The sequence below is a fragment of the Haliotis asinina genome, chromosome 16, assembly GCF_037392515.1.
Source record: "Haliotis asinina isolate JCU_RB_2024 chromosome 16, JCU_Hal_asi_v2, whole genome shotgun sequence".
Classification (NCBI taxonomy): Eukaryota; Metazoa; Mollusca; class Gastropoda; order Lepetellida; family Haliotidae; genus Haliotis; species Haliotis asinina.
The window spans coordinates 39,385,977-39,458,065 of record NC_090295.1 but is presented as its reverse complement, the minus strand read 5'-3'; the positions used below and the strand labels follow the sequence as shown (position 1 = coordinate 39,458,065).

Below are 72,089 nucleotides of genomic sequence, written 5' to 3'. Positions count from 1 at the left end.
GAATGAAGAGATGCCAACCCTGAATCAGATGAAAGTTGAGTCAAGCCTGGTTGAAAGAAATTCTTGAGCCTTGATGAGGCTCGGGCCCCATTTGAGAGTGGGCCTCCCAATGAACATCTTCAGATTTATCCTGGAAATGTGCAATTTATGCTGGGCATGCCTCCCTGAATAACACTAACTCAAATGAACTTTAAATGGCTATTTACTAAAAATTACTTCAAACATTCTAAATTTTAAGTATAAACATATAAATTTTCATTTTCTGAAACATCTGAGTTTTTTTTATTGACAAATCTGAGAGTGGACTTATGTGTAAATCGGAGTAACTCCTCCAAAACTGGATTGGTTGGCATCCCTGTGCATGAAGTTGGTTGAAACAAAGAATGAGATATGAGTTTTTGTGAACTACCAAACATGGACAATGGAGTGTTAGTTACCATAGTAACAGAGCTAGGGCAATGTGTCTGCTTGAATTGTTGACTGCCTTACTGTCACGATATGGAATGAAATTCCGGCAATTGTATATACAGCATTATCTGAAGCTGCAACCCAGGATCACGTGATCCTCCGTACTGAAACCAGTGTCTGCAATCGTAGTGTTTGTCACAAGTAATATGATCTTTTAATGTGAAATGAAACTTTCATGACCTTGCTGTTGGATCACATGATTTCCTAGCTTGAAATGGCATCAACATCTGCCATATCAAACTGGATCAAATGATTTCCTAGCTCACAACATCTGCAATTCCAAATTGGACCACATGATTTCTTAGCTTGAAATGGAATCAACATCTGCCACATCAAACTGGATCACATGATCTGCTAGCTTAAAATGGCATCAACATCTTCCATATCAAACTGGATCACATGATTTGCTAGCTTCAAATGGTATGCACATTTGCAATTTCATATTGGATCACATGATCTGCTAGCTTGAAATGGCATCAACATCTGCCGTACCATATTGGATCACATGACCCCTTGCTTGAAATAGTATCAACATGTGTCAAATTAGATCAAGTGATCCAATAGTTTGAAATGGTATTAATATCTGCAATACCCCATTGCATCACATAATCCGCCACCTTGAAATGGCATCAACACGCACAGTATCGAACTGCATGGTCCATTGAAGGGAGTCTGTGATGTAAACCAAGGGTGATGTGAAAATGTCAATATGATCTGATCAGTCAATAGCATAAAAGCTATCCCAAACTGCAACAGTTTTAGTGGAGATAATCCACTGTCTTCTCATCACACTGTCTGATCATGTCAAGACCTGTGGTATAATACTAAACAATCCATTGATAGACCATATTCAGCAATTTATGAACTGATACTCTCACACAGCGATGGATCATGTGATAGCTCAATGCAATGGATCACGCAAAACCTCAGAGTGACGGATCATGTGATATCTCAGAGTCATTGGTCATGTCACAACTCAAAGTGATACTTCACAGCGATGGATCATGTGATACCTTCAGAGCAGTAACTTACCCCAACAGATTATACTTTACAGACTGGATCATGTGATATCCAGTGGGCTTAACCATAGCATCTGATCACATGATACCCTACATGAGAAACACACAGACAAGGATCATATAATCCCAAGTCTACATCAAGCATATAGCATAACCCACAGCACTGATCACATGGTTGCCTACAGTAAAACCTGTAGCTTTATAACAGCTGCATCGACCACAGACATGAATTAAGTGATCCGTCTTCGATATGATATGAACAATATTTACGCAATCGTTACATTAGAAAAAACAACACACACATGAAAATGTAAAGGTTCTAAAATTAGATACTCTGGTTAGTTGTTAGTGCTTGTCCACCTCTGAGGCCCTATTCGGGACTAAACACAAGTGAGAGAATTATCACAAAACGAGCCAGGCTTTTGATTACTTCCCAATCAAACGGAACAGCCGAACTAACTGACTGTCAGTAGAGTAATACACCCAAGTACTATTACAGGCCATCACTGGAATGTTAGAAAAGAAAACAATAACTCACACATATCAATGTATCATCAAACACTAGGTCATAAAAATGACATTCTTCTACTGAATAGACAAATTCTTATTATTTATTGTCTGAGCACAAATATTGTGGGTTCTCTTTCCAGCTGAAAAACTTATTTCTAATTTGGCCTGACCAATTTTACTCCCTTTTCTGCAGAACCATTCTACTGAACTATTTGTGATAGCATAATGGAACTGGACTAAATATTTGAATTTCAAATTTGAAATTCTGATGAATAAAATATCTAATCTAAATGAACATGTTGACTAAAAGTGAGGTTTTATCAAGGATTTATCTCAACTGCTAAGAGGACAAAGCCCAAGTTATGACTATAAACATTGTTACAGCCTTATACAAGTGTATTTCACATACAACAATGGTTTCAAGATTACATTTTTCAGATAATTACATTTCTTAAAAAACATAAAAACCTGTAAGTTGGGAAAATAGAACATTATTTCAAAGCTTGTATGCTTAGGATACACAATTTGGAATCCAAGATAAATCCCTGTTTGAAAACTATTTAATTACATTGCATATGTTCATATTCAAAAACACTGTTGCAGTTTCATTTGAATGTTGTGACATAGCTTGAGAATCTTTTATTGGAGGAATATGTCAAGTACAGTATACTGAGTCCTATTAGCAATAAGCACGAGACATAAACTGTCCTCAGAAGTAATGGTACTACACTTTATTGGCAAGTATGTGAACCCACAACATATTCACGGGACCTTAAGTTGACTGGGTCCTGCTCCGCAAAGCTTTATGCAACTGTCTCCTGTTTGCCACTAACACATACCAGTTTCAGAATATTTTGATGTGCAGTCTGTGGTGTGAGTCCGGTTTTAGCAATATTCAAGCAATACCAAGGCTGGGGACACCAGGGCCTTCACACATTGTGCCCATGTGGGGAATCAAACTCGGATCTTCAGGTTGACAAGCAAACAATTTAACCACTAGGCCACCCCCTAGCTCCTAAAATCACCTATTTTCAGTCATCTGGTTACAGAAACATGGCCTGTAATCAGAAAATGTGCCACACATCTTCAATGACAGTGTGAGTCAAGTTTTACGCCAGATACAGCAAATTTCAGCTATATGGCTACAAGATACTCCAGTGATCAACATAATGAGTATTGACCCATGCAACTGAGTGAGTGAGTGAGTTTAGTTGTACACCGCACTCTGCAATATTCCAGCTATATGGTGGCGGTCTGTAAATAATCGAGTCTGGACCAGACAATCCAGTGACCAACAACATGCCATGCAATCGAGATATCATGACATGTGTCAACCAAGTCAGTGAGTCTGACCACCCAATTCTGACAGTTGCCTATGACAACAAGAATGGGTTACTGAAGATCAGTTCTAACCCAGATCTTCATGGGTAACAGGAAAACAGACTGAAATGTTTCTACATTGAGCAATAATTTGACAACTACGTCTCACAAAAAACGGGTTACTGTTAAACAAAAGTTCTAAATGTTGGACAGCGGCTGACTCAGCAGAACAAGACCTATCTGAGTTACTTACAACATGTTAAACTAACAAAGCACAAAGTGGAAGATATGTTTGTCAGACACAACTATTGCCATTAAGATATTGTACCTGACTAGATTGAAATGAAGTGGTTTAAAACATGGGGGTCACCACAATAGGCACCTCAGAGACTGATCACAGTTTGACATCACCCCACATAACCATGGTTACCCAGGATCACCAAGGTTACAAAATCCCTTTGAGCATACACATTCTACTGTGCTCATGAGACATAGGAAGTACACTTGTGAAAAAAGATTCACCTTTGTCAGAGACATGTAATACTTAGATTTGATGTGGACTAGTTCACGTCATTGAAGCTTGTCAAAAAGATACCTTGTCAATGTGTCAAGAATTTCCCATTTCTAATCTATGTTTGCTAGAACTATAGGCTTATGTACAATCTGGCACCTACAGTGGCTAGCATGGGTTGTTAATTGACAGCGTTACTTTCTTTCACCAATGATCTGTGATTTAAAAGGTAAAATGTTTGCAATTTACACTGATGAAAGTGAGCGAGTTTAGTTTTATGCCCCTTTTAGCAATATTTCAGTAATATCAAGTCGGAGAACCAGAAATGGGCTTCACACACTGTAGCCATGTGGAGAATCAAACCTGAGTCTTCAGCATGCTGAGCAACTGCCTTAACCACTAGGCTACTCTTACACTCCAATAACACCGAGAAACATAAATGCTCTTTTAAGTCAGCTTCAACCAAATTGTTTGTTGTTAAAGACAAGGAGATGGTGTTGTGTAAACAATTGTGTTTGGGCCATATAATCAAGTGATTGATAATGTGAGCAACAATCCTTGGGTACAAAGCCACATAATCGACAAGTTACTCAGCCTCAACCACCAAATGCATTCCATCACCTGTACTGACCATCTCAGGTTACCAAGAAACTATTATAGGTGGATAGGTAACAAATTTGTGCCCTTGAGTGAGAACGGTTCCATGATTCTCCCAATATTCCAGCAACATCACAAGGGCAAAGCTGAAATGGCCAGCGCAGGAAGTACCAATATATGACATCAAATCCTGGTCCTTGGTTTGCCAAGCACAAGACTACCCCAGCAGCCAGAACGACAACATGCATTGTTACCAAAACAGTCTGAAAGATGGCAAGGTACCATTTAAAACAGCATTGAGAAAAACATACAACTTCTTTCCTGCTGACCACGGGAGGTCCCAGCATGAATCTGCTGTATAGGTAGCTGCAGGTTTCAAAAGCTTGGTAAGGAAGATAACTCTACGCTTACAGTACCAAAACAGCCAAGATGAAATATGTGACAGTCTATACTTACAGACAAAAGTCTTCAGTATGTTTACAAATTTCTTACATGTTGCAAAGTTAACATTATGTCTGTCTTACCTCTTAGATTATGAATGATCATGAGATTATTCAGTTCATGTTGAGTAGCAATATCAAACATTTGTGATATAATCTCAATGTTGGTGTTGGATAGGCTGGAAATTGAACACACAGTCAGAACAGACAGATCAGGTACAATATCATCTCAAACAGTACCAGTTAAGCTCACAAAAAGCGATGATAGGTCATTGGTTGTATCTTTTGATTACAAAAGATATAAACTATGCCGATTAATAGTACAATACTGGGCAGTATCAACATGAGGAACATCTACATGGGACTAACGTTTTCGCTGTAAAGGTTTGTAACGTACGTGTGTAGACCTCAAAATATATCACTAAGAGAAATTATATGATGAAACAATCAGTCAACGTTACTTAACCATAAACTATGAATATATTCATAGATACACTCAAGAGTAGTAGAGCATTACTTCATATTTCCAAAGATTTTCAGTCATGGCATGACCATGTTGAACTACACTAATAGCGACTATCAGGTGTTCGAGTTTGTTTTTTTTGTACATGCCGAGACTCGAAAAACTGGAGTGAGTGAGCGAATATGGTTTCTCACCAGCTTTAGAAGTATTCCAGCAATATCATGTTTGGGACATCAGAAATGGGCTTTACATATTGTACCCATGAAGGGAAGTGAACCTGAGGCTTCAGAGTGAGGAGAGGATGCTTTCACCATTAGACTACCAAAACATCCTTAATGCTTGAGGTTATGGCACTGGTGACTCCTACAGTGGAGAGAGATGAAAGAGATCAAGTCTGGCTTAAAACAGCACCCCTTCGGTATGCTGGGCAGGTTGATAGCATAAGTTTTGACACAAAACACAAGAGTAAAATGATGAATCTTCATGGTACCATCAGGGCATGAAACATCCATAGGACTGGTCAGATGTGAAACTTTCCTTCCTGACAAAAATTCCAATATCTTCATATAGATGTCTAAATTTTAACCTGACCATCAGGCAGTTGAATTTGAGAATCTGTCTGTCCCAGGCGGTCTGGCAGACAGGAGGTTCGAATGTGGGTAACAGCTGAGATGACATCAGCAATGACCGCTTGAGTTATATCCAAAACCAGTGCCCCTCGTGTCCTCCAGTTCCTGTATCCACCAGAACAAAAGCAAGATCACAATACATAACTTCCATGCTCTCACATGGACTTGCAATAGTTGAAGCATTACCATCCCTTTGCGCATGTTGTGTACTGCTCAGCAGAACCTTTGTGCATTTCATCGTCAGTGCTATCAGTGAACTAAATCATGAGGATTTAACAATTTTAACCACTAGCACTGCATCCGTAACATTCTGGAATGAGTCTACTGGAACATGATTAAATGTTAATGGAAGCAATAACAAAACCAACTTCAGAGAGACACTGTTTAAGAGCTCCCTTCCTATCTACTATCACAGCCAAACAAATATACAAGTAAAGACAAAGCTCTACAAAAGATGTAAGTCCACCACAATGGTGCAGGGAGACAGCAGACAGCAAATTATTTCAGCAATATCAGCCAGTCAGCTTGGTGTTTCACCTCTTGGAACAGCACTATCATGGGAGGAAGTGGAAGTCCCCAGGAATAGATGCCTGTGAGACATCATATATGGTTTAAAAAATGGCCAGAGGTATGGTGCTGATAATTTGAATCAAACAGATTCAATTAGTACAACTAAAACCTTTAAACAGCTCTCTAAACTATTAGTGAGTGAGTGGGGGACACCAGAAATGGCCTTCACACACTGTATCCATGTAGGGAATCAAACCCAGACCTTTGGCATGATGAGTTACTGCCTTAACCACCAGGCCATAACACTGTCCCTCTGAAATTAAGAGTTTATGTCAGTTGGTGATGAAGTAAAGAGTCAAACGAAACTACATCAACACATGGACAAGATAATTTGTTGCCGCTTTCAACTTAGTTTGTGTTCATACCCCGTCGTGAAAACTATGTTTGTAACTGGGATGTGGTCTTTATGCATTTAGGGTACCTGCTGACAGTCCCACACACAACATAAACAAGTTACCTGACAACCACAGTGGATTTCAAATGAATCAGATCAAACCTGAGAAAGAAAATCAAAATGGGAAAATGAATTTTTGTATTAATGGATTAGCAAAATGGAAGAAGGGCAAACTAATCACTGTGGAGTGTCTAAGAGTGCTAACCAGTCTTAAAGTGAGTGAGTGAGTAAGTTTAACTCCACTTTTAGAAATATTTCAGCAACATCACGAATCATATGCAAAACGTGAGGAGACATTTGTGTGGAATCATATCTAATCTGAGATTGCCAAGAGTCCTTCTAGTGGTTCAGTAAAGGAACACAACTCAACAGCATTCTATAGTCAGAAAGGGGTCCAAATGACTGAATTTCTAATCATTAAGTTTTGTTACATGTGTTTGTACAATGTCATACAATCAATACAACCTAGCCTGTCAGCTTGCCATAAGTTGTTTCCTGCAAACTGAATGAGCAAGCATACACTATTACCTGTTAAATTTGATTTCTTGTTCTAAAACTTCAGTCTGCAGTCTGTTGTGAAGCAATCCATATTTGCCAAATTTTGCTTGATGGTCAATTAATGTAGCAAAAATGGCAGGCAAAGTTTTATCTGGTATAGACAATAAATCCTGAATTTCAGACTGGAATTGACAGATGTATGATACGTATACTGCCCAGTATCACAAATATCGTATTGACCTGTATGATTCATATATCACCAAGCATGGCACATATCACATAGCACTGCATGATAATATACCAAACTGCATCATACGACACTATCACCCTGCTCTGTTTGATAAAAATTGTATTGCCATATATCTAAAGTGGTACATATGGCATCAGCGCAGTTCCACTTACGCTACCAGTGTGAGTCATATAGGAATTTATTGTATTGTTATGCACATATAATATATCCTTATAAATACTGAATACGATGAACTACTTTCTACACATTTATAACTGGTTCAGGACCAGTGGATGAGAAGATGCAATGACAGATCATTACTATTATAACATTAGACTACAAGACTAACAAACCTAGATATTCTATCAATGATTTGGTACATTTTGGCATTGTATAAAAATGAGCAGGATTAGCTCCAATATAAAACACACAAATATAACTGGTGTACTATGTTTACTCTGACAACCTCATTCTGCACACTGGCCACGGAAGTCCAGATAAATACCCATTGTGGGTGTGTTGAAAAAGTGCTGACGTAATCTTTTCTGAACCGAGACAGAAACAATTCATATGTATGACACATGTGACAGTATTCTGCCAGGTTTTCTCTTTGGAATTTAGAAACTACATGCCAAAACGTATGCTGCAGAGGAGGGCACACAATTTTCACAAATATCTGGATGGTCAGTAAATAGTACTGTGATAATGAGGGGTAGTTGGTTGGTTCGTTGGGTGGGTGAGAGGGTTGGATAGTTGAGTGGGTGGTTGAGTGGTTGAGTGAGTTCAGTTTTCCACAGCTTTTAACAATATTTCAACAGCACAGCAGGGGACACTAGAAACAGGCTTTACACATTGTACCCATGTGGAGAATCAAATCCATGTCTGGCATGAATTAACCACTAGACTGCCCCTTTAAAGGTAAGGATTTATGTCAAAAATTGATGAAGTTAGATTCAAATGTAACTCCACCCACAAGTGGACAATATACCTTGTGGACTCCTAACCTAGTTTGTGTTCATACCTTGCCCTGAGTGAGTGAGTGGATCTTAATACAAAGATTTTGACAAACTGAATGATGAAGCCCAAAGTGATGCAACTCCAGGGATTCATCCATAGAAACCCCACAAACATGGTAATGGAGGTGACAAACCTAAAATAATAATCATGGCATACTGGGATTCAAACTCAGGGTAGGAGTTTCTGGTGTGGCAAGGAATCTCACTCTACACAAGAAACTGTTAATCTTAGATGACCCGGCCAACACTGCTGAATACTGAACAGTAACACAGTGGTATGTCAGCTTGATCAGCTTTATGCTGCTTTTACCAATACGGTATCAGTATCATGGTGGTGGATGTAAGAAACAGGCTTCAAACTTTGTACCTGAGTGGTTAACTGAACTCAGGCTCTTAGTGTGCCATTTAAAAACCTAAACCACCCACTGCCTCTAGACGCATTGGAGCAAATCATCAAGTAAAATCCAGTCAAACACAGAAACTGTGTCTCCCTACAAATGTCGTACACATTGGCTACATTTGCTAAGGCAATACCATACAGCACTTTCATAAATTCTGCTCTAAGAGAAAACTACGCTGATGCCATGTTCCGGTAAACAAAGCTGGAATGTCAGAACACCGCTGACCAAGGGGAAATGGCTTCAGGATCCTGGCACTTCCAGACAGTATGGACGCTAATCTAGAGAGTTATTGTCATTATGGCACACTTAATACTATAGTGATTACACTGGGTGAAAATAGCAATGAAGTCACCAATGGTGTGCCGAGTGGTGGAGATCAACAATGGTGAGGCATCAAACCCAGAAGTTCTTGGTGACCAGAAAAAGACACTACTTGCTGGGCTACACAACCACATGGTGGACCTGACACAAATACTGTCCTCTTCAACGACAAGAAAATCACAAATAATAAGAGGACTTGCCATTTTTGGAAACATTAACAAGATTCATAAACTTCTGGCTCAGTGCAAGTCTTTGGTCATATTTGGTAGTGTATTATTTCTGATGTCAAATCTTCTAAACATCAGAGGAACACCACCACAGACATAACATACAAAATACCATTTAAATCCATAGAATACTCTGCTTCTAGTAGAAAATGTTATTGAAATATACAAAAAAACTTACTATTAAAATATATCTTGCCAGATATGAGCTTTATCAAAATTATGTGTTACTGGTAATAATACAATGTTGAAAATGTAATACATCAAGGGTGGAACGATATGATGATATGGTATAAAATACAATACACACTGACTGCATGATACAGCTATTCATAAACAATGCCTCAAACAAGAGAGGAAAAGGACTTTCTCTCTTTATTTGCTGTTTTATGGATATTTGAAATCCAACGATTAGTGGATGAAATACATGCATCAATGGACTTGGACTCCTGAAATGTTTTTCTCATTTTGTGAGCACTTAGGGTTGTTTAGATCAGAAATCAGACATCAAATTGAGGCATAACTTCAAATTCTCTTGTAACAATTTTATATCATTTAATGGGAACAGTCTCGTGTGCATGCAAAACTTGGTTCTGTCAAGCAAAGAAATAATCAGTAATTCATATTCAGGATTGCAATTAAACACATTTGAACTGTGCAGTTTTTCGTCACTAGAACAAAGAACAAATCATAGTCCATGTAATATTATTGTCAGATGGACAGAAATGGCTGGTGTGTGACATGTTTTTGAAAATAATTTTCCTTGTTGACAAGTGGGTGAGTAACATTTAACTCAAGATCCAGCAATATCTGGACAATCATCCTTGTCATCATCCCACAAAGTGTGTGAGTGAGTGAGTGAGTGTGTGGATGGGTGAGTGAGGAGTGGATGAGTGAAAGTAAGAGTGAGAGTGAATGAGAGCGAGTGTGAGTGAGTGAGTGAGTGAGTTCAGTTTAATGCTACTTTCAAAACTATTTCTCTCATATCATGGAGTATCAGTTCAAAGTATGAGGGAAGCTTACAACTTGAATGTTGTTGAGCACTGAGTATGTCGTCTAAGATTTGTCACAATCACAAGCTTCAACAGCAAACTTTCTTAAAACTATAACACTGAGGGATGCATTTACAAATCAATGGATAATACCATCATCCTTGTATCATCTCTCTCCTCACTTTACCTTTGGACAACATCACAAGCATTTGGATCGATACTTACTGAATTATTTCTGTGACAAATGTTCTCTTCTAAAGTATATGTCTCAACATTTGCTAAGAGACAAAATAGTAATTAGTCAAATGAATAATCCTCAGCAAAGGTTGAGTATTATATCACAATTCATATCGTTACACCCCTAAAAACATGACATGCTCTTAATGAGGCCACGATGATCGGCTGCTATGATCGCGGTAAACATCAGCCACGTGATGAAAAGGTTCGGATACTGAATGATCAAAATACTGGGTATACTCAAGACAGCATCCTATCCTAATGAATCACATCAACCATTCAGAAACAAAAACGAAGACAATTAAACCCAATATAGCCATATACTCACCACGCAAAAGAGGATAGAAATATTTTTACAATGCACCCAGTATGCAAAAAAGCTTAAATATTTTGATTTTTCAAATGAAAAGTTATCTAAGCTGCTATACAAATTTAGAAGAATAACTAACTGCTACTCTATTGTCCAGCAATCAAGAAAAAGAGCCAAACAGGATGCAATTGACTCCTGAGAACAGTGTTGCATACCATTATATCAGACAAGTGTTGTAGTGAGTTATTTTTATGCTGCACTCAGCAATATTCCAGCCATATGGCAGCCATTTGTTGTAGTAACGTAATTGTGTACTCAAGTTGGTTCCTTGTTGTTTATCGCAGCCAACAATCCAATGATAAACAGTTGGAGCATCAATCTACGAAACTGGGATATGATGACATGTGTCAACCAAGTCAGCAAGGCTGACCATCCAATCCTAATAGTCGCCTCTTACAACAAACATGGATCTCTACTCCTAACCGGATCTTCATGAACTCATTGTCTGCTTGATTTTAGTGGGATGGCAATGGAGGAAGACAGACAAAGAACAGAGATGTGGGGGTCTGTGTGTTTGTCAGCATTGCTTCTGCAAAACTTTAGGATGTCTATGGAAACTAAATGGAAAGCATTTTAAATCCATTTCCTGGTTCATTTTGCAAGGAAAACATGACCAAATTTTGGACGGTCTTACTTAGTTGAAAGAACTGCCTGGATATGGCCTCATTTGTACAGCCAAGCACACAAGAAAACTATTCAAATCCAGGACAAAAAGTTCGTACATTTTCAAAGCATTCGTGTTCCAGATTACCTACATAATGCTTATGGTAACCTCAATATTTGTATAACACAAGCAGATAAAAAGTGAGTGGCGGAGCCAGTATTCATGCTGGCTCCAACTTCCTTCACTTATATCATGATAAGACATTTGATACGAGAGGAAACATCCACCTTGGTTAAACCCACAGGCAAGGATTGGTACCGACAAAACCTCCAACACAATCAGTTCAAACATAGGTCTTGGTTGTGGGGTTGGACTTCCTAAGGAAAGCCACTCTATACCATGTTGCCACACCTAGGTTACTGGGCCACCTGTGTGCCGTCCAGGGTAGGATAGCACACTAGAGCAACAGCACTACACGGCTCAAGATAAAGACAATCTAGCTATTATAGACATGGGTGTGTCTCGTCACATCCACACAAGCCCGAGTCTGGGAAATGGCCTGAAAGAGGTCATCTGGTACAAGGAGGTATTTGAATTGTTCTGTGGTAACCAAAAGGCGTTTGTAGAATGGGGTAAATGTGTGCTTTTCTGTGTTTCTAAAGAACTGCATGTATCATGACTAAAGGTAGGTTTCATGGTGGGAAATACTATTGTACAGGAGTTCATTTTATAGCAAATCAAGGTAATAACTAGACGTCATCAAAATATGTAAAAAAAAGTACAAAGTAACTGAGCAAATTAAAGACACTGTACACTAAGATTACCCCACATAATAATACTGACATCACATGAGAGTCATGTGACAATCTTTGGTAAAGTATTGATGGAGAACTAGTCTATCGGAATTGAAAAACAGTACATCAAAAGTTCTGATGATTAAGAATCTATATACATTTTCAGAGATAAATATAATTTGAAGGAAATTTCTATTTTCAGTGTGATTGAGAAAATACTGATGAAACTGAGTAAATCATTCATAATGATTTTAATAAAAACAAGATAATACCAGCTGTTCCTAAAATTACACCATGCTGTATCTATACAACCAAAGCCTGACATTACTGATGCTCATGTTAAGCTAAGGGAATAATATTTGTGCAATTACAGTTACATTGACTTGTCAAGCACACAAATTGAATTTCTGATAGAACTTAACTTACCGGTAAAGGTGCTGGGTCTGCAATTCTGATCCTTGTCCACTTTAACTTTAGAATACTTAGTTTCAGAGTAAGTTAGTAAGTTTAGTTTTGTGTCACTTTTAGCCCTATTAGCCCAGCAAAATCATGGTGGGAGACACTAGAAATGGGCTTTGCATACTAAAACCATGCATGGAAGCAAAAATTGGTCTACGGCTTGATGGGTGAAAGCTTTAATCCCTAGGCTACCCCACTGCACTTTTCAGTTTCAGGGATTTAATCTAAGTGTGCAGATAGTGCTTAACAAAATACATTATCCTGTTGTTAAACTGTATCTAACTGTAGTGGATGAACTGTTCCAAACAATAAAAATTAAATGCCCACAAATTATAAATAGTATTTGCACAAAATTAACAATACAAACAGTAGCTGCAAACAGTAGAGAATCGAACCTGGATCTTCGGCGGGACAGGTAAACCCTTTAACCACAAAGCTAACAACATGAGTACTGAAAAGAAGAGTATTTCACACAACATGCAAAAGCAACACAAGAATGCTCATCTCTCCTTCGTACACTGGTGTGGTAGCTATACTTGTACGGACACCTTGTCAATCTACCACTAATCAACAACACTGGAGCAGTAAGTGCCAATGTTATTTGAAATATTGTTTTTTACTAATTAAGTGATATGTTCTTTGACAATAGATAATTTCCAAATCTAAGAATAGCATGTTCAGGTGTAGTTTGTCCAAATTCTTTAAAATCTTGCTGAACATTTATGACGAATCCATGCCAAGAAGTAAAGTTCAAAACACATGGTCCACATTCAGATTCAGTAAAAAAAAAAGAAGCATGTTCACAGATTTCTATATCCACAACATGCACCCAACTATCTGATCACATGTACACAACATGCACCTTACTATCAGACACATGAATACAACATGCACCCAACTATCGGATCACATGTGCATGTGTCAACAGATATCTGATCACAACATGTCCAAATATATCTGAACAAAATATGTGCACATGTCCACAGGTATCTGATCACAGAATGTGTGCTAAGCAATAAATGAGGCTTTTACAACATTGTTAGCACTGAGAAACAAACTGGAAGAATCTTGAACCTCATTCTGCACGTGTTGTCAGTGACAGTAGTAATGCTGATGCTTTAGTCAAGACACACGACAGACGTTACTCCTATACTTCAACATAGATTTAAGTCAGTAGTGGTTCTCATACTTCAAAGACTAATGACAGTCACACAATTAAGAATGCTTTGTTTCATATGCATGATATGCTGATAAAATATTTAAAATAATGAACATATGGAGTATTAACTGAACAAATGTGCTAGAAGTATATCAGAATTCACATGTACGAATGGCAGGATCATAAATGGTGAGAGAGTTTAGTTTTATGCCACACTCAGCAATATTCCAGCTATATGGCATCAGTATGTAAATAACTGAGTTTGGACCAGACAATCCAGTGATCATCAGTATGAGCATCAATCTGTACAATTGGGAAATGATGACGGTGTCAACCAAGTCAGAAAGCCTGACCACCCAACCAATATAGTCACCTTTTATGACAAGCATAGTCGCCTTTTGTGGCATGCATTCATAAATAGTGAATTTACCTATTGCTTTTTGCTTGGTGAGAAAACAATGTACAAGATTAATGTTTTCCTATACTGTGTTAACAATCTTAATGATGGAGACAAGAAAGGTACTGTTATAAATACACCTACTTTTTATGAAACACCAGTAGATCATCTAAGAGGACAGGTATTGTCTGTTGTATTTATCAAACTGGGGAAAAGCCTGTGTGGAGACAGAAGTATTAACAGAGAAACATATTCATTCTTATCTAGATTATAAAAAAAAAGTGATAAGAAAGAACAGGTAACTCACAAATAACCATACATAATATTTTCCTACTGACTACTTATAACAAACATACAAGTAAAACTGTCAAAAAAAAAGGAAAAGTAAACATATCATTTAAACGGAATCAACAGAAAATTTTACATCCATACATCATACAAAATAACTAAAAAATTCCATAATTATTTTGCACAAAGACAGTTACTATTCTTGATGGTTGCAATTTCAAACGTATCCTTCTTCACTTTCACTTCACTGATGGGCAAATGATCATTTCTGAAGAACCTTCACTTCTCAGTGGAAACGGAATGACATTCTCTAATGGCAATGTTCTCACTGTTTGTTCTCAGCTAATGCAGTATTACCATGAGAAGATCACAGAAAACAAACAATATTGTTTGAAATCAAGAAACAGTACTGATTAACTGAAATACATTGATGTTTATGGCGCCAATTCAAAATGTGGATTTAGAATTATAGCTGACGGTACATATTTTGATTTCATCAAAACTCGGCCAGTCTCTGATCTGTTAATACAGTTAGGGGAGCAACTCCAGGTGATCTATAAACTCTTCAGTATGGAAGTCTGAATCGTCGGCAAGCCTTGACCTTCACCCTGGTTTGCAGTATGAATTAGTTATTTTCAACCACACATGAAAGCACTACTGACCAGGTGTTTCTATCACACTGACATACAACTCAAATATCAACCCAGCAAGTTAGTAGGCGTCTGCATTGTCTGAGGAGTTGCGTTGCATTGCATGGTTTGTTTTGTGCCGTTTGCTGGCAACATGTTGTGCAAACTGACTCTCCACATTCAAGGTGACATTACAACACGAACAGTAAAACTTTCCACTTGGTGTACGGTAATTTGAGAAGTCTTGACGGGGACGCTTTGGTCCCGACGGTTGAAAACTCCTTGCACTGTCTTCAGATCCATGCCAGTTGCCTCCCCTGCCAAATGGCCTCTTGAATCCTGAAAATATATTTTTCAGTTGCACTGTCCAATGTTCTGATATTCAGACATATATTTTCATTGCTTTTTGATTACTATTACCTTGTACTGAACAAAACACTTCATAAACAAATTAACATTCACAATAATATTATTCATTTGTATAGCACTTATGTGTGTAGCCCTGTACTGTAGCACTGCTCAGAAGCTCTGAGTTATTGACCAGAACAACCCAAGCTGCCTGTGAGGCTCTACAAGGCCAAAGGTGAGACCACATGTATCATATGTGCATTGCTGAGGAGCAGAACTGAGTCCAAGAAACTCTCAAGAGTCAAGCTCCCAAACATGGTTACCCATCCAAGGACTTTCTGCTTTCAATTTCAAATGGTTCATGATATGAGCTCTAACTGTAGCTCCATACACAGGACCACACACCACCAAATAAACAAGATAGATGACATACCCCCACCTCCTCTGTCCCCAGTGTTGGAGAATTCCATCCCCCTGCCCCTCCCCCCTCCACTCCAGTCTCCAGCTGACCACCGCCCCCTCGACGCACCCCCTGTCCGTTGCTGTAGGCGAAGCTTGTGTTTGTGTTTGGCCCCATTTAGGTGCATGTTAAGCTGATCCTGTGACGTGACATGGACAGAGCACATCACACACTCAAATTGTGTACCCTCACTGAAACAAACAAGATCAGTGTTGTACAATGAATAAACATAATCCAACACAACCAATATAGTGACAGAACAAGTAAGATTTTATGCCACCCTTAGCAATATTCCTACGTACATGCATTCCCTTGTTCAACATACATGCTTTCCCATACTCTCCTTAGTCACTGTAATGCTTGTTTCATATGTGTGTGGGGCGGTGGGGTAGCCTAGTGGTTAAAGCGTTCGCTTGTCACGCCGAAGACCCAGGTTCGATTCCCCACATGGGTACAATGTGTGAAGCCCATTTTCTCGCGTACCTCATTGTGATATTGCTGGAATATTGCTAAAAAGCGGAGTAAAACTAAACTCACTCACTAACTCATGTGTGTTTTCCTATCACTGTTTTAATAAGGGGTCTCAAATCATCCTGTCATGTATATCCTATTCTCCAGAAATGGGCTTCACATATTGTACCCACGTGAGGAAATGAATCTTGGACTTCAGCACGACAAGCTTTAACGCTGATAATCGCTGATAAGGCATGAAATTACTGGGAATAATAACTGTCTACATTTTTGTAACATTTCAGGTCAACTGCATACAGATTTGTCAGAAATGTTATAGTTATTTAATACCACACACTGCAAAATATTGCAGCTGTATGATGATGGCAGTTGACAAGACCACAGACTGACTGACTGACTGACTGACTGACTGACCGATTGATTAATTGACTGAGTTTTAACCACCAGGCTGCCCTACCACACACAGACACCACCACAGAAACCAGTGACTGACATCATGAGCATCAGTCAACTCAAGTGGGATACAATGACATGTTTCAACAAAGTCTGACCAGTCTAGTCTGACCATCACAATCCTTGTTTGTTCAGTACTTCAACAAGCATGCCAGGATGGTAACTGGAAACCCGAAAGTAAGAGCAGATATGCTGCCTACCCCTTGACAACAGTGTCGCTGGGCATGGAGATAGTGGTTGCTGAGGCAAGTCTCACTTTCTTGGCATGATTCTTGCCTTGATAATGCTGGGTTGATTGCTTCACTGAGGTGAAAGACACATCACAGATCTTGCAGTAGACTTCCTCATCCAGGGGCGTACTTTCACTCTTCTGTAGACACACAGACAGGAATTAGACAATTACACGAACACGTCTAACATGAAAGGAAGCAATCATCTTGAACTCTGCTTGTAATAGCATTCTTGTTACATCGCTATGAGTATGGTAGAGGACAACTCATAGAGCTAAGGAACAGGGCATAAACCATCACATCCAGACACAACAAAGGGATGCAACTCTTAATTGGATATGGCTGCAGCCCTTGCTATTCCTCATTTCACCAAGAAAAAAATCATCAACAGGATATTATCAACAAAGTATCAAAATTAGTTTGGTGCTACTCAAATAGTGCATGAAGCCTACATGATAATTGCACCCATCTATATCATCAACCTCATATTTTATATTTTTAACTTAAAACAGGCAATACACCATCTCAAGACACACAAGGAACATAATCCTCTTTATCGTACAGGAATCTGAAATTTATCATTCAGAATTAATTATTCCTATCTGTCATCACTGTTATCTAAACCTTATAAGTTTTCCTCGAATGTCATATCATAAGTCTGTGTTAAAAGCTTGTTTGTGAGATGCTTGGTACCATAGACTGTTGTTTTAATAATCATAACAATTATTCTCGTAACTTCTCCAGATCCAAGTAGTTTATTTCTCATTTCATTGCATACCGACAAGGGCATGACTGAAAATACTACACAACCTGTCATATTTGCATATCTATCCATACCTGATCCCAACTGACACTGTATCCATCTGTATGGCCCTTCTGAGAAACACCATAACTTGAAATAGGCTTTCTGACCACTTATTTCTGATGATCACAGTAGATAACATAGCAGTAAAAGTTTCATTTTCAGGTCTGACATTTGTATCATGTTGTATCGATAACAGAAAATGGTGTTTGATAATTTCACTGACTTCTCTTCATTACTTCCGAGCCATCCATAATTTCAAATAATCCCACCAGATGTGAGTAACATATCCAAGGTAGGTGAGGTGTTGCACACATTTTTCATGCCATCATTTCATGCCAACACAATTCAACAGTGTTCATGCTAGACTTCCTAATTTTAGAGTACAGTGAATATTTCAAGGTGCCCACAATCATATGCTGTCTGCACCAACAGCACACCATTTATATCAGGTCTACTCTTTCGTCTGTTATATAAAATAGCTTCCAGATTAATGATGCATTGATAACAAAAATTTACTCATAAAAAAAAACAAAGATTGATGTATAACTTACCTGTCCTGAATATATGAATATGTACATGATAATTTCTTGGTCTGTCGTAAACCTGATAATACAGTCTTGAACACCAAATGCTGAATAACATTTTCAAGATTATTCTCGCAGACACAAGCAAGAAATATTTTTAAAGACGGACTTTTGGTGATATAGCAAAAACAGCATATGAAACGTTCACAGCAATAAATGTTACAAACTGGTTTGATTGTGCTTAAAACTGAATTCAGCAATATTTCAGTATATGAAAGTTAACTGTAAATAGAGAAGACTATAGACAATAGACTAGACAATCCAATGATTGATATAGTGAGCACTGATCTACACAAATAGATACATGTCAAGGAGCATGACCAATCGATCCTCTAACAAAAAACATAGGTTGCTGAAGATATGTGTTTCAACAGAGATTTGCACAGGTTTTGTTTATTGGTACCTGGTAACTTAACGTCTTTGATCAACCTAAACTGACACAAAGGTCATACTATTTTGGTAACTTTCCTAATCCACCCCCAGAACAACAGTAGTTAGTTGTCTAATGCAGCAAAATTTCAGGTATAGGCAGTGGTCTGGAAATAGTTGAGTCTGGACCAGGCGATCCAGTGATCAACCAAGTCCGCATACCTAATCCTGTTAGTTGCCTCTTAAGACAATTCACACCATGTGTGGAATGTGACGACTAGATAGGTGTCCTCAGATCATGTCACAAAGAACTAACACTGTATCCGCTTAACCACCCCTTTTTCCTGTACAAGATCTTTCAGTGCCATCTAAACCATTGTGTCCAATCCTCTGACATTCCCCTTTCTTATATAAATATCAACCTCTTTTTCCTTATCCTTGCCCTTAGCAGGACTGTCTGACGTTCCAGTCGCCGTACCCCCTGCTGATGTATCGGAAGTTGTTGCTGACGTTGAGGAGGATGCGAGGAACATTCGCAGTTTCTTGGCATGGTTCTTTCCCTCGTAATGCTGCTGGGCCTGAGATGTGGCATTCAGGTTGACGCTGCACAGTCTGAAACACATGAGGAATGATGACCATGACCTCACCGCAGGGTCATCAGAAGAACCAGTGAATTATCTAGACTTCCTCTGCTTCATTGGCAGCATGATAGAAGCTGGTCAGTACTAGAGAGAGTGAGTGAGTGTCAGTGAATGTGAGTGAGTGAGTGAGTGAGTGAGAGTGAGTGAGGGTGGGTCGGTGGGTGTGTGAGTGGGTGTGTAAGTGGGTGTGTGAGTGAGTTTGTGAGTGAGCGAGTTTAGTTTTACGCCGCATTCAGCAATATTCCAGCTATATGGTGGTGGTCTGTAAATAATCAAGTCTGGACCAGACAATCCAGTGATGAACAACATGAGCATCAATCTGCGCAATTAGGAACCGATGACATGTGTCAACCAAATCAGCGATCCTGACCATCCAATCCCACTAGTCGCCGCTTATGATAAGCATAGTCACCTTTCATGGCAAGCATGGGTTGCTGAAGGCCTATTCTACCCTGGCACCTTCACGGGGTCCAGTAGAATAGTACAAAATAGACAAACTTTATCACTTTCTTGCTTGACAATGGTACAAGAACCTGTATCAACATGTCGTAACAAAGACGTTATCCATAAAATTTGTCTATGTTGTACTTGCTCAGAGGTTGAAACTCTAAATCTGCAGTAAATGTCAGAGAAAATAAAAAATTGATACTGACATGGATAATTCCCAATTGGCAAAATAGCTATAACAAGAACACGTCGTCAATATCCCCTGCAACGGCAAAATATTCTTCATGAATATGTCTACAAGTTATGATTATGCCAAATGAGTTGTGGTGTGCATATAGGTGAGTGTATAGAAAAGTGAAAGGAGAACAATGAAAGGTTTTCACACTACAGTTCAGCTCCTGAAAGGAGTATAACCACCAATTACAGTTGAAGTCAAACTTGTTGCCATGGAAATGCCAAAAATATTTAATTCACAAAACTGAAACTAACAAAAAGGCACCAGTACATCACAAGATCTATCTATGTGTCAAGTTTGGTGAAGAAATGGTGAATGGTTTTAGAGTTCTACTCTGGAAAAGAGCACTACCACCAATTTCAAAGTCAAAATTGTTGCCATGGAAATGCAACCAATATTTTATTAAGAATTCTAAAACTATCAAACAACACCAGTGCATCATTATACCAATCTATGTGCCAAGTTTGGTGAAGAAATACTGAATGGAAGTGCTGCTCTGGAAAAGATAAATGTGCTTGGACGGATGGACGGAGCGTGTTTTAATAACCCCTGCATAATGCATTGTGGGGGTTATCAATTCATGTTTATATTCATGGTTTGGTCAAGATTTTTATTTCATTGGTAAGAGGACCAATAAAGTAAAGGCATGTTAACAAAACTCAATCTAGAAGAACATATTTTTCTATTTAGGCCTTCAGGCAGTTATCAAGCAAATCACTGAAATTAATTGGTTAAAGAAATCTGTCATTTTTTAATGTTTAGTCAGGCCAGGCCAATTTTATTTCTTGTTTTATGGATCCACTGATCACCTTTTTTCAAGAGTAACAAAACAAAACAATTTCCCACTCAAAACCCCGAAACTCCTAATGTTTTTATTGGCCAAATATGTAAACTTTGAAGAACATTTTTTTCACATTGTATTTTCCCCCATACAGACTTCATTAATTACCAAAACTAAAATTCTTTTAGTGTTTAATATTACTTAGATGGTGATTTTATTTTTATTTGGTTTTCCCTCCTGCCTTTAGGTTTTCTGAAGATAAAACAAGAAATAAAATTGGTCTGACTAAAAGTTGATCATTGTTAAAAAGACACACATTATGAATCTAACTTCAACTAAGCTGATCACTGCGAAAGAACACATACTATGAATCCAACTTCAGATTGATAGTTTTTAATTATAAAAGAAAAAACAAATCCCAAAGGTATCACAAGTTCTTTGTTACTCTGACATTACCGTACTTTGTAACTAGTGAGTAAACCTTCAAGAAACAAAACTATCTCAGGTTTGAGAGATGGACAATATCATTGTTTGTTGTGGTTTTCGTTTTTAGAAGCTTGTCTGGTAAATTACCTAAGAAATCATCATACATCAGCAATATTTATACACAAAAACAGGTCTCTTAGGTAATAAACTGGTGGGAGACAAGTGCTCTTGCTGAAAGTTTGTAAGAGCAGTATGTTATTCCATACTGAGGATCACCATGGAAACATAATACACATAACTTACAGTGAACATCAATTTAAATTTAACCAATCCTAAGAAAATGTACAACTTTACCATGTTTTCAGATAATAACTGGTTTATTGCACTTGAGCCGTTTTAAAGTTGACTCTTGTGCTGTTACAGAGACGGAGTGTGAGTAACATTTACCGCAGTTAACATTTAGACACATAGGCAACTGATACAACCAGCACACAGAGAGTTGATAACAAGTATCAAACTGATAGCTGGATAATGTCATGTACAGCGAACATTAAGGTGTTGTTACAATACCAGCCAAACATGATAAAGAAGCATTTTGCTCAACACGACTGAGGCATAATCCTATTTAACCATGAAACGACATGAAACGACATGAAACGGCATGAAAAATATCACTGTACATTATTGCGGATTCACTTGGCATTTTACCTGAAAATGTAACAAAGGTAAATGAAATGGTGCCGCAGTATTATAATGTAGTACTATAATGTACTATAAAGCACACTGCCCATTCACTAAACTGCATTGTGCTAGAAAGGCAACATTATTCACTCACTAAACTGTAATGTGACGCACAGCCACATTGTCCATTCACTAAACATTGCTTTGCTACAATGCCACTCACTAATCTGTACAGTCATGTGCTACAAAGCTACAAATCATCCGTTCACCTACCTGTGATGTGCTACAAAGCCACACTGTCCATTCACTAACATGTACACTAATGTGCCACCAAGCTGCACATGATCCATTCACCTACCTGTGATGTGCTACAAAGCTATACTGTCCATTCATTCAACTGTACAGTAATGTGCTACAAAGCCACAATGTCCATTCATTCAACTGTACAGTAATGTGCTACAAAGCCACAATGTCCATTCAGTAAACTGTATATTTATGTGCTACAAAGCCACACTGTCCACTCACAAAAATGTAATATGCTACAAAGCTACACTATGTGAAATCATACTACAGTAATGTGCTACAAACCTACAGTATTCCCCTACTAAAAACTGTGCTACAAAGCTGAACACTCAACTCAAACTGAATGCGCTACAAAGCTAACCAGCTACACATTGTAAACTTTAATATGCTGCAAAACCTACACATCGTCATGTGCTACAAATCTACTTGCTATCAACTAAATACAAGTAATCTGCTACAAAGTTACACACCATCCTCATGTACCTATAACAGGCCATAAGTTCAATTTGTCAAATAACACTATCTCAAACATCTTGAATCGGAACCTCTGATTTTGGCCAGCGTTTCTATATTTCGTCCATAAAGGAACTCAGGAAAGGACTCCTGCTCCATGACAGTTTAAGCTGTGTAGGGAATACAAATACTGGAAACATCCTTAAAATGTAACACACTACAAATCTTGACCAAGATCTTTCGTAGATAAATCTTCTTCTAATTCTTTGACACACAACATTTCGGGTCACTTTAGGCCCCTTCATCAGGTGAACTGACGCTTGATGCTATGATGTCAACCCTATGATGTCATTAAAAGAAGATTTATCCATAAAAGATCTTGGTCATATATAACAACTTCTAATGTCGCTAAAAGACAACTACAAGTCTTATCATGAACATGTGTGACCAAAAATTCCATACTCACATTCTTGTAAAATGTAAATTTGCTTACCTGCAATACAGGGGCTGCATGAGATCCCGTAATTTGGCCTCCACCTCAGGATTGAGAATCTGATCCCCGACGCCTGTCACTGCCGATGTTGGAATCACATACGTTGATGCAGTAGTACCTAGTAGGTCTGTCACTGTCTTCCCAGCAACCTCAGCAGGCACTATATCATCACCTGACACAACAGGTTGCTGTTCTTCTTTCACAAACTTGGGAACATTTTCCTTTCCTGCTGGCAGGATTGATTTGGGCTTCAAATCAGAATACTTCGTCATAACTTCTTCCGAGTTCTGTTGAATATTCTTTTCGCGAGTCTGAGAATGGGAATATCCTCCAGGGCTGCTCACACAAACCTGGTTCACAAACCTTCCTCCTCTATTCCCACGACCACCAAATACTCTGGGCGGGTCAGACTGACCTTGACCTTGCGAAAACGAGGCACTGAATCCTGATCCCCCTCTTCCTCCCCGAGTTGGACCCTGACCACGAGTTGAATACTGGTCCATACCAGACCTCCCTCGCATAGTTCTGTCATATGACTGACCCCTACCTGAAGTGTCAGGGTAACGGGAAGGTGTGTTATTGCTCCCATAATTCCCTGTTCTTTGTGTATGTTGCACATGGGATGGAGGTGGTGGAGGAGGGGGCTGGGTGTCAAACTTGTAACTAGAGTATTCTCCCCCTGTGCTACTCTGTGGGCCATTTTGTTTCCTTTGGTTGAACTGGTTCTGTCCAAACTGGTTCCCATATTGACCCCCGTTCTGTCCATAATTATTACTTATGCCAGAATTCTGACTATATGCAGAGCCAGAAACAGAATTAGAAGCAACAGATGCCTGATAACTGCCTGAATTTTGATAGCTATTTGTCTGTCCATATGCAGTGTTGCCATTGTATCCAGCAGACTTCTGTCCCTGACTGAATCCAGGATTTGTTGTACTACTCTGTCCATAGCCACTAACACTATTCTGGTTAAAGTCCTTGTTGGCTGGGGAATATGAGCTGTAACTCGCAGCAGTCTGTGAATATCTGGCTGTGTTATCTGCAGGGAAGCTGTTCTGTGTAAAACTGGGACTATATGCAGAACTTGAAGACTCAGTCCCGTTACTCACATACTGTCCATAGCTACCACCTGTAGTTGAGCTCTGTCCATATTGGTTATCATTAGCATTTTGAGCACTATATTGACCAGTGAACTGGTTGTTATTTTGATTATATCCTGGCGTGTACTGTCCACTTGAGTTAAAATCACTGTTCTGTCCATAAGTTTGGTACTGATTATTTTGGTCAAATGATTGTCCATACTGGTTGTTGTTACACTGCTCTTGGTACTGGGTGCCCTGTGTGTAGCCCTGCTGGTTGTAGTCATAGTTTTGGTTGTACTGGAAGCTGTCATAGTAACCTACAATACAAGCATCAAACATCTGGAATACAGCAGCCTCCATAATGAAACATATGTTACAACTGGAATCACACTTTCTCAGTAAAGCAGAGATTCTGGTACTTTTATTGGGATGAGTCCCATCCGGGATTCGAACTCCCACCCTCTGAATCAGGCATCTAATCACAAGCACACAAAATCAGGCACCTAATGTGCTCAGCTACAGCGGTTTCCACAACAACAACCATGACTAGCGGCAAATTCAGACACAGACCAACATTAGATGAGGACATTATGTTTTAAGGGAAATATGACATACCTATCAATGTTGGTACATTGTGTAACCAACAAATAACCAAATGTAACGAACTAGTATTGGTATTACATGGCAGTGATTATACATGAGTGAGTGATTTTTGTTTCAGCCGCTTTAGCAATATACCAGCAAAATCATGGAGAGGGACACCAGAAAATGGGCTTCACGTGTACCCATGCGGGGAATCGAATACCAGGTCGTTGGTGTGACGAGCAAACGCTTTAACCACTAGGCTACCCCACTGCCCCCAGTGATTATAAAATCATGCTGGATAATATATTTACTGAGTAATGGGTAAACGTATTGGTGCAATGTTTTGCAACAAAATATTTTGGGAACTTTGAGAATAATTACATTGACACAAACACAGGATGAGGCTATAACAGTAATATACAGGTTTCTGACTACGTTTCAACATGATCAAAACATGAATTTTTTATTTCTTTTTCTCTAAAAAATTAAGATATACAGCTTAATACTGAGCTATGTTTTTGTATTTGTATTCATGTACCACACTGTTGTGCCATAAACAATGAGTATCTGTCAAAAAATAACCTTAAGAGAAGGCTCACTGTACATGCTGTATTCTGCTTTTCAGGACATTTGAGCAACACTTGCTTGAGAGCTTGCAAGCTTTCTTGTTATCAGTAGCACACGTCATATTACATGTGTACATACATTGCATGATTCTTTCACATTTGTCAGAACATGCGAGTCTATGGGAGCCATCAAGACAACTTACTGTATTAAACACCAGACTAACTTTAGCAACCTGTTATCAACACCATTCTGTAATTACTAATTAGTCTACATAATAACATTATATACCATTCAAAAAAAGATAGGGAATACTGAATTTTCAAGATTGATAAAATGCAAATGCTGAAGTCGAGGAAGAAACAGATGATGAAGAGAAATTAAGGAAATATGTTACAATTTATCCCATTACTTTGGAAATGTTTCATCAATATTGATATACATTACTTTTTTTCATATCCATTGGCTAGTGGTATGCTCCCAAATGGAATGTCCCCTACTTTTGTTGAATGGTATAACAGTCTTTATTACAGAGTATTTCAATCTTCTTAAAAGAACAGTTCAAAGTAACTGTGTCTCACATGAAGCATAAACATGTTTATGGATACAGTGTACTCTGGGAAAGTAGATACATAATGAATATATTATGATCTCCACTGAAACAGGTATTCATGACTATAGAAAGAGACGGATGGAGACACACAGTTCTATACAACACACACCTTCAAACTGAATAACAGTAAACACTGTGCATAGTATAGCTTCTTTCAAAGTCAACAATGGAAGAGTCAGTACATTCTTCTGTTTATAATTTTATTTTAAAACAGTAGGGATCGACATTCACTAAAATTTCTAACTGGTGATTTTATATATAAAAAATGTAATTAAATCTTTCTATTAATTGTAACTGCTGTCCAAAGGAAAGTTAGCGCAGATAAATGCATGATTTCTAATTTCATATATATGACAAACTTAGCTGAAACAAGCTTATACTATCTGCTGCATCAACCCACCCATACTATGTACACACTTTAACATCTTAAAACAGCAAAGGATGCTGAATATCAAATAATTTAACTAGTCTTAGCTACTGTGCACATCCATATTCCTGTAGAAACATTTAATTGAAGTCATGTCACATGACCTTGAAATGCAAATTGTGATGACTTATGCACATATGTTGTTGTACAAAAATACTACAATCGTAACCTAGTTCATGGATGACGTTTGGTACACTTTCTCGTAAAGAAATAATTTAACAAAACACTCAAGATAGGCAAAAGTCACTCTGTATTTGATAAAGTACACTTTCTTTAGACTGAACAGAATACGTAAAAAAAATTAAACATGAGAAACTTAGCTTTATAATAAGATGGAAAATTATGTTTATCAAGGGAAATATAAGCTCCAAAAACATTATTGCCACATGTCATAAACCATAAAAATTGTTGATGTCTAATCCCACTACTGATAAATACAGAAGGTACTTTTATCGTGCCTCCTCAAATAACATACCTTCAACTTCAAAAAGTTTGTTTCTAATAAAAATACAAGTCTGCACACTTATAATGTCCAGATAAATTATGAAGGAGACAAAATCTCCCACTATTTTAATCCATTTGTAAGATGCCATAATATCCTCTTACCTACTACTTTCAGTTTTTTTATATGCAATCATAAACTGATTATATAAAAATTAAATAATATGTTTGGTTGCCTATTTCCCAACAGCCATGGCTTTTCACCGAGTAATACACTGGGTAATGCCTCAGTTTTCAAAGCTCCATAACACTCAAGAAGATTCACTTGATAGCGAGTATCATTTGAAAGCTCTTATTATCAATAATATCACAGTAATCCTGCCAGGAGTATTTTCGCAGTTGTATGAAGCGATTATATTGTGGACCTGGACCACCTATATTACCTGAAAATACACATATATTTGTTCTCACCATTAAAGTTTTGGGGGTATACAAGAGGAAGTCTTACCTGCAGAGTTGAATGGTTTAAAATTGAACAAGTAGAGCTTTATTGGTATATTGGTACGTCACAACAAATAATGTGTAATTGTTACAATTTTGTATTGTAGTTTACTGGTATATCAGTAATACCGTGCAGCCCTTACTTAAGGAGATCATGTGTTAGGTAGGTGAGGCCAGTGGGATTAAAATCTAATAATTAATTTATCAGCTGTTCTGATTAATCTATTTGATTAGGGGAACAAAACAGATCAATTAATTGATAAGGACTTAAAAATGAACCTATTATGACCCATACAAACAACACGAGAAAGTTTGGTTCATTGTGGATGAGCTAATAGATTTTGTTTCGTCCACTGTCAATTTTTATGAGTATAAGACACATTCATGTTCAGTAAATCCTGGCAAGAGCTAACATCAATCCAAATTTTTGGAGTGTTTCTTGCATGCATTACCTCTACACAAAATCTTAGCTTTAACACAAATCCTCACACATTTTGGAAAACATGGACTGAAAAGGCTCTCTAGCTCACCTGAAGATTACTGGAGAATTTACAAATTAAGCTTGATTTGGCATAAAGACTACAACTATCAAACAGAAACAGGTCTGTTTTGATCCAATAAAATAGTTTTATTATGATTAGCTGTTGCGGAGACAGCAGTGTAAGTATTTACATACATAACAAATTAGGGAGTACGGGAAGGAATCTTTTCATGTCAGCTATACAATACACTGCATATGGCCTCTGATAACTGGTAAAGAAGCAAAGCTATAAAGGACATATAACCTGTGTTGATATCACTTCAAGTTAACAGTGATCTGCAGGGGTTCAATTTTTCATTAAAGCCACTTGCCACAGGGCAAATGACTTCAAGAAAGTAACTTGTCCTAACTAATTTTCCACCTGCCCTGAGTTTATGTCACAATGTTTGATAGTAATGTTAACTGGACTATTTATCGAAGAGTGATACATTTCCAAGAACGATAGCTGTACTTCATTATTTTTGCGAAATTTATTATTTGTTGCAGCTACATTATGAGCAGCTATGAAATGAAATCCAATTTTATCTGCAGTTTGAAACCATAAGTGGAAATTATCTCGCAGTCCCTGGACAAGTAAGATACCATTATTTGATTGCCCATAATGAAACCTGACTTGTCCTGGGTTTTCGGCAATGGGATTCTTGAACTTCTGGTCTAGGAAATAAAACACATTAATCTAAAAAAATAAATTGAAGGTCAACTGTTTAAAATGTTGAAACAGACTTCTATCTAACACGGAATTCATTCAAGCACTGGTTTTTTTCACACTGATGCTTAGGAAAAAAATATTTATTAATATGAAACAAGAAACTAAATTCCTTGATTTTCAAGAACTACTGTACTACCTTTAACAAGCTGCAAAACAGCTGTTCAATTTACTACAACTATGAGCCTTAAACCACTTCTTGTGTGACTTGAGGCCGTGGGATAGCCTAGTGGTTAAAGCGTTAGCCCATCCTGCAAAAGATCCGAGTTTGATTCCCCACATGGGCACAATGTGATGGAATTTTGCTAAATGTGGTGTTAAACCATACCCACTCACTCTAAGGTCACTAATATTCAAATGTTGTCCAGTTGTTTTGCAGCCTCTCAAAACATGATGTCATCATACAGAGAAACATTCATCTTAAAATTCAGCTTCCTTTCAGACGTAGGTCTACAGAGGGGAAAACGCATTCTCAGAAAATGTAAAAGCATTTCATTATTTGTAAGCTGTGAGTGATGCTTACTGGTCCAGCAGTATCATGGCAGAGGACATCAGAAATGGGCTTCTGCATTGTACCTATGTGGGGAGTAAAACCTGGTTCATCAGCGTGATGTGCAAACACTTGAGCCACTAAGCTACCCCAAAGTCCCTCTCAGCAGTGGCCATAACAACCTTAATCACTATTTTGTTTACAAGCAAAGCAGTAAAAATTCAGAGAAACATTATATCCTCAAGCTTGTGGAATGTGAAATGAAAATAATGTGTGGGATATCCTTTTAAGGGTGTAAAATATTGCTTAGAAGTACCTTTGCACTGAGAATGTACCTATGAATTTAACAATAAACAAAACCGAATGTCAAACAAGGTAAAAATGAGATTGCAAATCCTTCTATTTTCACATTGCCAAGTGAAGATTTAAACCTCAAAGTATTATTTCATTGTTCATAAATGGTGTTTCAAAGTAACAGAACACTGTGTCCTTTAAGTTTGAGATGTATGGCTGACCCTATGAAAGTCAACAGGATCCATAGAAAAAAAAAATTACACATTTCAAATTCAAAAGTGAATATCTCATAATTGCCATTAACTGGCACTGAAATTGTGAACAACCTAAGATTTACAAACAGCGAAAAAGTGTGACATGTCACAACTTCAGTCAAAGTCATTGTGAAATATACAGACACTGGGCCTGGCAGGTTGTAAACTTCTAATGGACTCTCTGGAAATTTGCCGGATTTTTCAAAGGGTCGGACGCTATTCATGAACACTGTTATTTAACTTAGGATAAAAGTTGTTTAACAACGACCACAGTTTGAAATCACTACTGGTTTGTATTACAAGGGGGTAAGTGCAGAAGATGGAACAGTGACACAAATGCACCTGACGTACATGAGTGTTTAGACCAACCTGACTTGTTATCAAGTTTTTCAAAACTTTCATTCAATGTGCATACTCCGTTCTAATACAAACCAATAATACCAATGTGAAACTATGATGGTTTGTTAAACAACTTTTGTCCTAACTTGAATAAGATTGTGAGATTTAAATCTTCAAATGGCAAGGTAAAATTATGAGGATTCGGAATTTCAATTTTACCTTATTAAACTTACTTTTTTGTGTCAAGTGTAATTCGTCAGTATGTTTTCACTGCACACAGACTACATATGGTCATATTTCTATTTATAGTGTCTTTTGCTAAGCATGTAACTGACCTAGTTTACAAATCATTATGTATCATTGTAATATTATGTTGTAAACAACACCTTAAAAGTGCTAATTTTGTGTAACATCTCCCTGAATTAACCAACATTAGCACATCTATTTTATCAAACTAAAGGTTACCTCATGGCTGATAAGAATTTATGATCATGTTATCTGATTAAGGAATTAGGGAAATAATATTACCAAATTTATAGAACTTTACATATAAATGCATACCTTTCACAAATGTGACAAATTTTGGAACAGGGCAATCTTAACACTACTTCAACTTTGTGATTACATGTACGTGCAAAGGATATGGAGGGAAACCCCTTCCGATACACAATATTAGAATAAACAATTATTGGAAGTCCTATTTATTGCGGAAAGTGTCTCAAAGCCAATGGCGACTGAAATCAAGTCTATTGTTTCTAAACAAGCTCGTCTATTTTCAGAACAAATTGACATATATTGGAATTTGCATAAATTAACACATTTTACACCTAAATGCAAACTTCAATCAGAGCGAAACATTTATATCGATTACTCAGACTGACAACGTTTAACAAAGCCAATGTTTGAGCCTAGTAGCAGACGGAAAATTCCACTTTTTTGTGAATAAACACGGGACATGTGCCGGCGTCACGTTCATGTTTCTGGTCAAAACAAACAATTTCCAAACATAAGCCAGGTATATTTGGCGAGCATACAGACCTTGATATCCTGAACTCATTGTCAGTAATAAACCTAATTGCAAGAGGAAACCACAGACTGCACACAATGTAGAATCTTCTGCTGTTTATCGCAAGCGTGAATGTCAAAGTGATCCGCCATACCAACTACTAAGGAGTGAATGCAGACACAGCTCGTGATTTGGAAAAAAAAATGTTCAATCATTTGTTGCAACACACAAGTGCAACTGCCTTCTAAATGTTAAATTTGATTATATAATTATGCTAAAATGCTTAGATGTGTTCTGAAATTTGTAGCAATTTTTCTGTCTGGATGTTCAACCCGTGACCTACTTTATCTACCGGTGTTACACTTTTATGTTACCTATAAAATATAACCATGAGTACTGAGGCTAGATATGTACACTAAACGTCAAGAGAAACGTTACCCTTTTACCTTTATGAAATACTAAAAAAGAAACATCAAAGATATGTCAGAACGCATTAGTTTACAAGAAAGCTGAACAGCACAGCTTTATTCAATTCACGAAAACAAAATCTCAAATGCATTCATATTTAGATGAAATGCCTTTTTTTCGGAAAGGTTTCTGCTGATACCGAATCAGTGAAAACAAGTAAAAGGTGTCTTTGATATTGTGAAAAAGTGTTTATGAACATCTAGAATTATCTTTGTAAACAGTTTGTGCTTCCGAAGTAACAGTTTGCCGTTTTCTGTTTACTCATGACAATATCATTCGCAAAACACAGCAAAATGCAAGCATTATTTGCATGCATTTCACGTGTGGAATGATGTTATAGGGTGGAAAAGCGACTAGAGTTGATGATACACAAGTATGAGAAATGTGCCACGATTAACAGTTGAAGAGAGAGGGAAAGGACCATTGGGATGGTACAGATGGGGTCAGCATACAATGCTGTTGCCAACGCCCTCGGATGCCACCGTCTCACGGTTTTCTTATTCAGCATTACACAGATACTGGGATCGTTGTAGACACAACAAGAAGGCGACGTACACACATCACAATGATAGCTGAAGATAGATAACATTTCTTTTGGCGTTTAGTGTATGTTGTTACTTGGCTGCAACGAACTGTGATACGAATACGATATTTGTTCTAATATATAGTTAAGAATACGTATACATTTTCATGAATATTTTATGTTGAAAGTGTCTGGGAATTAGAACAATAAACGTGTCATTGCTGAGGTTGGAACATTTAAACCGTGTCTTTGAGCAAAAGGAGTAAGCACAAAGACACAATAAAAGGACTATATTCGGCTAGGAGTATGACTGCTGTGGATTATTCAAGAGTTAACTCTATAAAAAGAGGTCTTCACTGAACTGTGTGTGCGGTGTGTAGGTATGTGTACAAACAGCTATACTTTCGCATGCACGTGTGTGAGTTTAGTTTTACGCCACATTCAGCATTATTCCAGCTACATATCGGCGGTCTGTAAACAATCGAGTCTGGACCAGACAATCCAGTCATCAACAGCATGAGCATCGATCTGCACAATTAGGAACTGATGACACGTGTCAACCAAGTTAGCGAGTCTGACCACCCGATCCCGTTAGTCACCTCTTACGACAAGCATAGTCACCTCTTATGGTAAGCATTGGTTGCTGAAGACCTATTCTCCCCCAGACCTTCGCGGGTCTCACACGCACGTATCATTGTAGATGTATCACGATTTCGAGCACTACCAAAACCACACAAAATATATTTGATAAAAGTTTCGATTTTTCACAAGGAAATAAGACAAACTACCTTATATATTTCGTGTCATAATGGCCAGTCTAAGTAAACTTATCCTCAGCACTTTTCGTTACCCTCCACTACTGAGTCTAACAAAACCTTATGGGAGGTCGCGTCAGGTAACCTTTGAGATTGACCAATCAGAACACAGCTTACCAAATCGCAGAAGTGGACATTCGAACATATAGTCTGGTTCATAATTATTGAGAATTTTTCTTCTTACTTTGAGCTATCCTAACACCTCAACTGATTCACTGATACTTAAAACTAAGTAATGGTATAAGGGAGGTAACTCATCTTGGCCTACTGAGTATAGTACAATTAGAGTTACCTCCCCTGAATTTGTAGCAGACGTCATTTTCCTCAGCACTGTCAACAATGTCTGCTGAAGATAAAAGAAGGTTGATTTTTGAGTTGTGTAATCAAGGAATTGATGATGTAAATACATTGGCAGAGAGAACAGGAACTCCTCTTTCTACTGTGTATAGGATTAGGAAGAATTTTAAAGAGGGAAAGGATTTTGGGCACCAGAAAGGAGCAGGGAGACCCAGAAAATTGGACTTCTCAGATCGCGTCCGGCTGGGAATTTTAGCGTCTAAAACGCAAAGGGCAAGCATCTCCAACATCAGGTATGAAATGATAGAAAGGGGATCAACAGTTGTATCAAAATCTACAGTTAGAAGAAATTTGATTGATCTTGGATGGGAGAAAAAGACTGGAATTCCTTCTCCTCTCATGAAACAAGAACATAAAGACAGGCGTGTTGAGTGGTGTTTGGCACATGAAAACTTTGACTGGGAAAATGTGATTTTTACTGATGAAAGCTCAATATGGGTATATCCCAATAATGTGAAAATATGGACAAAGTCTGCGTCAGCACCGTTGTATCGACGACCTAAATACAGCCCAAAGTTTCATGTATGGGGAGGGATATCCTTATTAGGAACGACCCCGCTGTGTGTGTTTGAGGGAAATCTGACAAGTCAATGCTACACTGACATATTAGATAATTTTCTCCTTCCAAGTGCACATGTGTTTTATGGAAATGACTGGATTTTGCAGCAAAATAATGATCCTAAACACACCGCAAAACATGACAAGCAGTGGTTTCAGGAGAAAAATGTGACTGCATTACCATTTCCTGCATATAGTCCTGACTTAAATCCCATTGAGAACATTTGGGGGATGATGAAGGAATGTGTGAATCAAAAGGGGTTGACAAAAATTGAAGACATGAAGAGAGAAGTGGTCCGATACTGGGACAGCATAACTCACGAGACACTAACCTCTCTGATAGGAAGTATGCCTACCCGTCTTAGACTGTGCCGTGAAGCTCAAGGAGACTTGATAAAATATTAAATTGTTACCTACACAACATGAAAAGGTCAGTTCACTTTCACAATACATTCAATTTTATCTGATTTGTTCTCGTTTAATAATATGAAATGCTTTAGCTATTCTCAATAATTTTGAACCATACTGTACCTTTTGAACTTTTTTATCTCGAAAAGGTTCGTACCCGGACGATTCCGAATGCTATTTAGCGTACGCTCGCTTCCGGGTGATGCACACGGCGTACGTAAAACCATGAGAACGGTGAGTAAACAGTCGCTGACAATGGTGTTTTTGGCAATATTCAAGGATGTCATCTTGCGGAAATATTAGCTAATGGTAACCATATCAACAGAAACCCCAAAAGCGTATATAATGCAGGTCAAATAATTGTGTTATGTGCGGATGTTTGTTTGTGGAGAGATCTGTGTCAGGGACCTGAATATTTTGAAAGTCCCTCCGACCCCTAAATAGTAGCCATTGTCTGATTGGTTAAATTTATTTAACCGTCCCGCGTTTGATTGGACGGTCATTGGTCGCTCAAAGGTTACCTGACGCGACCTTCTGCTAGGTTTTGTTAGACTCAGTGGTGGAGTGTAACGAAATGCACTGAGACTAAGTTAACTTAGACTGCATGATGGCGAAACTGTAATCTACTTATTAGAGTATCAGGAAATAGTTGCTGTAACTAACTGATGTCTACCTTAGCTTGGCTTTTTAACGCGATTATTGGAAACGAATATTGCACGGGGTATATTTTACATGTGCACCGCCTGTACGCCCTCTTTCGGCAAAAGAAACGAAGGACCGTAACCGCATTTCACAATCGGAACAACCTTGTTTCTCTCTGGAGAGGCAGCCGAGGTGGATATCTACGTAACAACCCGAGATTATCCGACCGCCTAAACCTTTAGAAAGAGTTATCTATCTTGATCCAAAATGTCTACGGATGAAAATTCAGCTACGAGTTCTCAGTCTCAACCGGGATCTGGGGCTCCTCCGCCAGAGGTTAAAACGGCAGGAATTCCGCTCAGTGATTTTGTGCTTCAGCTGGAAGATTATGCGCCAACTGTAAGTTATAAGCTAATAATGATTGCAGTAGATTACTTTCGCCTGGTCAAATAGACGGTCTTCTTGACATGTTAATAAAACTAACATTTCAAAATATATACCTGTGGTTCATGCAGATCTGATAAAATGCAATGTCTCCGACTGCACGACAATAGGGACAGTTTTCTGCCAACTTCCTGAGTGAAATATATAAAATTCCTCTTTCAATTTAGCTGTTTGATATTTCATTTTTCGACACTCAATTTTGAGAAACATGTTTGATCAGTTTAAGTCTGGTTTTGACCACCATTTAGTGAATCGTCATGATGGACATTTACTAAATGAGATTAAAAGCTTCATTGTGGTATATGAAAGCACATGCAGACTATGAGAAATTGAACAGATTGATTGCAGTCTACATATGGAATGTTTTCTATGTAACCAAATCACCTTTTGATCAGTAAATGGTTTTATGTGACATTCTAAGCACTTAGTTCCTTGCCTTAGCATGCAAAGTTGAATTTGTACACTGCAGATACAGTCTTGTGTACATTTGACTTTAGTTACATACAGGAATATTGTTTTGTACATAGACTCAATTATTTAGCTGGAATACTGTGTGAGCGTAGTGTGAACCAACAATGATAGAACATGCTTGTTACAAGTATGATTAATGTAAACATTTTGTAGACATTTTGGTAGACATTTAACACTTTGATAAAACCAATGAGGGCTATGAGGACTTTTATTGTATAATTTAGGATAATTCTGGAATTCAGAACCAACTTGATCCTATAAGGGAGGTAAGCTTGTAAAGTATTTTGTGGCACCTCAGACAACCCTGCATACTCCACTCTGACTTTACAGACAGACTGGTTATGAAGTTGGTTGTTAATAACTTGAAAAACTTAATTAAATTAATGTGGAACAAATATTCAGGAGAAAGTCTATCATGTTATTAAACATGTTCATGGAGTTAATCATTTGGTACCATGTCAATATTTACTGTCACCTTGTATAACTGTAAGTTTTGGTTTAGTATATAAACAAAAGCTGGTAGATATTGCTCAAACAAAAAGTAAAATCAAGTTCAGTGGGTAGTGTCCCTCAGGCCGGATATTTTCAACAAGTACAACATGTCAACAAAGTGTATTTATATGTTGAAGTATGTGACATGGAATAAACTAATCTTCTTTGAATAAGAGTTAGCTTGTGTATTGTGTTACTACTTAATAGTTGGTTATTTGCTTTTCAGATACCAGACTCTGTTACTGGGTTCTATCTAGGCAGAGCAGGCTTTGAGGCATCAGATCCACGGATGTGAGTACTCAGGGGACATAATGATTTACACCTCATTTACAACTCAAAGAGATTCTGATTGGAATTTGTACCCTATGCTGTCTGTCAGAGTTCACTAGGTGCATTGGGCTATCCCTGATGGCATGTGTGATTGGTAACTGTATCAATCACTAGATTGTCTGGTCTAGACTCAGTTACATGACACTGTCACAGAGAACATGTCCCCAGCAACAAATGCTTGTTTATCTGCAAGGTTGTGAACCATGTTTGCAGGCTGTTGTCATTTAGCTGGAACATTGCTGACTCCCACTGTTGTGAATGAGTTTAGTTTTACGCCGCATTCAGCAATATTCCAGCTATATGGCAATGGTCTGTAAATAATCAAGCCTGGACCAGTGATCAACAGCATGAGCATCGATCTGCACAGTTAGGAACAGATTACATGTGTCCGCCAAGTCAGCGAGTCTGACCACCCAATCCCGTTAGTCGCCTCTTGTGAGAAGCATAGTCACATTTTATGGCAAACATGGGTTGCTGAAGACCTACTCTATCCTGGACCTCCACAGGTCGCCTTCCATTGTAAACATGGTAAAGTAAGTCCTTCAAAGTGTCATCAAACAAACTGAGTTCTCCGGCAGAAGTGTCGGGATGTTCCTGGTTTTTCATTTGATATATCTGAATCACCTCACTCTGATGGATTACGAGCATATGAATGATACATATACACAAACAAGTAATATGAAACTTGGGGTTTAAGATATTTTTTAAAAGCCACTTGCCTCAGGGTAAGTGACTTTAAGAAAGTAACTTGTCCGGACTAATTTTCCACTTGCCCAGACTTGTATGACATGATGATGATGATGACATTGTGGAAGAATAAATCAACATGGTATTTGATGTTAATGTTGAGTATACTGTTTATTGAGAAGTGATAAATAGCAAAGAAAGATAACTCAACTTTATTGTCATTGTGAAATTTAATAGCTGCATTTTGAGCAGACATAAAATTAAAACCAAGTTTATTTACAGTTTGAAACTGTAAGCGGAAATTATCTAGTAGCCCATGGACAAGCAAGATACCATTCACTGATTGCCAGAAATGATTGCCAAAGCTCTCTTTGCGCTAAGATAGTTGTTTGTTAATGTTAATGTACGGCACTTACAACTAGCTGAGCACTGAGAGAGCTTTGAAAATCTAGCCCCTGGACTATTGCTGAATGCTGTTTTGAACAACAAACTTCAGCTGTAGTCCTAATGTATGAAAACAGAAGTTCCATGCTTTTTGTTTCAGAATTCGTCTCATCTCATTGGCTGCACAGAAGTTCATTTCTGACATCGCGAATGATGCTCTACAACATTGCAAGATGCGGGCTTCAGGCCAAAGTTCGAAGAAACAAGGAAAGGTGCATCACTTGTCTCCTCTCTCCTTGATGATACTGTGATCCTATATATAATGTTAGACCAAAGTCCAGTACATTAGGACACAGGTAGAACAGTTGTCTGAAATGAAGGGTTTTTTCCCTTATGAGGGTGCAGGATCCTATGGTCATTATGGAAAATATTGGATTGATCCACAATCTTGTTTAGCAGCATCAAACTAATCTTGATAGGCTTCATCAAGTTATTTAAGTCAACTGTTTGAGTCACTGTGAGCTCTCCTTCCATGTAAGTCTAACACACTGCAGTATCACTGAAGTACCGGTCTGAGCAGCATTATTATGTATCTTGCACTGTTTACAGAGTCTGGCCTTCTTATGGTTACAGCCCATGAGAGGGTGGTAGCATAGCTTAGTGGTTAAAGTTTTAACACCTCACCTCCAAAAACCTGGGTCCCCTGCCGTGATGTTACTAAAAGCAGCATAAAACTAAACACGCTCACTGCAGCCTATGGGAGGGGGAGGGGATAGCCTAGTGGTTAAAGTGTTAATTCGTCACCCCAAAGACCGTTGTTCCCTGCCGTGATGGTGCTAAAAGCAACATAAAACTAAACTCACTCACTACAGCCCATGGGAGGTGGGTGGGGTAGCCTAGTGGTTAAAGTGTTAACTCATCACCCCGAAGACCAGGGTCCCCTGCCATGATGGTGCTAAAAGCAACATAAAACTAAACTCACTCACTACAGCCCATGGGAGGTGGGTGGGGTAGCCTAGTGGTTAAAGTGTTAACTCATCACCCCGAAGACCAGGGTCCCCTGCCATGATGGTGCTAAAAGCAACATAAAACTAAACTCACTCACTACAGACCATGGGAGGGAGGTGGGGTAGCCTAGTGGTTAAAGTGTTAACTCATCACCACAAAGACCTGGGACCCCTGCCGTGATATTGCTTAAAGCAACATAAAACTAAACCCACTCACTCACTACAGACCATGGCACTGAAATTATCATTTTTTTTTCACAGGACAAGAAGCATATTTTGACAATGGAGGACCTGACACCTGCACTTTCGGAGTATGGTATTAATGTAAAGAAGCCATGCTACTTCTACTGAAGACCAATTCATTCTTGGTGTCTGTTGTCATTGCTCGGGGAACATTCTGAAATTTATTGGGTTCTTCCAGGTGCTGATCATTTTACCAACAGGGATATGACCACGTCTCTTTAAGAAAGCAGACTTGTTAAATCAAAGGCACTCTTTCAGAAATATTTGATAGAAATATTTTGTTCATGCTGTTTCGGTAAACTAATCATGATCCTGATGATTTATATGTCAATTTGAAGATAAATTTTTAGAGGCAATGTGAGTACCACTATAATCGTGTACCTATTTGAGTACCACTATAATTTTGTACCTATTTGAAACCAGAAATTGAGATGTTTTGAATCATGAAATGGATAACTGACAGTTTAAACAGTGAATTAGGTATCTGTTATAACCTGGGGTGATTGTATATATTAAGGGGTTTGGTGCCAAAGGTTAAGTGACATATGAGTATCCGCTAGTCTATGTTCAGGGAAATACCATTGCATCATCCACGGTACATTTCAAATGGGACTATACCATTCTCGATAACCTCCAGAGTATTTGTTACCATAAATCGCCACAAGTACACAGGATAGATCTACAGCTTGGCCTGATAATTGTATTACTTCCCCTGGCTTTTTCAATTTAATCCAGAAACATGTCTACAGTGGAAATTTGAGTGTACTAATCACAAGGCTTCTATCTTAACTGTATTCCCTGAATCTGACTTGCACAGTGAGCAAAGCTTTATTGCTATGGCTGCCATCTTTGCTGAGGCTGGCAAGCTTGGTTGTAACAGCTTATCTGATTGGCTACAGTGAGGAGGCGGAGCCAACAAAGAAAAGTAATACAATTATCAGGCTGAGCTGTAGATGCATCAAGGGCACTAGTTGAGATTTACTGGAAAGTAGACCCTGGATATTATTGTGGTTAGGACTATATAATTGAACTGGGAATCAAAGCCATATTATTTATTGGGCGATATTTCTGTTACTATCATGTCATCTTGAATGTTAAACTATTCAAATGAAGCATAGAGGCACTGGATTTTTTCATATGACTACCTACCATGACATATCCACCTTAGTAATATGAAACAATCGAACACTTCTAAAAAAATTTGAGTGGTTTATTCCATGCTGGTGATTAGTTGCTCTCGTGAAATGTAACATCATGATGGTTGTAGTTTTTGCTTCCATGGTAACTTGATGTACTGGTGAGATGCTATTACTGTTACCATGGCAACTGAATACACAAGAGTTGTAAGTTCATCTGTCATGTGAAATTTAATGTTCAGGTAGCTGAAGGTAGGGCAGTTTAGGACTAGATTTGGTACAGACCTGTGCCAGTTACATTCGGACACTTGATGTAATTTCCATAGACTTGCATGTTATTTCAGTACAGCATAAATAGCTTTCATTAAGTGAGTTGAGGATGGATCTTTGTAAAATTTGTCAGGCAAATGTGAAATCATCTCTGTCCTGCACACATCATTTCAGTTCAATTTTCCAACCACAATTTAATTAATAACATCACATATATCAACTTGTGTATGGTTCCACAATGCAGAATCCTATAGGCCACCATGTTAAAGAATTCAACACACTGTACATATTTTGATTAAATTGTTGCCACTCAATAAATATAGCAATTGAAAATAAACAGAAATTTTGACATCGTAGGTAAGATGATTCCTCACAAATACGCAAAATTAGGCATGGATCTTATGAAAATTACATCCCTGAAATTTACTTAAGCTACAGTAAATTAACGTGTAAGTCTATGGAAATTATGTCATGTGTCTGAAAATAACTGGCAGGGTTCTGTAGTTTGGCTCAGTATTGCTGGTACGTGTCTCCAGTAGCTGTACAGTGGCTAAGTCATGCCGGAAACTTGTCGTGGGTTTTTGATTTTGTTTCTAGATGTCTAGGCATCCTATCCATGCCTCCATCCTTGATACTTTACAATAAGTCTCCACTTTACCCTGGATGCATCTACTCCTAAATATTATTGTCTCCCTTGGCTGGCGTTTTATCCAATCAAGTGTATATCCTGAGAACTTGAGCAAACCAATCACAACTCACTTTCGCTTTTTAATTTATCTAACCAATTAAAGTTAGCAACATGAGCTGTGCACAGGTTCTCTGAAAAAGGCAGAAGGAGTTCTTGCAAGTATTTTTTTATAACTTTCGGACCTATCAATGTATGATTTGATCTCTACGATTTCCACAAAATGTGAGTCGCACTGCAAACAAACCTTCGCAGCCGCGACCGCTATCTTTGTTAAGACTGGCAAGTTCAGTTGTAACGGCAACTTAGCTGATTGGCTGCTGTGAGAATGTGGAGCCAGCAAAGGGAGGCAATAAAATTTTGGCCAAGCCGTAGATGCATCCAGGGTATAGTGGGGATTCATCAGAACGTATACCCTGTAGATATTGAGGATGGAGAATGTGTTAGACCAGCACACCTGAGACTTCGAGGGAAATCTATCTATGTTGTCAAAACAGCTCCTACCAACAATGTCGCAATAAGGCAAATACCTGGGACTAGTACATTGCACAAAGGTGCTGAATGTAATACTGTTCCATGAAGAAACGTGCAGTCTCCCTGTTTGTGTCCTTTAAGTCATGCTAGTACCAGCAATTCACCGGTAGTACCAAGCAACACCTGCAGCTGTTTGCCGAAAGTATCTCATCATCGTTCAACAAAATCAGAGTGATTGTGTCTTATAGGGTTTTATTGCTCTGTCCACTTCATAAAGTAACAGGAGGTGAGCCCATTTGTCATTTCTGTCAATTTTTCCCAGCTGTCCAGCTCAGCTGTTAACAAATATGAACCATTTTTTATTTTTGAAATGCTGAGCATGAGGGCAAGTGAAGGGAGGTAACTCTTCAGGTACCAGTGTCCTTGTGAGGACTATCACGGTTAGAGTAACCTGCAGGCTTATGTTTCTTAATGTTGTTTCAATGTCTCATGTTTGCTTCACACTTTTTTTTTCCAATGGAAATGCCTCAATTGTTTTGTGTAGATTTCAAGTTGAGACAGGTGCAGTACAAGAGAAGCTTATCACAAGTATTACTCATTCACAGTATGACAGTGTGTGTTAAGTCATTTCCGAGTTAAAGAAATCAGACGTGTCTCTCTGATAGCAAGGTTGCTGATAAGTGGTTCACCAGAACTACAGATTTTGTTACATGTTCATGCAGGGGGACGTCATATAGAGGTAAAAGATTGGATTTAATGACATTGTGAAATAAAGTAACTCTTGATTGACCAAGAAATGGGGCAACATCAGTGTTTACAATAAACGGGTAAAACAGACCAGAACTGAAACCTGCCCAAACAACAGCCATTTTCATAGATTTGAAGTTGGTGAGATTGATGGTTGTGTGTCAACTTGTTGTGGACACCATTAAGTTTTGTGTCCTTCAATGGATATACACAAAAATCTGAACACTGTTTTTGACATTTGTTTCCAAACATTCAGCAATTAGTCTGATGGCTTTTTGGAGCTACAATTTCAAGGAACTCAGTGTGCGGGTGTGCATCTGTCATTATCCTTCCTCCACTTGGGACTTTGTCCATATATTTTTGTCCATATGTTTATTGTTGTCAGTGAAACGATTGGCAACTGTAGAGTATCATTTGCATATTTTCATATGGTTTCTTCATCTGTCATGTTCATCCTTTGTACATAGCCTTACTGCATGTCATGTTATGTATAATTGTTATTGGCTACTTAGGTAATACTGACAAATAAAACATGATAAACCATTGATAATGATTGTGTGTGTTTAGTCTGGGCGTGATGACATGGTTGGTTATACCCTGTTGGATCAGTGGGGTAGCCTAGATGTTAAAGTTTCACTTGTCATGCTGAAGACCTGGGTTTGATTCCTGATTTGGCCTCTTTCCCATGATATTACAACTCACTCACTCACTCACTCACTCACTCACTCACTCACTCACTCACTCTCTCTCTCTCTCTCTCACTCACTCACTCACTCACTCACTCACTCACTCACTCACTCACTCACTCACTCACTCACTCACTCACTCACTCACTCACTCACTCACTCACTCACTCACTCACTCACTCACTCACTCACTCACTCACTCACTCACTCACTCACTCACTCACTCACTCACTCACTCACTCACTCACTCACTCACTCACTCACTCACTCACTCACTCACTCACTCACTCACTCACTCACTCACTCACTCACTCACTCACTCACTCACTCACTCACTCACTCACTCACTCACTCACTCACTCACTCACTCACTCCCCTTGTGGATTATCTGTCCAAACTGCTGCGCCAACTGGCTCATGTCCAGGATTGTCGGTGGCCAGGATACAGCAGTTTGAAAGTGGATTATGTGAATCAATTTGTCAGACTTCATGGTACAGTGGATAAGGTGTCTGCCTGGAGGGCAGAACGTGCTTTGATGCCCAGGTAGGTCATACAAGAAGTTAACACGCAGGGACTCGCACATGCAAACAGGCATGAAGCAAATAACAGGTTAGCAATGTGAATATTTATTGAGAGAATTCCAGGATGTTGATGTGTTGCAGCATGTATTCCAGGTGAATCATTGTGTGCACTCACACCAATTCAGTTTTCTTTTCTTTTAAACATATTTATTCCAGAGAATGGATTGGGTACAATTTATCCCAACTTAGTGAAACCCTCTCCTATATACATTGTACAATGCTTACATGCATGAAGTGAAACAAACTATGTACAGGAATAGAAAGATATATACAAAAGGAGAATAAGCCATATAAAACAAATAATTATAGGGAATACATCATTTCCTTACATGAGTAACATTATATCCAATCACTGAACCTTTTAGATTTTAATATATATTTTTGAACTTCTTTAAAAATCTGGATATTATCACGGGTACGGAAGATCTGCACTGCCATTTAATAATAAGTGTAGGTTTGCTGGTACTCTATTGCTACAAATTCTGTTAATGTTTTGAAACAGTTGTCTGATATTAGAATATAAAGTACATTTACAGACAATTCAGTTACAGACAGGAGATGGAACAATCGCAAGTACGTTTCCATCTTTGTCGCTATCACGGCTGCTTTTGACAGGAAGCGATTTAGGATTTAAATGAGTCGTGATCTTTGGACCAAAACTTGTTTGGTCAAGGTTACCATATTCAATTCTTTTGACGAGCCTTCAAACAGTTTATAGTAGCAATGTTGAAAAAAAAATCAAGATCGGATTCACTAGAACTTAAAATGATGTCCGAAACAGTTTCATATTTGAACTTGTGGACATGTTTTGTTTTGGCAAGCAATTTACTTCCTCGTGTGTGTGTGTTAGATGGTTAACACCGGTGAGGCAGGACACGCCCACTTTTTTTTAGGCGGGCACGTGATATCCGCCTACACGTGATATCCTCCCTCATTATTAATAGCAGTTCATAAACACACCTTAAGGTAGAGTCACAACCGTGGACACTGTTTTGATGGATATATAGACAGTCAGTGTATCCACACAAATAGTATATGCTCAAGGCGCCAGAGTGTTCCCTTGTTCAACATGTCCTGCTTGTAAACCATTCCCTTTTAACAAATTCAACTCATGCAGCCTGCTCTGCGCACTGATTTATCACATAGCCTCTTCCTCTCAAGGTGCAAAACTGAAAGAGTCTGCAAGTAGTGTCAGCAGATGTTTGTTATTTATGGATATGATTATCTGTTCTTCTCTGGAACGTGATGTCGTCATTGTGTTGAATTTATTGTTTCCTGTAATCATAGCGGACATTTGTTTGTGCTGATCAGTATTTATGTGACTGTAATTATTCTTAAATTGGTTGTCCTTGTAGCCAGTTATTTGATTTTACAGAAGGTCAGAATGTTTTGCGGGACACCCCGTTGGGACTTTGGGTTCAAGTTGGTTCCCAACTGATGGGGTGGGGTGGGGTGGGGTGTTGGGGGTGTGTTGGGGTTGGGACCATCAATCACAGGATGGTATGATCAATATGTCATTATTTACAGACCGCGCTCAAATAGTTGGAACATTGCCAAGAACTGCAGACCCATGAAGATCCGGGTTATAATTAATGTTCAGCAACCCGTGTATGTCGTAAGAGGCGACTAACGGGATCGGGTGGACAGGCAAGTTGATTTGGTCGACACATGTCACCGGTTCCCAAATGCGTAGGTCGATGTTCATGCTGTTGATCACTGGATTGTCTGGTCCAGGCTCGATTATTTACAGACCGCCGCCATATAGCTGGAATATTGCTGAGTGTGGCGTAAAACTAAACTCGCTCACTCAATCCAGACTTCTGGATGATCTCTGCTGTCAAAGTCAGGATATATGAATTATTATCTCTCTCTCACACACACGTACGCACGCACGCACGCACCATGCCAATAATGACACCGTCTACGTAAGACAGTGCATGAAAATAAGTAAAAATCCGAATAAAATCAGATCGCAAAACTAAACATTCGCAAAATGGGGTTGCTTCATATCAAATTATTGTGCTGAACATAATCTACGAATAACTATCCCTTACAGTGTCACTAGGTACATTCAACCTGGCTGGAGGAGTTAAAATGCTTTAAGTGAAAAACGATTCCTTGAGCGAGTGAGTGAGTTTAGTTTCAAGACGCTTTTAGCAATATTCCAGCAATATCACGGGAGGGGACACCACAAATGGACTTCACACATTCGAACACGAGTCTTCGGCGTGATGAGGGAACGCTTTAACCACTAGGCTACCCCACCGTCCCCTTGAGCGACTTGAACGAGTGGTACGTCATGATGTTGTAAAAAGGTCAGCTGAAAAACCTGAACTTGTGGTCCTAGATACAGGTGGTACAGGCAGAGTAACGTAATGCTGACGTGCAGGCCAGCTATTCTCAAAACGTTCGTAGCCCTACGAACGTCTCAAGCCCATACTTAACATTGGCTACGATCAAAGTTAAGAATTCTTAGGGCTACTAACGTTTCGAGAATAAGGGCCCAGGCTAGCTATTCTCAAAACGTTCGTAGCCCTACGAACGTCTCAAGCCCATACTTAACATTGGCTACGATCAAAGTTAAGAATTCTTAGGGCTACGAACGTTTCGAGAATAAGGGCCCATTTCTATAACTGTAATAGTGTTCATGGCTTGTTCTAGCAATGGCATTAGCATTGGGGCAGCAATGGTGAGTGAGAGTGAGCGAGTCTACGCTTAATAAACCCAACACGTTCAGTGGTATATGGTAACATAGCAGAAAAAGAAGCTCGCTCGTCCGGTTATCATATAACTGATCTGGCAACTTGCGTTAACGAATCAAAAAGTTCCTTTTCCAATGCAGTCTAACTGAACAATGCACTGCACCCAGTCTATGTAAACGACGTTACATACGCGCCTGCACTTGCAGGCTGACGTGTATGTCGCCTGAGGACACCATTCCACCGCGTTGTTTGTAAAACTCCCAAACTGATTGTCTTTCACAGGCGTCCGACACGCCATTAATTTATTGAAGACAAATATTGTGATAGGGCCAGTGTCTGAGGGAGCACCTGTGTCATCAGTGTTCCAATTCATGGCGACCTGGGCCTACAGTTTCGAAGCTCTGTTAGCAATAAGTTAGTCGTATGTTAATGTTGATGCATAGGCGTGGGGGTGGAGATAGCAGCTGCTGCTGCCTTTTAGGGGTTGGGAGGTGGGGGTGGTTGAGGTGGCGCAGCGCTTATACTTTAATGAGCTGGAAATTGTTTTTAGGGACCAAACCAGAATAAAACACAATTTCCGTAGGTAACGTTGAAAAATATCCCCCTCCCCTACCACACACACTTTTAAAACGACTATGTAATGTATGGCACATATACGACTTTCATATCGTTACGAGACAGTTACAAAATCTAGGCCCTGCTCAATAAAGCTCAAAAGGGGTGAGGTGGGGTGAGGTGAGGCGAGGCGAGGCGAGGCGAGGCGAGGTGAGGTGGGGTGGGGTGGGGGTGGGGTGAGATGAGATAGAGTTTACCGTCAATTGATGCTTTATTGTTGCTGTAGATTTATTGCATTACGCGTGTTTGAGCGCATGTTCCTATTTGTACTTGTCCGGAAACACATCCTCTTTTAAATCCTTTAAAATGTGAAAGACCTTCAAAAACCAACTGGTATTGTCTTGAACATTTGTCAACGAAATCGACGAGGCCAGGCACAAGATCAAGTACACCACAGAGACACAATGTCAGTGTGTAGCACATGTACCGCTACCAAACAATCCTTACCCGGATGTTCACGGGTGTATGAAAGACGACTAATGTTTGAAATTTAAACGAAAGGTAACGTCATGTCAAATGGATCTGGGTTTCCTTCAGTCAGTGAAAGTATAAATCTTCACATACATAATTTTAATAATTTCAAGAACAAAACACGAGTTCATTAACATCACAGGAGTTCGTCAACTGACGCCAATGACGATATGACATTTCGCTGTCGGCGACCTGTGACGCCCTCCCCAGGTCTCTTGCCACTGGTTAACACATTGTCGCCAATACCAATTGTTAAAGCCGCCCGCAGTTTTATCGTCTTCTTGAGAGCATCCTGCAAACCGTTTCCTGAAAGACCACTAACAAATGACTGAGATCTCATGAACACCTTTTGTTGGTCTTTTGAGTGAGAAGCCGTCGGAATGTTATTATTTTGTCTCTTCAATGTTGGAACTAGTTTCCCATTGACATTTTTGTAAACTGTTCTTGACATATCATCATTACTATGGCAACGTCTGAAAGACATTTTCCTGAAATTGGATGGTCGAAGTATCACTTCGTTAGAGTTGTGTGTTTCTAATTGAGTAGCGGTCGATTTGGGCTGTACTTCTGAGGTTTCGCTTAAAGCACAATTTGTTATTAGTTCATCGTCTGTTTCGGAGACTTCGTGAATCGTAAGCATGTCTCCATGTCTGGCACATGCCACTTTGATGCTGTTAGAGCGCCCTCTAGAGACGGGTACAAACGTCCCGGATGTATGGCGACTTGATGAGAAGTTGGTGGTGAGAGTCGTCGAGTAAAATTCCTCGCTTTCCATCACCGTTGCTTCTCGACCCGTGAACCTTTGACCTGAACGTGAGAAGTATTTCCATATCTCGTTACGGGTAAGTCTGTTCATGAAGGCGTATATAACAGGGTTAATTGCGCATGACAGGAACACGAGACAAATTCCGGTCATGTCCATGTAGGCAGACGTTTTCCCGCCAAATGCTTTCATCAGACCGGCAATGATGAAAAAAGTCCATGAAATAACATAAGATCCGTAAATGATAAGAATTGTTTTTACCGCCTTACACTCTGTCCTCCGAGATCTCGGCACACGAGATGTGACATCGTCAATTTCTATAGTGGCCACCATGGAGATATCCTGGGTGGTGCTTGTGCTTCCAACAGATGGATAAATCCTGTTCGCTACTTTAGTGTGTTTCATTGCTGCTTTAAAAATGCTCAAATAACAGCACGTCTGAACAAGAAACGGTAATAGGAATGCAGCTAGAATAAAGACTATACTGTATTTGCTCTCAGACTCCCAGGTATTTCCACACACGAACTGGGTATGCTGGTAGGAGAGTTCCCCGGATGTAAACAATGGCGGCATGCCGAATGCCAAGCCTAGTAACCAGGTGAGGGCAATGAGGAGGTTGCCGAGACGGGGAGAGAAGACGTAGGGGTAGCGGAGGGAGTTGACGATGGCGTAGTTGCGGTCCACGGAGATGATCAGGAGGGAGTACTGTAGGGCGATGACGAGCACCGTCAGAAGATACGCCTGAATTCGACACCAGAGGTCGCCCATGACCCACTTTTGTGAGACAAGGGACAACATCAGGAACGGCATAATCAAAATCGACAGACCTGAAGAAAAGAGAAAAAAAGATCAGACAACATAGTTGAATAATTAATTGAATCACATTCAGTCTAACAATACAAAGAGCTCACAGAAGTCCATAGGTCTAAGGTTCGGGGTTTTGTGTGTTTGTTTGTTTGTTGCTGCACTCAGCAGTATTCCATTATATGGCGGAGGTCTAAGGCGTTGTTATTCAGTGTTCTCAGTCACCTCCGTGAGGTAAACAATGTAAAAAAACGTGAGTTCGAATCCCAGTTCCTCCTGATTATGTTTCATTTTAGATATTGCGAAGACCTGTTTCGTGACATTAGTGTACATTTAAGACCTTGTATTCCATCACCATATTAATCTGTCATACCGTGTGTTGGGTTAAGGCTCTAATATTTTTTATAACTGAAATATTACTGAACCACTTCGGTCTGTTGCGTGTTTTACGAGTATGAGCATAAATGAAGCTTAACAACAAACCCACCCCCACCCCCCTTCCCCCCCCAAAAAAACCCCAACAAAACAAACAAAAACAAACAAAACAAAAAACCCGCATCCGATAAGATTTCAGGGAAGGTTGTACTTCTGATGCAGTCAATTTGGTCATTTGAGAATGTGAATGAGGTGACAGTTTGATTGATCGATTAGCTAAGGATGAACGAATATCGATAACATCCAATACATAATCGACATGAGTTAACTAATCACTTAAGAAAGTGTAAACACTGGTGTTAGCAACATGTCGCCAGCTGATAAACACGGAGCACTCTCGTCCACACTGTGTACACCGAATCAAGCATTATAACTAATGCTCTCTCCAGCTGGACTATAAATACGTTCTTCCTCAGTCAAACAATACCGGATGCCACGGAGACAGTGAATACATGGTTTTTACGGATATAACACAACCAATTACAGCATTGTAAAAAGAACGCAAATTCAATTTCGGTGAACCCAGTCAGTACAAACTTTGCATGTTCTAGACGATCATTTTAGGAAGCTGTTGTTTCCGGTGGCCCGTTTCCCTGTGTGCAGTTACGTCCCTTAGATGTGCTAGAAAACCATTATCGTGGGTTCGAATCCCAAATCGATTTTGTGTTAGATTTCTCAGTACCGTGGCCGCCCCTCGGGCTTGAAATGCTGGTAGGTTCTTTTTATGTTTGACGCTGCGCTCAGCAATATTCCACATGTATCTCGGCGGTGTGTAAATAATCCACGATGGACCAGACAATCCGATGATCAACAGGATGAGCATCGATCTAGGCAGTTGGGATTCGGTGATAGGGTGTGTCAACCACGTCAGGGAGCCTGATATATATGAGTGAGTGAGTGAGTTTAGTTTTACGCCACACTCAGCAGTATTCCAGCTATATGGTGACGTCGGTCTGTAAATAATCGAGTCTGGACCCGACAGTCCAGTGATCCACAACATGAGCATCGATCTGCGGAATTGGGAACCGATGACATGTGTCAACCAAGTCAGCGAGCCTGACCACCCGATCCCATTAGTCGCCGTTTACGACAAGCATAGTCGCCTGTTATGGCAAGCATGGGTTGCTGAAGGCCTGTTCTACCCAGGAACGTTCACGGTTCCTGATATATACGACATACAGTGTGAAGCGTATTGTGTTGGACCGAAGTTGTTGATTCATTTCCACGAGGGACTGTCCACTGGACGTAATGGTATTTGCCTTGGAGACAGTGGAGACAGTGACTGCACGGATGTAGCGGTGGAACCCTCGTTGACAGCTGTAATTAAAATCTGTTTGCGTGTTCTTATCTCTTTGATCTCATGTCGGTAGTAATGAAATAATTATGTTTTAATAATAGACCCATTTCCTGTACTACGATACAGTGCAGCCAGTGTGGATTGTGAGACGGCAAAGCCACATATTCGTGCACGCCACACCCGCCTCATATCATTTCTTATTGATGTGTGTTCTAGCAACCTCAGGAAACCCACAAAATGCCTTGTTGCTGATCAAGGGAGTACTTGTACAGCGACAGCTTGCTTGTCGTAGCTTGGAGTACAAGAGCACGCCCAGTTAGTGACAGGACGTTTAGCATAGAACTGTTACGCCCGACGGTTTAGCATGGAGCTGTTATCACCGGGCCATCTTGTATACAGTTGTTATCTCCGGCCGTTTAGTATATGGCAGTTAGCTCGCGATCATTTAGTATATAGCTGTTATCGCCGACCGTCTAGTATAGCAGTTAGCTCGCGATCGGTTAGTATATAGCAGTTATCGTCGACCGTCTAGTATATAGCAGTTAGCTCGCAATCGTTTAGTATATAGCAGGTATCGCCGACCGTTTAGTACATAGCAGTTATCGCCCGCCATTTAGTGTGTAGCAGTTATCACGCGATCGTTTAGTATATAGCAGTTATCGCTCGGTCGTTTAGTATAAGGCTTTTATGGCCCTTCCGTCAAGTATATTGCAGTCATCGCCGGATAGTTTAGTACACAGCAATTATCGCACGTAAACTGGCATCAGTCATATATCAGCAGTGACGGCTGGTTTTTGCTTTTTTATCTTCAGTAAAGAACACTCCAGTTAATTATAACATGGTTTGAATTTTAATTCATGTAATATCAGCTTTGATGAAAAATGACCCCTTTGAAATGCTTTAAATGTTCAACCTCCCGGAAAAGTTGTGATCACGGATGCGTTCATGGTTGACATTTTGAGAGACACTTAATTTAAAATCATTACTATAAAATATTGACGGAATGTCAGATCCATGCTGCGGACAACTCCCCGGTGTTGCACATGGATTTATTTGCCATTGCTGAGTGAGTGAGTGAGTGAGTGAGTGAGTGAGTGAGTGAGTGAGTGAGTCCGACATATTAAAAGTCTCCGACCACAGGTATGACGTGGGCAGACCAAGAACCAGCATAAGTCAGACTACCCCGTTACAAAACCACCGCAGCTCGTAAGTTTGCGTTAATCAATGGGCGTTATAATTACCTAACAGCTATCTCCGATAGGTTTTGGGCACTTCTAAAAATGTGTGCTAACCGATCCGCCATTTTGCAGATTTCCACAATCATGTAAACTGTGCTGACAGACGAAGACTGAAAACAGTCGGCTTGTAGGCGCAGCGTTTGTTAACGTCTGATTCACAAGGTTCGAACCTCAGGGGATCTACTCTCCTTTTCTCATTTCCATTTGAAACTGGACCCTGACGTTCATTTTCTTTAAATAGAAATCAAGCTGCTGTTCTGTAACGTCCGCTCTTTCATACCGATATTTTAGAAGAAAATGGGTTCCGGTATATTGCTTCAATAGGTCGTATTTTGGAGTAATCACGTCTTATTGAAACAACGAATATTTTTCTGATAGATCTTACCAAGTTCACAACAGGTGAGGTTCAGCACAAAACTGTTGGACACTGTCAGGAGCTGAGGCCTCTTGTAGAACACCACGCAGATTGTGCCGTTACAGAGCAGTGATATTAGAAAAACTAAGGTAAAGTATGTCACCGCTGCACCGAGTCCTGCTGTGCTGATGACGTCGCCGACGTAGAGGTCCTCGTCACATGTGTTGCTGACGTTACATGGCGACTCCGTCATGCTGTCAACACCGTTAGCCTGAAAGCGAATAGAATTGATAAAAAACTTCGTGTTGAGGTTTTACTTACAAGTAGGTGGACATTGTGTCCCTTTGCTTGGTGTCACTCACTCACTCACTCACTCAGCTGCATAGGTAGTCTGTCTTCCATGTGCCCTAGGCTGTTGTGTTTGGTGCATAGAATCAAACACGCTGCAGCTGTGTTTCAGCACCCTTGTTTTTCGCTGTTTTTGACAAAGTTTCGTTCACACAAACGCAACGAATTTTGAATCAGTTACTTCACACAGTTCTAACATGTTTAAAGTGCCCATTAAGGACACAAAAAGTTGCATTTACCTTAGGGTATATATGACCTCAATACTTTTAAATCTTTATATGGCTATCAAATTTTGGGGTGTTCCTGCACTTTTTTGTTTGTAGAATATTTGCACGTAAAATACTAAGATATGTATCTCTTTTCAACATTCATGCCCTGTTAGTGACAGTACAATAGTAGGCTACTGATAATATTTAATCTGAGATCACTATGGAAACAGGTGTACCTGCAGGCTTCAAGAGTAAGCCGAGGACAGTACTTAGCACGCTTAGCGGCTGGAACCAGACTATTAACATTGTTTTTTTAACAATGACCTTATGTTCCTGGATGTTCAACCAACGTTTGCTCTTGGACAAAACACAAAATATAGAGCAGTGGAACATGTCTTACCGCTGCTGTATCCTGACGGAATTACAAATTATTTTATGATGCGTTAGGCGCCCTAGCAGTGTCTAGTATTACATATTGCCTGTTGTGACATGTGGTCCGTTGTGACGCATTGTTATGAAACGTCTGTCATATCACGTTGTCTGTTGTGACGCATGGTTATGAAACGTCTGTCATATCACGTTGTCTGTTGTGACGCATGATCACGAAACGTCTGTCATATCACGTTGTCTTTTGTGAAACGTCTTTTATAATACGCCTATTGTGAAAGGTCTGTTATAATACGCCTATTGTGAAACGTCTGTTATGACACGTTGACTACTATGTCACATTGATACATTGTCTGTAAAAGCACATTACTATAAAACGCTGTTATGACACGTTTGTTATGACACATTGTATGTTAAGACACATTGTCGATTTATGACCCAATGCCTCATATGACACACCGTTCGTTACGACACATTGTCTGTTATGACACGCTGTTTGTTTTGACACATTGTCTGGTATGACACATTGTTTTGATTGTTTTGACACAGAGCCTGTTTTGACACATTTTCTATTTGGACACATTGTTATGACACATTGAAAGTTTTGACACATTTTCCGTTATGACATATTGTCTGTTATGACCCATTTTGTTTTGCAAGAAAGGTTAATATGAATTGTATCACCTAACACCGCAGTACTCCATCCGTGCAACTGAAGGATCCACAACCGTTATACAAAACAACCTCGGAACTAAGACTAAGTGCTCTATGTTAAAGTATGTTTTTTTCCGATCACCTTAGTCCTAAGACTATTTTGTATAACGGCATCCAAACATATTCAAGTGCTCGATGGATCAAAAGGTACAGTGACACGAGCTTTTCACTGATTTGTTGAATACAGATCGATTCTGCTTCATCTGCCGTGTACAATGCAGGAATTCTGCGGCAAAAGCGCAATTGTTGAAATACCCAAAGCCTATTTATAATTTTAACACTTTAGATAATTTGTAAGTTAAATGGGCAAGTTTTGTCATTTATGAATTTCCCTGTGCTCTTGTAATAAAATATCCATGCATAGATGGCAACCAGACCATCGGTTAACGCAATAATATCAGAGACACAAACTTTCTGTTACATTCATCAGTGATACGTTAATAAGGGGATGTCAATAAGTTTTGAGTCTTGCATAGAAAAACACAAAATATTGGTATGAACCACATTTATTTTTCAACATAGTCCCTTCGTGAGTCAAGACACTTGTTCCATCTTTTCTGCCAGTCGCTGATGCCATCTCTGTAGAAGGCGCCATTTTGGTCCTCAAACCAAGCCTCAGTAGCAGCAATAAGCTCATTATCATCCTGAAATCTACGACCACGTAAGTGTTTCATGAGATTTGGGAACAGATGGTAATCACTTGGTGCCAGGTCTGGAGAGTAGGGGGGATGCGGCAAGATTTCGTACCCGCATTCCTGGACAGCAGCGGCTGCAACGTGAGAGGTGTGTACTGGAGCATTGTCTTGATGTAGAAGGATACCATGTCTGATCTTGCCCCGGCGCTTCTCCTTGACTGACTGTCGCACTTGCCTCAACAAGTTAGCGTAATATTCCCAATTCATTGTTCTTCCTTTTGGTAAGTAATCCATGTGGATGACGCTTTTGCTATCCCAGAAAACTGGATCCAGGTTTCATCACAGGTTACTAGCCTAAAGTGAAAATCTTCTGGATTCTTGTTGTATCTGGTTAGCATGGAGTTGCTTATGGTGACCCTTGTTTGCTTCATTTCATCTGTAAGCATTCTTGGCACCCATCTTGCGCACACCTTAGACATGACGAGATGTTCATGAAGAATTGTCTCGATGGATCCGTGTGAAATGCCTGTGATCTCCTCTAACTCGTGGAGTGTGATTCGACGATTTTCCAATCTATGTATTCCTGACCAGTGCTTGTTGTTGGGCGACCTGGACGGGGGTCATCTTCAAGACTCTCTCTACCATGCTTAAATTCATTGACCCATCGTTTGATGGTAGCGGATGGTAGCAGTCTATGCACTCTGTCAATGTTTTCCTGACTAGTGCTTGTTGTTGGGCGACCTGGACGGGGGTCATCTTCAAGACTCTCTCCACCATGCTTAAATTCATTGACCCATCGTTTGATGGTAGCGGATGAAGGGGAAGACTTCCCACAAACTGCTGAAAGCCTTTCTTCAATGTTCTTCGCCGAGTTTCCTTCAAGAACTAAAAACTTAATTACTGCTCTATACTCAGTTTTATTCATTTTCACTGCCATGAAAGGAGGGGGGTGGGGGGGTGGGGGGGTGGGGGGGGTGGGGGTGGGTGGGTGGTGGGGCTCTTTCTGTCAATGTGAGCTGTTCAATAACTTCTGAGAGTAGGATACCAAAACTTATATATCACGGTTCAATGTCGTACCATAGGCTGTGACACCTGGGTATGGACAAAATGCTCAAGGCTCAAAACTTATTGACATCCCTTCGTAAATCCATTGTTCTGGCCAATGTGTCATAGGAAATTAGAATTTATTGGCATTCAATATCATGGTGATTTCATATTCTATTTTCAATCATCACTTGGACGAGGATGGCGATCACGTTTGAAAAACAGTTGTGTGTTGTGTCTGTCAGGTGGAAGACAATGAGGAGAGAACACCGGGCATGTCGATCATGGTCGGGTTTTGTAAACATTACATATAGATACAGAATACAGCGATGTACATTTACCATACAGGGAATATTGACATTCAGCGTGTAGGATATATTGATATGAATTCATCGGATATATTGACATTTACCGTATAGTAGATATTGACATTCAGCGTGTAGCATATATTGATATGAATTCATCGGATATATTGACATTTACCGTATAGTAGATATTGACATTCAGCGTGTAGGGTATATTGATATGAATTCATCTAATATATTGACATTTACCGTATAGTAGATACTGACATTCAGCGTGTAGCATATATTGATATGAATTCATCGGATATATTGACATTTACCGTATAGCAGATATTGATCTTCAGCGTGTAGGATATACTGATATGAATTCATCGGATATATTGACATTTACCGTATAGTAGATATTGACATTCAGCGTGTAGCATATATTGATATGAATTCATCGGATATATTGACATTTACCGTATAGTAGATATTGACATTCAGCGTGTAGCATATATTGATATGAATTCATCGGATATATTGACATTTACCGTATAGCAGATATTGACATTCAGCGTGTAGCATATATTGATATGAATTCATCGGATATATTGACATTTACCGTATAGCAGATATTGATCTTCAGCGTGTAGGATATATTGATATGAATTCATCGGATATATTGACATTTACCGTATAGTAGATATTGACATTCAGCGTGTAGCATATTTTGATATGAATTCATCTGATATATTAACATTTACCGTATAGCAGATATTGATATTCAGCGTGTAGGATATATTGATATGAATTCATCGGATATATTGACATTCACCGCATAGCAGATATTGACATTCAGCGTGTAGGATATATTGATATGAATTCATCGGATATATTGACATTTACCGTATAGTAGATATTGACATTCAGCGTGTAGCATATATTGATATGAATTCATCGGATATATTGACATTTACCGTATAGTATATACTGACATTCAGCGTGTAGCATATATTGATATGAATTCATCGGATATATTGACATTTACCGTATAGTAGATATTGACATTCAGCGTGTAGCATATATTGATATGAATTCATCTAATATATTGACATTTACCGTATAGTATATATTGACATTCAGCGTGTAGCATATATTGATATGACTTCATCGGATATATTGACATTTACCGAATAGCAGATATTGACATTCAGCGTGTAGCATATATTGATATGAATTCATCGGATATATTGACATTTACCGTATAGTAGATACTGACATTCAGCGTGTAGATATATTGATATGAATTCATCGGATATATTGACATTTACCGTATAGTAGATATTGACATTCAGCGTGTAGCATATATTGATATGAATTCATCGGATATATTGACATTTACCGTATAGTAGATATTGACATTCAGCGTGTAGGGTATATTGATATGAATTCATCGGATATATTGACATTTACCGTATAGTAGATATTGACATTCAGCGTGTAGCATATATTGATATGAATTCATCGGATATATTGACATTTACCGTATAGTAGATATTGACATTCAGCGTGTAGGATATATTGATATGAATTCATCGGATATATTGACATTTACCGTATAGTAGATATTGACATTCAGCGTGTAGCATATATTGATATGAATTCATCGGATATATTGACATTTACCGTATAGTATATACTGACATTCAGCGTGTAGCATATATTGATATGAATTCATCGGATATATTGACATTTACCGTATAGTATATACTGACATTCAGCGTGTAGGATATATTGATATGAATTCATCGGATATATTGACATTTACCGTATAGCAGATATTGATCTTCAGCGTGTAGCATATATTGATATGAATTCATCGGATATATTGACATTTACCGTATAGTAGATACTGACATTCAGCGTGTAGGATATATTGATATGAATTCATCGGATATATTGACATTTACCGTATAGTAGATATTGACATTCAGCGTGTAGCATATATTGATATGAATTCATCGGATATATTGACATTTACCGTATAGTATATATTGACATTCAGCGTGTAGCATATATTGATATGAATTCATCGGATATATTGACATTTACCGTATAGTAGATACTGACATTCAGCGTGTAGATATATTGATATGAATTCATCGGATATATTGACATTTATCGTATAGTAGATATTGACATTCAGCGTGTAGATATATTGATATGAATTCATCGGATATATTGACATTTACCGTATAGTAGATACTGACATTCAGCGTGTAGGATATATTGATATGAATTCATCGGATATATTGACATTTACCGTATAGTAGATATTGACATTCAGCGTGTAGCATATATTGATATGAATTCATCGGATATATTGACATTTACCGTATAGTATATATTGACATTCAGCGTGTAGGATATATTGATATGAATTCATCGGATATATTGACATTTACCGTATAGTAGATACTGACATTCAGCGTGTAGATATATTGATATGAATTCATCGGATATATTGACATTTATCGTATAGTAGATATTGACATTCAGCGTGTAGGATATATTAATATGAATTCATCGGATATATTGACATTTACCCTACAGGAGATGATGACATTCAGCGTGTAGGATATATATTGACATCCATAGTAGGACATATTGACATTCATGTGATATATTCACATTTAGGGTATAGAATACATTGACATTCGTCGGATATACTGCCACAGCATATTGAATACAGTGTCAGTCATCGAAAGACATATTGAGATTTAACAGATATATTGACAATCAGTGAATTGAATGCATTGGCATTCGCCGAAATCGATTCTAACAATCACCGGATATACTGATATTCACCATATAGCATGCACTGACATACATCGAAGGACATGTCATTCATCATGTAGGATATATTGACATTCATTAAATATACCGATATTCAGCATATTGAATGCATTGACATTCATCGAAGAGATATTGACATTCAACAGACAAACTGACATTCATCGAAAGACATATTGACATTCATCAGACATATTGATATTCTGCAAATTGAATGCAGTGAAATTCATCGAAAGATATACTGACATTCATTGAAGGACATACTGGCATGTAAAGTCTGTCGATATTTTACGTCGGACATTTAGCACATGCGATTCAGTTCTTTACCACACATTAAGTAGAATAGTTTAATAGGGTTCAGATTACAAAATTTATAATCAAACATGTTCCTGACATAAGAACTAGAAAAGCGTTTCCTTAAAATCCTTATTAGTTCAAAATGAATATGAACATGGTAAAACAAAGAATTTGAACTAGTTTAAGTAGGCCTAATTTCATAAGTTTGCAACACGTACGTAAACACACTTTAATCAGCTGTACAGAAACCCCAACACAGGAGATATTCTGCTGTGTATTTGACAACTTATGAAATTGTCAGGTATGACTTACCTCATTGAAGCCAGCTCCGAACTCTACATTCTGCTAATTGCGCTGTGATGAGACTTTTGACGAAGCGCGTTCTGGAACTTCCGGTAGCCTAACAACACAGTACAAAATTGGGTGATTGGAAGTCGGTTCGCCTTACATCGACATTATCGATCGATGTGGCAGTAATGTCGGTCAGAACATCCACTCCACACATTCAAGTTTTTTCCTTAATCTCTTACGTAACTGTTTGTCAGAACGCTGATGTTTTACCGCTTTAATAGAGGAAACTGATATATGACTTGGTTTGAGTTGAGCCCAGCTTTCTGACACTGTCACATTGGAGTCGCGAGACTATTTACCGGCAGACGTCACTGACCGTCACACACATTTGTCTGTCATACCGAAACATAAGTCTCATTAACCTATTCAGACAATGACCTACTTTTCAGATGATCCGAATTTTCTCGTGTGAAAGTGTAAATTGACACCACAAACAACTGTGGTTAAACTGAATTCCCATTCCTTGTTTCATAAGAAAATGGTATTTACAAATGAATTTCAATTTTAAACTTTCATTGCACCGTTATTCTCTTCTTTATGTCGAGGTTGAGGCAGCACACCTTAACTAATTTAATCACAGATTGCCCCTGTCTGATGAGGTCGTAAAACGATTTACAATGCATCTGGCACACTGGTTAAACCTGTTATGTGTTGTTATGCGCTTATTGAGCGTAGTTCTGTAACGAACAATGAGGTTGATGTAATATCAGTTCCGTCAGAGACCTCTAAACTTTTCTGGCGGCAGAGCCTCGTTTTGATATTTCCACGATTTCCAGGTTTCTGTTTATCAGAGCTCGCTGTACGACATAGCACGCCGTACGACGTATTTACTAGGATTAGAAGGAGCTTAGTGTTGCAATATACAACTGCGTAGACTGATCAAATCACACTGATTAATATTTATGCATCCAGGTAAATGACATAGTCTAAAAATACTGGACTGGTTACTGGAACCAAGTAAACGGGAAACGAGACTGTTCTGTAATCAATGTTTTGACATGTGTCTGTCTGTCTTTCTGCGACAGGGTCACAATCTGCCTTTTAGACAACCCTCATATACGTACACCTGTTGATTAGTTTCTTCAACTTAGACAAGCAGATAATAAGAACGGTGGATACCAATATTTGGAAATACCTCTCATCGTAAAGTCTGATTCTATTTTAGGATTTCGTGCTTGTATGATGTGATTGGTACCTTGACATTTAATCATGGTATATCAATTGACCTATGATATTGAAAAAAACCCAAACATTTCATATATTTGAAACCGCAAACTAGTTCAACATTGCCATAAACACATTCATTCGTGTAGATATGTAAATACAATTATCAACTTTAGGACATCGTGAATAGATGTACATCTTACCACAGCGAGGGCCCTACCTGACGAAAGTTCAGATTTGGCATTTCACGTGTCTCGGCCAGTGCGTTACATGTTATATAGTGGAAGCAAGTGTAATAATCATTTTTGAATAAATACCAAAAATAAACATCGATCGAAGGATTGATGTGTTCTACGTTGAGTGATTTATCACGGTTATCTTGTGAATACACAGTGCCATTAAGAAAGTGGTCAAACGTAACGTACGTTTTGTCTTGGATTGCCAGTTTGTCAGAGGGATACACAAAGTCCATTGTCTAGACGATCAGTTATCCTATTTCCATATTTTTATGGAAGCCGTGGTGGATGAGTGGGTTAAATGGCTGATATGTGCTTGCGATATTGTGTGCTGGTGCCGGTTTACTCACATAAGAACTACATCCCATAAGAACTACATCCCATAAGAACTACATCCCATAAGAACTACATCCCATAAGAACTACATCCCATAAGAACTACATCCCATAAGAACTACATCCCATAAGAACTACATCACATAAGAACTACATCCCATAAGAACTACATCCCATAAGAACTACATCCCATAAGAACTACATCACATAAGAACTACATCCCATAAGAACTACATCCCATAAGAACTACATCCCATAAGAACTACATCCCATAAGAACTACATCCCATAAGAACTACATCCCATAAGAACTACATCCCATAAGAACTACATCCCATAAGAACTACATCACATAAGAACTACATCACATAAGAACTACATCCCATAAGAACTACATCCCATAAGAACTACATCCCATAAGAACTACATCCCATAAGAACTACATCCCATAAGAACTACATCCCATAAGAACTACATCCCATAAGAACTACATCCCATAAGAACTACATCCCATAAGAACTACATCCCATAAGAACTACATCCCATAAGAACTACAAGGATTGATTAGGGATTAATTATCTGAGTAGAGGCACCCCCATGGCATGTAATGAGCACAGCCCATCAGGTCTCCCAGAACAACTGCATGCTTCACATCACAACTTTAAAGTAGCTTGATACAGTCTAACTGACCAGTATCTTATGTTGTTGTGAAGATAATCAGATTCTGTTAACCAGAAAGTAAAGGACTTAAGGGAGAAGGGTACATTGCAGTTAGTGAATGTGAATTAAAAACAAGCCAAGCTTGGTATACTGGAGTAGGAGTAAAGGTATAATGGAGCAAAGGTGAAATATTTACGAATGAGTTATTTATTTAAAATAGTATAGTTTTCCTCTTATATATAAGGCATACTGCAGTGTTCAAATTTAATACCGACATGGCTGGACCGTTGGAGATTACGTGAGAAATATCTCTGAGCACTGTCATCCCCCATCAAATGAAACATCAGTAAAGTTTGTAAGTAATTTGAGGAAGAGAGCGCGGGAAGAAACAACTCCAGTCCAAGTAATATTATGAGGAGATCGGCTAACTGTGCTTCGTCTTTGTTGCATGAGCAATGTCACGGTACGTCCACTTGCGCTTACGGGTGGCGCAGCAGAAGCCGCCAACCAGTCAAAAGTGGGGTGTCATCCGGGTAACCACGGGACAAAGGCATTAATAAAATCAGCAACCGCCCCCGGGGAATTGTTCCACATCAAGGCTCATTTTAAATAACGGTGACAAGGTTGTCACGACTATAACAGTGGTATGTTGTCCGGGATCTTGAAATACTCCCCAGTAACATAAGTTGTTGTGATTAAAAGAGTTGTTTATTTTGTGTAAGTTACCTGCTACTCCTATACACTGGCCACACCTAGAAGCGATCGATAGTTATCTGAGCAGATCATTGCGACAGAGGTAAAATTGCGAGCTACAGAAATAGCCGTAAGTGGATATTGGATGAGCGCGTATTATTAACTGGTACTTGGGCTTGCGTAACAAATCAGGAATATTGCTTCCTAGAGCCACGCCCTTGGCTTGGATTAGATGACTTATGGTTAGTGGATAATGTGGCCTGGTGTGTCCAGATGGTGAACCAATTCCTATCCTTTACAACCCACCCCGCCCTATCAACATTCTCACTTCAACCATCCCACAACTCCCTTACATCACAACCCACCCCGCCCTATCAACATTCTCACTTCAACCATCCCACAACTCCCTTACATCACACCCACCCCACTCTCCCACAACCTCTTTACATCACAACCTACCCCACCCTATCAACAACCTCCCTACCATCATCATACAACCCCCTTACATCACACCCACCCCGCTCTCCCACAACCTCTTTGCATCACAACCCACCCCACCCTATCAACATTCTCACTTCCACCATCCCACAACCCCATTACATCACACAGACACCACTCTCCCACAACCTCTTTACATCACAACCCACCCCACCCTATCAACAATCTCCCTCCTACCATCTCATAACCCCCCTCCCCCACTCGCTTCCTATCAACAACCTCACTTCCACCTTCCCACAAACCCTTTTCATCACACCCCACCCTCCCACAATCCCTTTACATCACATTCCACCCACCCTATCAACAACCCTACTTCCGCCATCCGACAACCCCGTTTCATCACAACCCCACCCTTATCCTATCAACAATCCCACTTACACCTTCCCACAACCCCTTTTCATCACAACCCCACCCTTACCCTATCAACAGTCCCACTTCCACCATTCCATAACCCATTTTCATCACAAACCCACCCTTACCCTATCAACAGTCACACTTCCACCATTCCATAACCCATTTTCATCACAAACCCACCCTTACCCTATCAACAACCCTACTTCCGCCATCCCACAACCCCTTTTCATCACAACCCCACCCCACCCTATCAACAATCCCACTTCAATCCCACAATCCTTTCCAACTCCCTATCAATCTCCACGTCCCCGATTCCATCCCCACCTACACCCCCACAACCTTTCACCAGACGCGTGAATTACAAAGTATGTTTCTAAGTATCCAATGTCCACTGCGGGGTCAAACTCAACATCTTCACCTTTAATGCCATGGTGATAATTCAGGATATACGCAATTGTTGCGAGTAGCGTTGTTGCTGCATTAACGCCAGGTTAATATAATATATTATGGGTGATATATGTTAATAGTGATCGACTTCAGATCACCAGGGTTATATATAATTCATAACGATATAATATATAATTCATAAAGCACCCCTGAAAGCATCGATCACCAGAGGCCACTCATACAGTGGTGTGAAATCAACATTCTTCTAAATGGTTGTTGGGAGATAACAAATTAATATGTCTTCACTTGACATCCAGCAGCGATTTTGTTTCCTGACTATGGATAATGAAACTAAAACTGGGTCCTATTATCTTCTCAAATGTCGTCGAAATAACCACGTTCGTCTCACTGAGTTACCTCCCTTTGGCGTGTCCATATGTCAAGGTTATCTGTAACAATGGTTAGCTACTCGTAAATGTACCTGTTGATTGAATGAAATATGACTGTGCATGATATTAAAGGTATCCTGCTATTCCAGAACTAGGGCAATATCATGGAATATCCCCCTGGGTATAACGGAAGTCGCGGAATTAGCCGAAGGGACCCGAATGACTTTCGTGAGAAGCACGAAAAATTGTATTATAATAGAATATGCCTCGGTTTTGAGCGTGGGTCACGAATTCACCTACACCTGCAGATCACCTAGGTTTTCACCAGCCCCACCTGTTGAGGAAATTAGATGAAGTGCTACACTTTCTATAAGTGTCTGTCCCTTTGAATTCAATATAGAGTGGTTTAATGACCAAAATGGGTAGGTACATGTTTTATTGACGATTTGACCTTTCAGAATGATCAAAAGAATCTGACACCTCCAGCGATATGCAGGTGTGCCAACAATGCGTACTTCGTGATGAGAAGTTTTAGCGATACTTACACCTGTGGGGGAAAATAACAGTTACCAAGCAACACAAATGATCCCCCTCCTGAGGTGGGCTTCCCACTGCACTGTCTGATCAGTGAACGTGCTGCTGACAGACCATAAAGAATTATCGAAGTGAATTTGGGGCTAGAGCTGAACCCAAGAAATTCGCCATTTTGGGGTGTCACGATACAGGTGCCTTTCCATTCGATACGTACCTGAATACTGAGGTCAGGATACGAGCAGTAAGTATACCTTGATGGTAAGTTGTGTGATGTTGAAACCATAGATCACTCAAAACCTGTAAACAACTAACCCACGTCATTCCTGTTATAGGCAGAGATTAACAGAGAAATTACAACTGACCATCAGCAAGCACCCATCGCACACTCTCAACAAGTCACGTTTCACAGTGTAAGATCTCACGCAGTGCAAACCGGATAGAGTGCACTGTATGTTCGTGTTTTGATTGATAGATATGTCATCTAAACAGGCACTTTCGATCGAAAACGTTTATTTAAAGACAAAGTACATTATTATTTCACATACAAACAGGCTACGTTACAAGGTTAGATAAATTGGCTTCAACGTTTACAGTCATTATTAGCTAAATATTTGTATGTTAATGGAAACACAATATTGTCCACCCTTTGCTCATGGAGCTAAATTCGATCAGCTTGTGCGCTTTCACGTTTACTCCTATTTGTCATCATGTTGGCCTAAAGAGCTACCAGTATTATTTTCGTAATAGATTTTAAAATGTAATTTTCATGTTTCAAAGTTGTTTAGTTATAGTATTGTTAATGAGTTCATTGGTAACAATGAATCACTGTACTGGATTATAGCCGTGAGTGTTTGTTTCTCTGTATTGAATATAGAGTGTAACAGTATAACGTCCTAACTGAGACTCTATTTAAAGGTGGCCTTTATTGGTATTTCTGGACACAGTCAACGTATGCATATATTGAACTGGTATGTTTTCAAAGTATGTTATCTCAAATCGCAAAGGAATAGACGAAATTGCGTAGACTGAATAATTTATAGAATCTTAGTCATCTGTTCCCTGTTTAATGTCTCAGACACTTGTCAACAAACTTGATATTGGAAATTTCTAACTTTGGTTTGGAATATCGTTTTTAAATTGCAACTATAGGTTTAAATGATCACCGTTCATGCATACACTAATCCTTAGGAGGTGATGCAAATGTGTTTGTTTTCATTACTATTCATAACATAAAGCCTTTAGAATATAAGAGCGATGTACTGTTTCATTCTGCAGAAAGAAGCACGAGTTTATCAATGCCATGTTGGAGGTCCTCGATGGCACATGCGGTTTATAGGCAAGCAAATTTGGACTGTCTGCAATCACCAGTTAAAGCTTTCAGAAATTTTGTCATGTGCAAGAGTTTTTCCAACGTTGAGTTGTCACCACTGTTTCACGTGACCACTGCAACTCCTGATGACATCATGACTCAATGGCGTGAACATCTCTTTTATGTTCGTCTGAACAATCGGTAACCCGTTCTAAGCCACGAACTTCCAAATTGTTAAATTCTTCACAAGTTTCCAAAATATGAGTTTCGTGTGATACTTAACACATTTTCCTAATGACAGCCAAATGCTACTCAAACCTCCAGACATCAACATCCCCTAACTTTCCAGCCATACAGGAGTTGATTTTCTTTGCATTAACCCACATTATGTAAGTGTTAACCTATTCTGGGTCAGTTTTAGTAACCAAGGTGCGCATTTACATAATGCTGCCAGGTGCAAGTGTATGTGTGCGTGTGTGTGTGAGAGAGACTGTGTGTGTGAGAGAGGGCGCGTGTGTGTGAGAGAGAGGGCGTGTGTGTGTGTGTGTGTGTGTGTGTGTGTGTGTGTGTGTGTGTGTGTGTGTGTGTGTGTGTGTGTGTGTTAGAGAGAGAGAGAAGACCCAGGTTCGATTCCCAAAATGGGGATTCATGTGGGGGGCCATTTCTGGTGTTCCCCACGGTGACACTGCTGTGGAATATTGCTAAAAGCGGCGTAAAACCAAAGTCACTCACTCACTCACTCGCCAGAACGGTGTTGTAGAGTGAATATAGTCTGTCTCATAGTCCATGAACCACATTAGTATCCATGGCGCCAAGTCCTCTCTGCAATGCTAAAACCCTAAATGAAGCAAGTCTAGATTTCCCCTTAGTCTCTGGTCTCCCAAGGGCTCCTTTCCAGTATCAGTGGGTTTGTTTGTTACTGTCACAATTATACACATTCAAACACTAAGCGTAGTCTAGAGTGAATACCGCGATCCCACTTCAGAAATGTATGGTCACTAATAGTGTAAAGTTAAGAAACATCATCCCCAACATCCTGTAAATTATTATGGACATGGATAACAAATGCCGATGAGGTCCGAGTGCTAGATTCATGCATGGAAAATATTTTGTATTCCTGCCTAGTTCCACTATTAAATCATTCAGTGACGAGACTTGATCTTGCCAAGCACACTTTCCTTCATGTCACAATTAGACTTTTTCTAAAGGGGAGTGAAAACTTCATTTTGAAATTTTGGGTTTGAAGATAAGGTTGTGTCGTCATGATAGTAGAATCTGGATGTTAATTCGCTGGATGGGTGATTCATAAGACAGTGGTCAATGATGACGTCGAAAGAATGTGACCCAAAATCACAAAAAATGCAGACTCTTCATTTAGTAGACCTGTGTTCACTTTAGAAGTACGTACTGAAAATGAAACAAAATATATAATTAGGAACTTCAATTACTTACAAATGATAACTTGAACTAACTAGATAACGTACTTAGGAAGTTCAATTACTTACAAATGATAACTTGAACTAACTAGATAACGTAATTAGGAAGTTCAATTACTTACAAATGATAACTTGAACTAACTAGATAACGTACTTAGGAAGTTCAATTACTTACAAATGATAACTTGAACTAACTAGATAACGTACTTAGGAACTTCAATTACTTACAAATGATAACATGAACTAACTAGATAACGTACTTATGAACTTCAATTACTTACAAATGATAACTTGAACTAACTAGATAACGTACTTAGGAACTTCAATTACTTACAAATGATAACTTGAACTAACTAGATAACGTACTTAGGAACTTCAATTACTTACAAATGATAACTTGAACTAACTAGATAACGTACTTAGGAAGTTCAATTACTTACAAATGATAACTTGAACTAACTAGATAACGTAGTTAGGAAGTTCAATTACTTACAAATCATAACATGAACTAACTAGATAACGTACTTAGGAAGTTCAATTACTTACAAATGATAACTTGAACTAACTAGATAACGTAATTAGGAAGTTCAATGACTTACAAATGATAACTTGAACTAACTAGATAACGTATTTAGGAAGTTCAATTACTTACAAATGATAACTTGAACTAACTAAATAACGTACTTAGGAAGTTCAATTACTTACAAATGATAACTTGAACTAACTAGATAACGTACTTAGGAACTTCAATTACTTACAAATGATAACTTGAACTAACTAGATAACGTACTTATGAACTTCAATTACTTACAAATGATAACTTGAACTAACTAGATAACGTACTTAGGAACTTCAATTACTTACAAATGATAACTTGAACTAACTAGATAACGTACTTAGGAACTTCAATTACTTACAAATGATAACTTGAACTAACTAGATAACGTACTTAGGAAGTTCAATTACTTACAAATGATAACATGAACTAACTAGATAACGTACTTAGGAACTTCAATTACTTACAAATGATAACAAGAACTAACTAGATAACGTACTTAGGAAGTTCAATGACTTACAAATGATAACTTGAACTAACTAGATAACGTACTTAGGAACTTCAATTACTTACAAATGATAACTTGAACTAACTAGATAACGTATTTAGGAAGTTCAATTACTTACAAATGATAACTTGAACTAACTAGATAACGTACTTAGGAAGTTCAATTACTTACAAATGATAACTTGAACTAACTAGATAACGTACTTAGGAACTTCAATTACTTACAAATGATAACTTGAACTAACTAGATAACGTAATTAGGAAGTTCAATTACTTACAAATGATAACATGAACTAACTAGATAACGTAATTAGGAAGTTCAATTACTTACAAATGATAACATGAACTAACTAGATAACGTAATTAGGAAGTTCAATTACTTACAAATGATAATTTGAACTAACGTACAGTTATTTGTTTTGAAAGCACTATTAAACAACTGTATTAGCGGCTTTCTACTTGCACCTTTCTACTCCTTCTTACATAGGAGGGTAATGTTTAGTTGTCGTGTAAAGAAACGGATACTCTATGCTGGGAATAATATACACCATTCGAAAGCTTATTTATCAAATATTTCATATACTGTCAAATAATACCCAGAAACTGTGAAATTAAGTAATATCGAGGCTTTATTTCCAATGTTTTCTGTGATGGGGCAAAATCGAGGCACTTTTGATATTTGAAAGGATTCAGAAGGATCCTTATTCAAATAATAGTGAAGGATTGTTTATTAGAGTAAGAAGAAGTATTCCACTCATCTCAGTTGTTGAACTATACTTACAGTAATCAAAAACCAGAAAAAAATGAGCCAGTGACAACATATCTATCAAACAAACTACGAACGTACAGCGCACTATATCTGCTTTGCACTGTATGATACCATACACTGCGCGTTTACTGTTTTGCGTAAAAATATAAGAGACGCATGAGTTAAGACTCAAAATAGTAATCCATATATGTAAATAACACACCTCCCATCCCTCCACCCCAAAACCGAATCGATATAAAATCACTTGAATCGTGTATCGTATCGAGCAAAACTTGTCAACGTTGCACCGGTGTATCGGCGAATCGTGACATCCCCAATGCAATGCATATATGTAAGCCCATGCCATGTGTTATCAGGAAGTGTTGTACCTTGTGTAACAGTGTTATACACTGTGCCTGTAGATTCAGTGTGCGATGTGCGATATATAAACAATGTGCTGGAATGTAATAGAACACAGCTCTGACGCAAAGGACAATGTGGAATGTCAAAGACTTGTTCTGCCTGCTGATTCCAGGGTAACTGTTTAGTTTCAACTGCAGATTCAGCACGGAACATGTGGCACTCCAAGATCCGGGATAGACATGATCTCAGCAACTCGTGCTTGTCGTCCGTCAAGATCTGTGTTCGAACTGGTCTCCAGTAACCCACGCCAAAAAGCGACTAACGGGATCGGGCGGTCAGGCTCACTGGCGTGGTTGACACATGTCATGGTATTCCAGTTGCATATACAATCTGTTGATGTACTGTTGATCACTGAATTGTCTGGTCCAGACTCGATTATTGTCATATCGACCGTCGTCATATAGCTGGAATATTGCAGAGTAACATGACACTGTGATGTAGCATCATAATGTAACATTATAATGTAACATTGAGACAGGACACTGTGATGTAACATCAAAATGTAACATAACAGTGATGTGACATGATGTAACTGTGACATGACACTATGATGTAATATCATAATGTAACACTGTGACATGACACTGTGATGTAACATAATGTAACATTGTGACATGGCACTGTGATGTAACATCATAATGTAACATTGAGACATGACACTGTGATGTAACATCATAGTGTAACATAACATTGATGTCACATCAAAATGTAACACCGTGACAAAACACAATGATGTAATATTATAAGATGTTCACCGACACTTGTCATGAGGGAACACGGGTTAATGCACCCTCGATGTTCCAAAGGGCGAGGAGAAGGAAACCAAACATCGAGGGTGCATCAACCATTGGGGCCCGTGGGACCAGTGAACAACGTATTTATCTTACCAAACACATTAGCGTTAACATGAATAGCTTGAAGCACAGGTACAAAACGTTTTAACGCCACCGTTAGATTTTCTTTCTTCCACCGAATTGCATTCGCAAAACATCGGTAATTCCCGTGCATCATGCCCGATTTAGTGTTATTCCAGATAAAGAATTACTACCACGAAGTACCAAATGAATTCTGCATTCCCAGTGGGGTACTTGGTTCAACCAATCAGAAAACGACATTTATGTGTGAGGTGAGATAACATAATTTAACATTGTGATGTAACATCATAACCCAACACTGCGTAACACTGATATATATTTGTATATTTGCAGCACTAAAATATATCGCGGTTACCCACGGTCGTCTGTGACGACAGCACCTTGTCATCTAACCGATCTTGGCCTCTTTAATCAGTAAATGAATCATCAGGACATGGCACTTCTTTCTAATTTGGGACATCAAACAGAAGTCAACTAAATTTGATTTCTGTCTGCACGGAACTGACATTGGCCGTTGACTAGATCACTAAAATTGTCGGACAGCTGCTAAACAGTGTTAGCAATGTGTCAATGTTAGAGCTTGATATCAATAGAATTGCTGATTGCCGAAAGTCACACATCAAAGCAATAGATCATGTTTATTACCTATCACTCCAAATGAGTCAGTTATATAGAAGTCTAGCATGTAATTATAGGAGAGTGCAATCTCGAAAGCTTAAATGCGACGTTTAGGAAACTATGACAGACATTAAGGCGATCAGATGCTACCACTAACAATGCAAGCCATTATGTGGCCAGTCAGATGGCTGAAGAACCCGATGTTGGGCATGGCGATGTATGAAACAGGGTGACATTTATGTCGCCCAATGTTTAACACCAAAATACATCTGTCTAAAATAGAAAAACTATCAGGAGTCTCAAAATAGTGCCTCCAAATGAAAATATGATCACCTGCGTCATCATACGTAAAAAGGTGCCGACTAACACGTAAGTATAAATAATGATACCTTACGCACATTAACCCATTCTCTTCCTACAGAGGTCACTTGTCATACCAACATCTGTTCTAATACGCCCTCTACGAACTTCTGTTCTAATACGGCCATATTTCGCGGTTGTCATAAAATCCCCTAGCGGCAAAAAATGGCAGCAGATTTTTCTCCCTGTTTTCTGTCCAATCAGAACACGTGTTACATCGGCCTAGATTCAAC

At 38.9% G+C, this 72,089-nt stretch overlaps 3 protein-coding genes across 3 annotated transcripts; 1 reads left to right on the top strand and 2 right to left on the bottom strand.

The window, feature by feature from the left end:
• Positions 1–15,561: 15,561 nt before the first annotated feature.
• Positions 15,562–31,724, bottom strand: LOC137267767 (uncharacterized protein DDB_G0283357-like). Its single transcript, XM_067802213.1, has 6 exons — positions 31,595–31,724; positions 23,720–25,118; positions 19,682–19,871; positions 17,472–17,641; positions 16,321–16,538; positions 15,562–15,878 (listed from the first exon to the last, which is right to left on the bottom strand). Exons 1-6 carry the CDS (start codon positions 31,611–31,613, stop codon positions 15,622–15,624), a joined length of 2,253 nt encoding a protein of 750 aa, XP_067658314.1. The 5' UTR covers positions 31,614–31,724; the 3' UTR covers positions 15,562–15,621.
• Positions 31,725–35,570: 3,846 nt separating this feature from the next.
• Positions 35,571–43,246, top strand: LOC137268629 (transcription initiation factor TFIID subunit 10-like). Its single transcript, XM_067803205.1, has 4 exons — positions 35,571–35,732; positions 36,967–37,031; positions 38,302–38,413; positions 39,410–43,246. The coding sequence occupies exons 1-4, from the start codon at positions 35,601–35,603 to the stop codon at positions 39,497–39,499; spliced, it is 399 nt and encodes a 132-aa protein (XP_067659306.1). The 5' UTR covers positions 35,571–35,600; the 3' UTR covers positions 39,500–43,246.
• Positions 43,247–47,894: 4,648 nt separating this feature from the next.
• On the bottom strand, positions 47,895–55,588 carry LOC137267766 (probable G-protein coupled receptor 45). The gene is made up of 3 exons (XM_067802211.1): positions 55,532–55,588; positions 52,681–52,921; positions 47,895–49,348 (listed from the first exon to the last, which is right to left on the bottom strand). Exons 1-3 carry the CDS (start codon positions 55,586–55,588, stop codon positions 47,895–47,897), a joined length of 1,752 nt encoding a protein of 583 aa, XP_067658312.1.
• Positions 55,589–72,089: the final 16,501 nt, after the last annotated feature.

Bases quoted from the DNA above. Each gene is read 5' to 3' on its own strand.
- LOC137267767 (XM_067802213.1), bottom strand. The intron at 17,642-19,681 runs GTTGATATTTAT...GTGTGTCTACAG, and splicing joins GCAAGGATAAGGAAAAAGAG to AAGAGTGAAAGTACGCCCCT. The intron at 16,539-17,471 runs GTAGGCAGCATA...TGTTTGTTTCAG, and splicing joins AGCGACACTGTTGTCAAGGG to TGAGGGTACACAATTTGAGT.
- LOC137268629 (XM_067803205.1), top strand. From the start codon at position 35,601: ATGTCTACGGATGAAAATTCAGCTACGAGTTCTCAGTCTCAACCGGGA. The intron at 37,032-38,301 runs GTGAGTACTCAG...TTTTTGTTTCAG, and splicing joins GAGGCATCAGATCCACGGAT to AATTCGTCTCATCTCATTGG. The intron at 38,414-39,409 runs GTGCATCACTTG...TTTTTTTCACAG, and splicing joins GTTCGAAGAAACAAGGAAAG to GACAAGAAGCATATTTTGAC.
- LOC137267766 (XM_067802211.1), bottom strand. From the start codon at position 55,588: ATGGTAGAGAGAGTCTTGAAGATGACCCCCGTCCAGGTCGCCCAACAA. The intron at 52,922-55,531 runs GTCAGGAATACA...ATTCGCTTTCAG, and splicing joins TCGCCCAACAACAAGCACTG to GCTAACGGTGTTGACAGCAT. The intron at 49,349-52,680 runs GTAAGATCTATC...TCTTTTCTTCAG, and splicing joins CCTCACCTGTTGTGAACTTG to GTCTGTCGATTTTGATTATG.